Below are 72,089 nucleotides of genomic sequence, written 5' to 3' on the forward strand. Positions count from 1 at the left end.
AATGGGAGGCAGACGGGAGGACTGCCACTCTGGAGGGGGCACCTACTTTATCTGGGGATGGCTGGTCCCTTCAACCTGAGAGCAGAGACATAACAGAAACCTATAGTCCCAGGTGTTCACACCACACCTGGACTCGGACCAATGGCTTCATGTGGGATGACATCATAAATCCATATAGATCCCATCAGTCTTCACCTGTACAGTGTGACGACCCCTCCACTGTCATACATCTCCGCTCAGTTATCATAATATGCCACTCACATGGATCTATACTAGGTCGGCTCATGCCGTAGTGGGGTCTGTGTTCAGTCCCTGGGCCTTGTACAAACCCCAAGGCTGTACTCTCCATCCTCCTCTGCAGTGACATCTAACCAGGAGACAGCCGAAGCTACAAATCCTTCTAATAATCCTACTAATGGGGCCGAGCAGCACTAGAATCCCCTAGAATTACTTGGATGCTGGCATTTCTCCCCTGCATTACAGGTACGGCTGCATTCGCATCTCCGTTTTGGAGATCAGGCGCAAATGCCAGCTAAAAAATCACTGCATGCAACGGCATTTAGGCTACTTTCACACTAGCGTTTTTCTTTTCCGCTATTGAGTTCCGTCCTACCGGCTCAATACCGAAAAGAACTGATCCGTTTTATCCTAATGCATTCTGAATGGAGAGCGATCCATTCAGGATGCATCAGTTCAGTCCCTCTTACGTTTTTGGACGGAGAAAATACCGCAACATGCTGCAGTTTTCTCTCCGGCCCAAAATCCTGGATTCGGCATTAAGTGTTCCGGCAAAACGGATCCAGTTTTCCGGTCTGTGCATGCGCAGACCTTTAAAAATGCAAAAAAATAAGTAAATACCAGATCCGCTTTTTCCGGATGACACCGGAGAGACGGATACAGTATTTCAATGCATTTGTCAAACGGATCTGCATCCGTTTGTGTCCGGATCGACCGGCGATGGAACTGCCTGCCGGAATCCTCTGCCGCGAGTGTGAAAGTAAACATGCTGGAAATTGGCCGGATCACCACCGGAACTCAGTGCGGTCAATGGGGAGCCGGCGGTGAAGCAGAAGATCTGGAAATGCTCTGCCGGAACAGAGATGTGAACGAAGCCACTGGGGGATCCAGCCCTGGGGGCGATGATTAAGACAGGAGCTGTTGACGGAGCCTGAGTGTTATTTGCTCTGCAGACGATGGGGGTCATTACCTGATGGGTTTAGCTGTAGTGGAGGAGCCTTGTGTGCAGCTCTGGTTGTGAGCGGAGGCCATGGTTTGTGTGCGTTCACACAGTAGAGTGTTGTCTTTGCTGAGTGTATATGTTCTTAGGATAATGAGCCGCCTTTGGTGACCGCACATCATTGACACAAGTGTTTTCGCTCTCTGTTCCCCAGCTGTGAATTCCTGAAGACTGAACAAGAGCCATTGTGTGTGGACGAGAAGAACCCTCAGAGCTGAGATCACAGTGAGGCATCGTGCAAATGGGGAGAAGCGTTAAAGACGAGGCTCGGATACATCACGATGGAAAGTGATTTGGGTGGTGATGGACATCGTGGTACTTACCCTATGGGCAGATCGTGCACTCCTGTAATGAAAGGTTCTGTGACTTTCTCACAGACTTTCAATCGCTCACCATTTTCAGGATGTCTGCTCACTGTCAGTAAATGGATACTGCGGTAACTATAGGGGGTGCAGAGATAGCAGTTACCCCAGGTCCTGGCCCTGTACCCCGTAAGAAGGCTGCAGAAGGGTCATAGCTATATGAGGTGTGGAGAGGGTGCAGTCACACCTGGGTCCTAGTGCCGGAGGGGCCCAAAAAGTAGACGCCAGTATTATGCATGGCACACAGAAGCTAGGGCCCTGTCTGTACATGTTTTAAAGGGAAGATGTAATAAAGCATTGGATTTTATATTTTATTCTGGATTCACTGGTGTTGGAGTTCGGGAACCGATCAAGAGCAAAGAAATGACCTGAAGCTTTGAGCCCCTCATTTTATGTACAATGTATCAGTACAGATGAAATGTATCAGGCTGTTTATCTCTAGACCTGGGGTCTCAAACTCGTCCGGATATATGGGCCACACAGAAGGGCCACATTCACTTCTAATAGGATCCAATACAAAATGACTGGTAACAGAAGACAGCGGCACGTCCTGCACCGCTTACACCCAGCGATGTCTCTTCTGATGTAGTCGCTCTCTTTCCTCATCTTCTCCATTTACCCAGGATGATTTCATTCAGCCGCATCTCGTCTCTGCAGAGTTTGGCACACAGACATCTTAGCCTCCCCCTCCTGGTGCCCCAACATCGTCATCCTGCTGTTACCCCCATTACTGTGCCCAGTGCCCCCAAATAATATACTGCAAAGATAATAGTGCTGTACGGATAGTCTCCCCACAGTAATAGTGCTTCCAGATTGCAGCAATGCCCGCTATATTGTGCTCAATAATAATGCCCCCACTTTAACCCCAGTAGTAATATTCCACCATAGTGTCCCCAGTAGAAATAAGGATGATCTATACGGCACCTCTATAGAGCCCACAGTAGTAATAAGGACCCCTATAGTGGCCCCAGTATTTAAAAATCCCCCTATAGTGCCCCCTGTAGTTGTAATGCCCTCCTGTAGTTATAACTCCCTGTAGTGCCCCCTGTATTATAATGCTCTCTGTAGTGCTCTATACTGTATTAGTGCCCCCTATAGTGCCCCCTGTAGTTATAACCCCCTGTAGTGCCCCCTGTATTATAATGCTCTCTGTAGTGCTCTATACTGTATTAGTGCCCCCTATAGTGCCCCTATAGTTATAACCCCCTGTAGTGCCCCCTGTATTATAATGCTCTCTGGAATGCTCTATACTGTATTAGTGCACCCTGTATTATAATGCTCTCTGTAGTGCTCTATACTGTATTAGTGCCCCCTGTAGTTATAACCCCCTGTAGTGCCCCCTGTATTATAATGCTCTCTGTAGTGCTCTATACTGTATTAGTGCCCCCTGTAGTTATAACCCCCTGTAGTGCCCCCTGTATTATAATGCTCTCTGTAGTGCTCTATACTGTATTAGTGCCCCCTGTAGTTATAACCCCCTGTAGTGCCCCCTGTATTATAATGCTCTCTGTAGTGCTCTATACTGTATTAGTGCCCCCTGTAGTTATAACTCCCTGTAGTGCCCCCTGTATTATAATGCTCTCTGTAGTGCTCTATACTGTATTAGTGCCCCCTATAGTTATAACCCCCTGTAGTGCCCCCTGTATTATAATGCTCTCTGGAATGCTCTATACTGTATTAGTGCATCCTGTAGTTATAACCCCCTGTAGTGCCCCCTGTATTATAATGCTCTCTGTAGTGCTCTATACTGTATTAGTGCATCCTGTAGTTATAACCCCCTGTAGTGCCCCCTGTATTATAATGCTCTCTGTAGTGCTCTATACTGTATTAGTGCACCCATGTTGCGATGATGTCATCACGACTATTCTAATGCCTCAAAGGCTTCAGGCCCAGTGGCCCATGGGGCTGAACTGTAGGAACAGGAACCATAGGCTTCTGTGGCCCACCGTAAACTGCTGCCGCCCTCAGAGGCCACAGATAATTGCCTCAGGGACCACATGCAGCCCATGGGTCACATGTTTAGGTCCCCTTGTCTAGACTAGGTGAAATTGTGGCAAACCCGCAGCTGTGAGAAGAATTCTTTCTGTACAACTTTCCAGACTCTGTAAACAAGAATCATTTGAACTGCTGAAAGCAAGCAGAGATCTTGTTAATGGTGAGACAGACAAGTTGCAGAGCTTTTCCTTCATTTCCTTGGAGAACGCCTGGCCTTTCCCCATAGGAGCGTGCTGCCCTGGGGTAAATATGGCTCCTGGAATGGATGGGGCCCATGCCATCTGCCTCCTGTATGTACAGTGCGGTAAATGGTCCCAGCTCTGACAGACGTGGAGTAACGCGTGCGTCGCTGCGGATTTATTGTTTGCACAGATTGTGTCTGTGTTTTCCAGGACAGACGCCGGGACATGGGACTGTCTGCAAGCAATCACCGCCTAATTCATCCATGAAATCCTACTGCAGCCCACACCCGAGCGTACTACTGCGCCATAATCAGATTGCTAGCTCTTCAGGTCATTATCTGCATTCTGCATATTCTGTACTCCAAGGGCCCGGCCACACGGTCGGGTTTCTGCATGCAGTTCTGGAGTGACTAACACAGGACAGATACTTCTCTTTTCCAGGCTTTGCATGCAGAAACCTGGCCGTGTGGCCGTGCCCCAATAATATGGTAGAAAGCCCCCAGACAAATAAACCGGCCACTGGGGGCCACACGTGTTTTCTAGGGACATCAAGCGGTTAACACTTGGAAATATTAGAACCAGACAGACCTGAAATCAATTAGCTGAACACAAACTTAGCAGAAAAGTAGTTAAAATGGAAAAGGCAGGATTTCTGCAGGAAGGAAAAACTCTCCCTGTACTGGAGCGCCACCTGTGGTAAACTAGCGGTACTGCACCCTCGCTTCTCAGGGCTGCAGCATGAAAGCCTCTGCCATTACTGCATGTGGTGGGGATTAGATGGTGTGCTCTGCAGTTATAGGACCAGAGCCATGAAGAAGAGTGTCATGGATGGTAATTGTAGGTAAGTGACAACATGGTTGTCTGCAGCCCCTGGGCAGAAAAGACAAGTGTCATACATGGATTGGACAAGGTCACATTAGGACCAATAGACCATGACTGATGACCAGGTCAATACCTCCTCCTCTTCCTCCAATCAGATCTGTGAAGAAAATGAACCATCAATTTGATCCCATAATAAGATGATGTTTTTTTTTTTATCATTTACAATGGATTATGTGATCTGCAGGGACCTGATGTCCACCAGGTGACAGAGCCCAGGAGCTTGCACTCTAATGCCCTGCATGCACGACGCTGGGATGTAATGGACTTCTCTGTGTCCTAATAGCACACAGACATGGCTGGCTATGGGCCTCAGATACCTGTCCACCCCCTGGGCTCAGAGCTGTCACCCCTGAGTGATTCATTGCAGCCGATAAGATCATTCACTTTCCTGTAATCTGGAGAAAGGCTTTTAAAGACACATTCTCTGCCTGTCCAGGACATCAATCCTCTGCAGGGAGAGGTGATGTGAGGCCCATTCACACGGTGGACATCACCTGCTGCCTGCAAAAGGAGGGGGCAGTCAGGGTGATTGATGAGCAGCAGGGGCCCCAGGGGCTCTGCCAGGAATATAGACCTTCTACGTCAGGAAGATGTCGGGATATGATCCGCTGTGTGGATTGTCTTCAGGTGTTTATAAATAAACAATTATCCGCCTGTGATACAATGTAACTGATCGCTGATACAATATAACTGTCCATTATGTAACTGACCTGTGATGTAAATGTCCATTATGTACATAATCTGATACAATGTAACTGACTTGTAATACAGTGTTATTCTACATCTAGTGCTGAATACTTTCCAAAAACGTCTAATGACCTAATTATTGTACAGTGATTACAAACTCATTACCCCCCAACCCCCCCCCCCCCCCCCCCCCCAGCAGTCACAATGTTGGCCACTCCTGGGGGGCTCTTCCTCTGCTCTCTCCATACTGTCCTATTCTGCTCCATGGAATATTGGGACATTTCTCCTGGTATGTGGTGACCACTTATCTGCCCCCCCCCCCCCCAGCTAGCTAAGAGTCTACCCGCATCATCCTCCTGCCCCCGCCCGCATGTCACCCCTCTCCATGGTGTCTATACAGGGTCCCACTACAGGTCCCAGCAGTGTCACAGGTCGCTAATGACTGCAGGAAATCTCAGTGATTTGGGAACATCTAATTTTTGGCTTCTGGGAATAATTATAGTGTTACATTGTATTCTGTCCTTCACTGCACAGGGAGTCAGGTGGATCTGGTATCAGGATCAGCAGGGGAAGGGTTAACGAAGTGTGGGTCACCTGAGGTTATAGGTGACTGTTCCTCTCTGTACTGGTGAGGGGGGGGGGGGGTCCTCTGTACTGGTGAGGGGGGATCCTCTGTACTTGTGAGGGGGGATCCTCTGTACTGGTGAGGAGGAGGAAAGGGGTCCTCTGTACTGGTGAGGAGGAGGGGGTCCTCTGTACTGGTGAGGGGGGTCCTCTGTACTGGTTAGGAGGAGGAAAGGGGTCCTCTGTACTGGTGAGGGGGGTCCTCTGTACTGGTGAGGAGGAGGGGGGTCCTCTGTACTGGTGAGGGGGGGTCCTCTGTACTGGTGAGGAGGGGGTCCTCTGTACTGGTGAGGGGGGGTCCTCTGTACTGGTGAGGAGGGGGTCCTCTGTACTGGTGAGGAGGAGGAGGGGGGTCCTCTGTACTGGTGAGGAGGAGGAGGGGGGTCCTCTGTACTGGTGAGGGGGGGGGGTCCTCTGTACTGGTGTGTGTGGGGGGTTCCTCTGTACTGGTGAGGAGGAGTGGGGGGGTCCTCTGTACTGGTGAGGAGGGGGTCCTCTGTACTGGTTGAGGAGGGGGTCTTCTGTACTGGTGAGGATGGGGGTCCTCTGTACTGGTGAGGAGGGGGTCCTCTGTACTGGTGAGGGGGGGTCCTCTGTACTGGTGAGGAGGGGGTCCTCTGTACTGGTGAGGAGGAGGAGGGGGGTCCTCTGTACTGGTGAGGGGGGGTCCTCTGTACTGGTGTGTGTGGGGGGTTCCTCTGTACTGGTGAGGAGGAGTGGGGGGGTCCTCTGTACTGGTGAGGAGGGGGTCCTCTGTACTGGTTGAGGAGGGGGTCCTCTGTACTGGTGAGGATGGGGGTTTCAGCTGCTGGGATCTGAGCAGAGAGAATATTATTCATGGTATTCTGAATTTGGAGGGTCAGGGTCCCAGGAGCTGTGCCCCCCACCATGTACGCATTGTGCAGCCAGCAGTATGCACCCCCAGGTTACACAGACCCCCATAATCTTAGGGTCCCTCCAGTTTTCTCACCCACTTCTGTCCGTATTCCGCTTCTGCCTTACAACCTGCTTAACCCATTCTCTGCTGGTTGGATTGTTAGCTTTTAGGGACAGCGACGATCTTCATCCACCAAGTGTCCAGCTAGGAAGGGGTTAAGCGTCTATTGCCCACTGATGGGTGCGGGACAGAGCCCGGGTGCAGGGCACACCCCCTGCCAGGTGCGGGACAGAGCCCAGGTGCAGGGCACACCCTCTGCAGGGTGCAGGGCAGAGCCCAGGTGCAGGGCACACCCTCTGCCGGGTGCAGGACAGAGCCCAGGTGCAGGGCGCACCCTTTGCAGAGTGCGGGACAGAGCCCAGGTGCAGGGCACACCCCCTGCCGGGTGCGGGACAGAGCCCAGGTGCAGGGCACACCCCCTGCCGGGTGCGGGACAGAGCCCAGGTGCAGGGCACACCCTCTGCAGGGTGCAGGGCAGAGCCCAGGTGCAGGGCAGACCCTCTGCCGGGTGCAGGACAGAGCCCAGGTGCAGGGCGCACCCTTTGCAGAGTGCGGGGCAGGGCACCCCCCCTGCCGGGTGCAGGACAGAGCCCAGGTGCAGGGCAGACCCTCTGCAGGGTGCGGGACAGAGCCCAGGTGCAGGGCACACCCCCTGCAGGGTGCAGGACAGAGCCCAGGTGCAGGGCACACCCCCTGTCGGGTGCGGGACAGAGCCCAGGTGCAGGGCACACCCCCTGCCGGGTGCGGGACAGAGCCCAGGTGCAGGGCACACCCCCTGCCGGGTGCGGGACAGAGCCCAGGTGCAGGGCACACCCCCTGCAGGGTGCAGGACAGAGCCCAGGTGCAGGGCACACCCCCTGTCGGGTGCGGGACAGAGCCCAGGTGCAGGGCACACCCCCTGCCGGGTGCGGGACAGAGCCCAGGTGCAGGGCACACCCCCTGCCGGGTGCGGGACAGAGCCCAGGTGCAGGGCACACCCCCTGTCGGGTGCGGGACAGAGCCCAGGTGCAGGGCACACCCCCTGCCGGGTGCGGGACAGAGCCCAGGTGCAGGGCACACCCCCTGCAGGGTGCGGGACAGAGCCCAGGTGCAGGGCACACCCCCTGCAGGGTGCAGGACAGAGCCCAGGTGCAGGGCACACCCCCTGTCGGGTGCGGGACAGAGCCCAGGTGCAGGGCACACCCCCTGCCGGGTGCACTCTCGGGCAGGGCTGCGCTCGCCGCTCCGCCGTTGCCGCTGTCTGCACGAGGGGCCGGCAGGACCCCGGAGTCCCTGCCTGCGCTCATTTGCATGGCCCCGCCCCGCGAGCAGGAGGCAGGCTCCGGAGGCAGAGCCGCGGTCACACTCAGGCAGGCGGCGGCTCCGCTCACATCCCCTGTCAGGAGCTCTCGGCACCGGACTCCTCCACAGCTGCGGGCGCTCAGGAGTCCGATCAGGGCGCCGCGGGACTCACCATTGGGATTACTGGGATACTGGAGAGCGGGCACCGGGCGCGGGCTGGAAGATGCTTCCCCCTCCTGAGGGGGTCGGAGAGGAGCCGCAGGAGTCCGCCGGGCACCGACCCCCTGCCGCCGGCCCGGCGCTCACACCCGCACCCCTGGATTGAGCAGCCGCGGGACCCCCCGACACGGGCTGGATTTCTGGGTTATTTTGGATGCAGAGAGAAGACCCCGGTCCATGATGAGAAGTAGGAGAGGAGAGCAGGAGCCCAGGTAAGAGGGGCACCGGGGGGCCCCAGCACGCAGAGCCTGGGGGGCCCCAGCACACAGAGCCCGGGGGGCCCCAGCACGCAGAGCCCCCAGTCTATAGGTGTCAGGTCCCGTAGTTGTCGGTGATTTCCGGCTCTTGTGGGACCTTCTATATGTGACCAGTGACAGCCGCAGATTAACTCTTACCTGCCCTGGGTCATAGAGCTGCCGGTATAGGGGGCTATTGGGGTCTTTCTGTCGGATGCAGGGGTGACATGGTTTGAGGTGGTCGGATCTATGGAGGGGCATCTCTCATGTATGGTTTCTTGAGGGAACTCTATAAGCCGACCAGACCTGGGATCTACAGGGGATCGGATCTGTGGGGGGATCCATAGGCGACAATATCCTATAGGAGCCACAATACAGGATCGGATCGGTGAAGGAAATCCGGTAGAATCTGATCGATTGTGGAAGGATCTATAGGGGATCAGTTATTTAGCGAAGGGATATAGGGGATCAGTCTCTGTATTATCAGGTACTTACAGGGTTAATCCTGATTATCCTCACAGGGAGATTTGGGGGGACATTAGCTGTGAAGGTGACACCTGTTCAGACCCTGCCTGTAGTGCGGTTTTCCCCCCACAGAACAATCTTCTTCCCCGTACACAGAGACCACCAGCATCTGAAGGGTCTGACTGCTCCTGGTATCACAGACTGTCTAAGAGACCCCCAGTATATGAGAGCTGCTACCCAGATCCCGATTAACCCCTTCATTCCCAAATGTCATTCAGTGGTGGCAAACATGTCAGCTTCATGGGATGAGTGACCAGGAGGAACCAGACCTAGAATATCATCATCATCACCATAGTGTACAGTGACCAAGGGGCTCAATCACCCATCTCACTGCAGTGATGCCACCCTGCCCCATGTCTGGGTCTCTAGCTCCACTGCTGCCCTCACAGCCCAGGGTGCTGATGACATGATGCCCGGTGATGCCAGGTCCCCCCTCATCCTCTCCCCTGTCTGGGTCTTTACCTCCACTGCTGCCCTCACAGCCCAGGGTGATGCTGCCATGGTGCCCGGTGATGCCAGGTCTCTATTTCCACTGCTGCCCTCACAGCCCAGGGTGCTGCTGACATGGTGCCCGGTGATGCCAGGTCCCCCCTCATCCTCTCCCCTGTCTGGGTCTCTAGCTCCACTGCTGCCCTCACAGCCCAGGGTGCTGCTGACATGGTGCCCGGTGATGCCAGGTCTCCCCTCATCCTCTCCCCTGTCTGGGTCTCTAGCTCCACTGCTGCCCTCACAGCCCAGGGTGATGCTGCCATGGTGCCCGGTGATGCCAGGTCCCCCCTCGCCCTCTCCCCTGTCTGGGTCTCTAGCTCCACTGCTGCCCTCACAGCCCAGGGTGCTGCTGCCATGGTGCCCGGTGATGCCAGGTCTTCCCTCTTCCTCTGCCCTGGTACTCTCTGAGCGGTGGCAGTTTTTGGGCACTGCCACATCCACGATGGAGCAGCATATGGCTCTTTACATGCGCTGACAGCAGGCTCATTAACTGATGGGGTTGAGGCAATTCTTCCATTATGGTTAAGTGGTACAAATTGACTAGATGAGGCTATTACAGGTTATGAGGCTCAGGGCAGGAGCTGCCTCCATCTCCCAGCAAACCTTTAATCCATATTATCCCCGAGCTGATCCCTGTGCACATGTGTGAGGGGTTAACAATCCACAGAAAGTAGACAGGTAGATGCAGAACATCTCCTCTGACCCTGCAGCACATTGCATTCCTGTAGACGGCCAATAAACCCAGATGAGTGAGGCGTTAGTAAGAAGACCAGTAGTAGCCCTGTAAATGGTTGAGGTATGAGGCTGAGGTATGAGGCATGACTGTGGCCTCCTGGTCCTGACATCCAATCCTATTTACTCATTACAACCCGTAAATATGACGTATAACCATGAGGTCCCCTTCTCCCCACAGACGGGGGTCTGTCCCTGCTGGCTGATGTCTGGGAGGGTCTTCTACATCATTGTCCCTGAGATGGTGTTGATCTGGGGGACCTGAGGCTCCAGGACTTCACCTCCTAGAAGTGACCCTGTGTGATGTGTGGGGGATCCTGTGGCCCCAGCTGGATGCACCCTACATGACTGGGGGCCCCTCACATTCCCGCTCGCTCCCCCCAGGATTGCCCTGACTGAGCAGTTTGTGCAGAGTTGATTCACATTCAGTTCATTACTGACCTCTATCTGTAAGAACTGTGCAGCCATTGTTTGTGGGAGCCATGAAGCCAGCTCAGGGGGAGCCGGATTTAGATCCTCCATAAACCTGGACACATTGCACATTCTACATGGAGAATATAAGGACTGTAACTTTACACGTCCAGATCATGAGAAAACACAAGATTCACTTTACTAATTGGACGATTTTAGAAAATCTTTGCAATATTCTTTAGCTGCAGGAGAATGTGGAGGGGAATGGGGTCCCTGCCTGGATGGAGACCAAGGAGCCCCTATAAATATAGTCAAGGTGTATAACAGGAGATTTATCACCCCCATCATCCTCTTCATAGTGTGTGCTCTGTTATCACCAGTGATTGACTCCCAGTTATTAGTCTAGGCCCCTATACAATGGCATGAAGATACTTCAGTCACATATAGGAGGTGGCACAAGCGGCCAGTGGCTGCCCCTGCCAGTCAGCGCTGGGACCCTGTGGTCCTGCAGACAGGCAGCTATGACATAGGAAGTTTTATTATTGTTGTTACATTTCTGGGAACAGGTGATAATTAGATACATTTGTAACTTGTATGTATTTTAAATATTCAGGCAGGATGAGGCATCGCCCCAGAAATGCCCCCTGGTAATGTCACTTCCTCTGTAGAACTGAGGAAAATAAATTGGTCAAAAAAATGGCAATAAAAATGCGACACGTTGGCACTGTTTTCATAATAAATAAATAAAATGTGTCTATGGTACAAAAACACCAGAAAATGAGGGGGAAAAGCCAAGACCAGAGCATGCTGCAATTTCAGAAAAACTCTATTGAACTTAATTTAAAAAAAAAAAAACGCATTGCATAGATAAAAAAAAAGCCTGTTTGCCCCAAATTTAATTTTTTCATAGAATTCCATATAACATCTGGTGGTGACAATTATTTATTTATTTTTTTTGTAATAAAAAAGGCTCACTTTCCGATACAATGTTGAGGCAATTTTTGGAGAATGCTGGCGCATCTCTAGTCATGTTCCCTTTCCCATTAGGCTATGCTCCATTCCTGCTAAACCATTGCCCCCTTGTAAAGTGAGGCGCAAAAAGTGTCTAAAAAATATAAGCGACATGGTGCAAATTTTGCCAGAATTGTGGTGCATTTAGTAAATTTGCCCCAATGAGAGGTGTCCACCCCCCCTTAAATAAAACCTTCCGAAAACATAAAGATACTAGCAGAGACTGTTCTGTACTGTAGTACCTCTGTAGTAAATGTTTCCTTATGTACTTACTGTTTCCTTCTTTACTGACTGTTTCCCTGTTTGAGAACGAAGCCGCTTCACCTTCATCATGATTAGGAAAGGCGCAAAGTTTCTTATAATTTTTTTTACCACTTTAGTCATCCGTTTTCCACAAAGCCGCATGCTAGGGAAGTTTATGTCACACATTTTCCATAAGTTTCACTATAGGAAACAAAAAAAAAAGGCAAAAAAAAATAATACATGTTAAAAAGCCACCAAAAAGTGGGTGAGGAGGAGCCGTGAAAAGGCTTCAATTATGCAGGATTGATGTAACTTGTCACATTGAGGGAAGGCCTGAGCTGTGTACATGTCCTAGAGGGGAAAGCACGGGAGCGGCCGAGCGAAACAGGAGGCAAAACTCACACGAGAGGGAGAAACATGATAGTAATAAACTGCAATATAACATAGTATAATATGTAATGCTATAGCGTATATAGTAATGTAATAGGGAAAGATCATGTAATAACGTAGAAATCTTACACAATGCGATAATATAACATAATGCACCGTAATATAATATATAACATAATACAGTATAAATTAACAACATAATGTAATATAGTGCCTCATAATATTGTTCACATTGTATCAACCCCTGAGCTGCAGGATCTGGCGGAGCAGAGATTCCTCCATAGGCGTTGGCTCCTGTCGGGTGTATGTCGGGGGTCATTTGCCCTTCTGCACCTTTGTATTCTCACTTCACTGCAATAGTGGTTTTGGTTGTCTTTTGGAATTTGTGATTTATTTTTATTTTATTTATTTATTGTTGCTATTATTTTTAAATATTTTTCTCTGATTTGCTGCAGTTTATAGAAGTTATAATTATTGTGACGTCCATTCCTCTCTGCCCCATATAGTAATAGGAATGATTTACCGTTAACGACGGTTAGTAACATCATTATGAGGATACGTTCATCCTGTCCATGTTGTGCCTCTGATGCCTCATACCTCAGTGACGCCACATTCTCGTGAATATTATAGTGTCCTATAAATGTCCCTCTGTCGGTGATGGGTCCATCTTATTAATGTCCTGATTCTGGTGTGACGCGCGGCTTCGCATCGTCCTGTAACGTTGGGTAATACGTCCACCAGAGACATAGGGATGACTCCAGGCCCATAAATAATCCTTCAGGTCTTGTGAATAAATGTGATGTCTCTAATCAGTCGTTATATGTACAGCCGGACTCGCTGCCCTTATACACCCATGTCCACCTCACCCTAGAGGACTGCAGCCTCCATGGACCTCTACAAACCCCATGGGGAGGTTGTCACCACCAGGCTTCTCTATACAGGAATGATGGGGCCTCACCGCCCTCAGATCCAGGCCTCTGCCCCCTTCACTTGTGTGGGCACAGTATGGCACCCTGTTCAGCAACTTTATAGGTGGCATCTGGAGTACTGGCATCCTCAGGGCTCTCTTTGGGTCCTGGATTTGTCTATAATCTCTGTACCCCTCCGTAGCTACAACACAACATGACCGTTTCATTTACTTAAGGCCTCACGCACACGACCGTTGTGTGTTTTACGGTCTGCAAATTGCAGAACACAGATGTGTGCGTTCCGCAATTTGCAGAACGGCACGGACAGCCATTGATATAACTGCCTATTCTTGTCCGCAAAACGGACAAGAATAGGACAGGTTATATATTTTTTGCGGACCACGGAACGGAGCGACGGATGCGGACAGCACACGGAGTGTCGTGATCTGTGATGAAACCTGGCAGGAAGTGTTCAACTTACCTGCAGCGCCACCACAGGTGAAATAAAGCATTACACATTACCTCACTGAAATCAATGGCTTGTCTGTGCAATGTGGGGTCCTCCAGGGGGGGGGGGGGGAGATTTTCTTTAGGCCTCATGCACACGACAGTTGTTTTTTGCGTCCGCAAATTGTGCGTCCGTCCAAAAAAAACGGATGCGGCCCTTGTTTTTTTTTTTTTTGGAGGATCCGTTTTTTTCCACAGATCCCTTGTAATAAATGCCTCTCCTTGTCCGCAAATGTGAAAAAAGTAGGACATGCACTATTTTTTTTGCTGAAGGGAAACACGGACAACGGACACGGAACACAAACGGATTAACTATCAGCAATTTTTTGCTGACCCATTGAAATGAATGGGTCCCCATCCTATCCGCAAAAAAAACGGAACGGAGGCCGAGAAAAACATGTGTGCAATGAGCCTTATAGACAGTTTTCTCTGGCTGATTGATGAAGGACTTGAATGAGGGGCCGACTCCCAGAATCCCCCAATAGGATAACTGAAAATGGGTTTCCTGAAGGAGATAAAAGTTCAGGACTGATAAAGAGAAGGAAAGTATATAACAATGTAATAATACAAAAATAAATAATAAACAACATAATTATAATAAAATACTTGATAATATAACACAATATACTATAATACTTTTAAGAATAATAATTACTCTATTATACTAATAATGATGATAATAATAATATTATAAAAATATTTTGCAGCTCTGCATTTCCACATATCAATAAGGGTTAATTACGGTTAGAGCTTCAGTTTCGTGACCGCCATGTTTCGAGTTGTTTGCAGTTTTGCTGAACAGAAAAGACGAGAGTACCAGGTCTGTGAATGGTTGTAATGCAGTCTATATACAGTGTGTGTGTATATATATATATATATTAGTGTTCATTGTCCTCCTCAAGCTTCAAGGTGCCTGTGATTAGATTTAGAAAACAGAAAATGTGAGGGAGAGATAGATCATAGATATTATAGATATTAGATCAATATTAGATCAATATTGGATGGATAGATAATAGATAGGAGATAGATAATGGATGATACAGAGATATTAGATAGAGTAGGATAGCTAGATAACAGATATATATATATACACACTGATAAATCTCCCTCAGGCTGCAGTATGTCCTCTGCAGTCTATTATAAAACCACCTGCCTGCAGCCACCACTAGGGGGAGCTCCGCGCATAGGAATGTATACAGCTACCCTTGAACTCAATTAAATCTCTTTGCACTGAGCTCCCTCTCCTGGTGGCTCCTGGAAAATGCAGTGTTTTTTATGTCCAGAGGCAGAAGGCCTTCTCTCTCACCAGGGGCCCCATAGCAGTTGCTTTTCTGATAGGGCTCCCACTCTATCATGAGGCCTGGGGACACAAGTGGTGGGGCTGTGATGTCATTAATAAGCCGCTGGGCAGATGGACATATGATGCCGATCCCTGTAATCAGAGTTTGCCACTTCACTGAGGAGAATGCTCCTAATGATGTAATAAGTGATTACGCGACGGCGCGGGGAGGGTGTGGATTGCTGACACAGGACTTTCCCTCCCGTTCGGCTATTTTTAGTCATTTTGCCATTATTTTGCATGTGGAGCTTCAGACGAAGCCTCTGTGAGTCACCAGCCCCGTGTCTCCAGTTATTCCAGCACACAGACTCATAATCTCATTATCTGCAGAGCTCCACTCACTGTCTCCCCCTTTTGGTCACATGGAGAATTGTTCTTTGAATAGAATGGAAACAATGTATCAAAGTCCTGGAATCCAGCAACACAGAACCTTTCATGAAGGCCACACGGGTGCCAGATAGGCGTTTTCTTCCTGTAAATGAGTCTTATCCCGGATTAGTGGTCCTCCCTGTCATTAAGTACTTGGTGGAGGATGAACCAGGTCACTTCTCCATTATTAGGGCAGCTGTTAGGAAGCCACCCTCCTTATTACACAAGTGGGTATCTGAAACTGGTCCGGGGCCGAGGTGGCCTCTATGTGACCTGTGCAGCTCCCCAGGGGCCCCTACAAGCAGCAGGTGATTCTGGGGCTGTGTCAGGGTTGTCTGTGATGTGTAATGAGCTGCAGATTTCTGGTGTCATCTCTAGGTGCTCACTGAAGACACGGATAATATTGTCGATTTAGTGAGTTCCTTCAGGCTCCTGAATTATTTACCGATAATTTATCCTCTGCCGCCGCAGCAAGCAGAACAAACCGTTAATGCAGACTAAACAAAGAGACTCCCCGCAGATACGCCGGAGGGAAGAGAGGATGAAACGCAGGCAGAGGAGCAAGCCGCCCCTGACAGGAGGACTCCACATTCTGCTCTGGTCCCCCAAAACTATCTGCCCCCCCCCCAGTCTCTATACTGCTTCATACAATACTGCTGCCTCCCCCATACAATTCCTGTCCCCCCCCCCCCCATAATCACTCTCTCCCATCCAATCCTTCTGCTGCTCTCCACCATACAGTTTCTGTGCCCAACCTCTCCTCCCTATACAGAACCTCTGCTGCTCCAAACAATCCTCCTGCCCCTCCATACAGTCCTCTGCCCCTCCATACAGCCCTCTGCCCCTCCATACAGCCCTCTGCCCCTCCATACAGTCCTCCTGGCCCTCCATACAGCCCTCTGCCACTCCATACAGCCCTCTGCCCCTCCATACAGCCCTCCTGGCCCTCCATACAGCCCTCTGCCCCTCCATACAGCCCTCTGCCCCTCCATACAGCCCTCTGCCCCTCCATACAGCCCTCTGCCCCTCCATACAGCCCTCTGCCCCTCCATACATTCCTCCTGCCCCTCCATACAGCCCTCTGCCCCTCCATACAGCCCTCTGCCCCTCCATACAGCCCTCCTGCCCCTCCATACAGCCCTCTGCCCCTCCATACATTCCTCCTGCCCCTCCATACAGCCCTCTGCCCCTCCATACAGCCCTCTGCCCCTCCATACAGCCCTCCTGGCCCTCCATACAGCCCTCTGGCCCTCCATACAGCCCTCCTGGCCCTCCATACAGCCCTCTGGCCCTCCATACAGCCCTCTGGCCCTCCATACAGCCCTCCTGCCCCTCCATACAGCCCTCCTGCCCCTCCATACAGCCCTCCTGCCCTCCATACAGCCCTCCTGCCCCTCCATACAGCCCTCCTGCCCCTCCATACAGCCCTTCTGCCCCTCCATACAGCCCTCTGCCCCTCCATACAGCCCTCTGCCCCTCCATACAGCCCTCCTGGCCCTCCTGGCCCTCCATACAGCCCTCTGCCCCTCCATACAGCCCTCCTGGCCCTCCATACAGCCCTCTGGCCCTCCATACAGCCCTCCTGGCCCTCCATACAGCCCTCCTGGCCCTCCTGGCCCTCCATACAGCCCTCCTGGCCCTCCATACAGCCCTCCTGGCCCTCCATACAGCCCTCTGGCCCTCCATACAGCCCTCTGGCCCTCCATACAGCCCTCCTGGCCCTCCATACAGCCCTCCTGGCCCTCCATACAGCCCTCTGGCCCTCCATACAGCCCTCTGCCCCTCCATACAGCCCTCCTGGCCCTCCATACAGCCCTCTGGCCCTCCATACAGCCCTCTGCCCCTCCATACAGCCCTCTGCCCCTCCATATAGCCCTCTGCCACTCCATACAGCCCTCTGCCCCTCCATACAGTCCTCTGCCCCTCCATACAGCCCTCCTGGCCCTCCATACAGCCCTCCTGGCCCTCCATACAGCCCTCCTGGCCCTCCATACAGCCCTCCATACAGCCCTCATAGTCCCTGTTTAGACCCCTTGGATGCAGTGTATCCAGAGTGTGTATCCAAAAGGCCTCTTTTCTAAGTCTTTTGACATCACCTCCTCTTCTAGGTCTCTTTACCTGTTCCAACACTTGAAACCACAACTGTGCAATGGTATGTTTAAATTTTTCAAAATGATATGGGACCGGTAACATTAATTTTTTTGTCCTTATATCGGATTTATGCTTACTAATCCGATCCCTCACTGCCTGCATTGTCTCGCCCACATACAACAGGCCACAAGGACATTTAATAAGATATATTACATTTGCTGAGTCGCAAGTAAAAAAAACTTTTACTCCAAAACTTTTCCCAGTGTGGGAAATGGGAGCACATGGGAGCACTGTAGACAATGCAGGCAGGAGGGAGTACCCATCCGTGGCGTGGATATCCGCTGCTGTTTCAATATAGCTTTAGTACTACCCAAATCCGCTTGTACTATTTTATCATAATAATAATCATCTGTGGGAGGGGCTTGCTTGTGTCTCTTCACCGCTGTGGGAGGGGCTTGCTTGTGTCTCTTCACCGCTGTGGGAGGGGCTTGCTTGTGTCTCTTCACCGCTGTGGGAGGGGCTTGCTTGTCTCTCCACCGCTGTGGGAGGGGCTTGCTTGTCTCTCCACTGCTGTGGGAGGGGCTTGCTTGTGTCTCTCCACCACTGTGGGAGGGGCTTGCTTGTGTCTCTCCACCACTGTGGGAGGGGCTTGCTTGTGTCTCTCCACCACTGTGGGAGGGGCTTGCTTGTGTCTCTCCACCACTGTGGGAGGGGCTTGCTTGTGTCTCTTCACCGCTGTGGGAGGGGCTTGCTTGTGTCTATAGAGCTTCTTATTTTCTATCACAGAACTCTAAATCCTTCTGCTTCCCTTCTTACTGTCTGTCACATAATAATATTCTGCAGCCACCACAGGGGGGCGCTCAGTAGCTCCTTGTAGTTAATTTATTTTATTCAGTTCCGTGGGAGCTATATAAATGTGTATGCTGGGGGCTCCCCTAGTGGTGACTGCAGTTGGGGGGGATGTTAAGACAGAGGTAACCCTAACCCATACAAGAAGATGTCCATGCACTAAGTATCTGGATGGCTGAGCTGCCCGGATGAGATGATTTTTGGTGGGATTAGGTGGCACTGCCACGTAGAGAGGGCCAGGCAGTGGTTTCATGATTATTGGGATCTCCATAAACTCCAGTCATTCTCTATTCTCTCCTGAGGTTGGTCGCTGTCTGATAATGGCTGTAAACCACTGCATGAATCAGTTGTAATCAACTGGACTGGGATTTACTGGGCATAATGGATACAATGTTTTATTAGAGGAAGATTCTATAAACAAGAGGAACAATATATAAACAATAGTAACATTGTATAAATATTAGTAACCTTGTATAAACAGTCACCTTGCCCTCAGTTTAGTGTCCTGTCGGGTGTCACCCATGTTCTGGTGCCCCCAGCCGCCCCTCCCCCACACTGTCACTTCAGGCTTATATTCCACTTTTGTATTTTTCTCTGATACTTCCTCTTATTCCTCCTACACTAAATATAATCAGCATCTTCTCTGTATTCACCCGTCCTCCCCCGCAGCTGCTATTAACACTGTGATGCCCTTCAGATTTGTGGTACTGGGAATTGTGAGGTCATCAGGGCATAGGGGGCAGGGTAACGGATACGGCTGGTATTAATTGGGCACCTGCAGGGGGTTAGATGGGGATGTGAATTATTGTATAGTCTTTTATGGTGACTAGGGTTGAGCCAACTTTGTGTTTCAAGTTCGACGTACAAGGTTCGGGTTATCTGAGAATTCCGTTATGGATTCCGCTGCCATGGACCATAACTTATATGGTGGGTGATAGCGGAATCCATGATGGAATTCTCAGATAACCCGAACCTTGTACGCAGAACTTGAAACACAAAGTTCGCTCATCCCTAATGGTGACATCTTATCCCATATGGTGCATTTCACGCTTTTATTACAAGTGTGCACCAATCCCAGGGCACATTCCCTGGATGCCAAGTATCCTGCGGGCACTGATACTTCCCTGGTAATGTTACTACAGGGGGCACTTCCATTATATTCATCCCCCTTCCCAAAAACTACCAGTCGGGTGCGTTCTTGGTGTCCTAGAAACAGTAGAAGAGGAAGCAGATGGAAGGGAGTAACACACGACTGCAGGGTTGGTTTGTAGTCTGTTACCATGGAGACACATAGCTCTGCATAGGAACTATAGACACAAAAATGGTAAGATGTTTCTTAGGGCACATGAACACGGACATATTTTTTTGTCCGTTCCGTTTTTTGTTTTTTTTTGGCGGACTGCAAAATACATACAGTCGCGTGCCCAAGCCCTAAGGCCTCTTGCACACGACCGTATGCCCTCCGAGACATACGGTCCGTGAGTGGCTCATATGTCCCGGAGCGGCATACATCGTGCGCACGGGAGTGCAGAGTATCATAGGTTACTATGATGCTGTGCGCATTGGGCCGCCCGCGGGACTATTGTCCTGCACTGATATTATCATATGAGTGCAGGACAATAGTCCCGCGGGCGTCCGATGCGCACAGCATTATAGTAACCTATGATGTTGCACGCTCCCATGCGCACGATGTATGCCGCTCCGGGACATATGACCCACTCACGGACCGTATGTCTCGGAGGGCATACGGTCGTGTGCAAGAGGCCTTATCAGGATTATTTGCTGAGAAGCTTCCAAGAGTCCATCGACTTCAGTGGAAAAGGAAAAAACAGCAAAGAACATGCGCATCTTTGGGCTCATGCACATGAATGTATTTTGTTTCCATGTCTGCTCCCTTTCTGTTGTGGCCTGTGTGGGGAACCATTCACTTCAATGGGGCCGCAAAAACACGGAAATGTCTCAGTCTGCATTCTGTTTCCGTATGTCCGTTCTGCAAAATAGAACAAGTCCTATTGTCTGCATTACGGACAAGGATAGGACCGCTCTATCGGGGCCGGCTGTTCCGTTCCACAAAATATGGAATGCACACGGACGTCATCTGTATCTTTTGCGGATCCGTATTTTGCAGACGGCTAAATACATATGGTCATGTGATTGAGCCCTTTTACTGCAACACAGGGAACATGTTTGGGATGTTTAGTTTCCTGCGTGTCCCTCAGGTACAGGACCTGTTATCTCCTCGCTGCAGACTCTGCATTTCTTGCTCATCGTTTCCTCTGGTGTGTGTGATAGTAAATCCAGCAGCCCGGGCCCCGGCGACTGCTGAGGTGTGACTGGCAGCGGGGGCCCCTGGTGATTACTGAGGTGTGGCTGGCAGCAGGGGCCCCGGAGACTACTGAGGTGAGACCGGAAGTGGGGGCCCAGCGACTGCTGAGGTGAGGCTGGCAGTGGGGGCCCCTGGTGATTACTGAGGTGAGGCTGGCCACAGGGGCCCCGGTGACTGCTGAGGTGAGACCGTCAGCGGGGGCCCCTGGTTATTACTGAGGTGTAGCTGGCAGCGGGGGCCCCTGGTGATTACTGAGGTGTGGCTGGCAGCAGGGGCCCCCTGGTTATTATTGAGATGTAGCTGTCAGCAGGGGCCCCTGGTTATTACTGAGGTGTAGCTGGCAGTGGGGGCCCCGGAGACTGCTGAGCTGAGGCTGGCAGTGGGGGCCCCTGGTGATTACTGAGGTGTAGCTGGCAGCAGGGGCCCCTGGTGATTACTGAGGTGTAGCTGGCAGCGGGGGCCCCTGGTTATTACTGAGGTGTAGCTGGCAGCGGGGGCCCCTGGTGATTACTGAGGTGTAGCTGGCAGCGGGGGCCCCTGGTTATTACTGAGGTGTAGCTGGCAGCAGGGGCCCCTGGTTATTACTGAGGTGTAGCTGGCAGCAGGGGCCCCTGGTGATTACTGAGGTGTAGCTGTCAGCGGGGGCCCCTGGTGATTACTGAGGTGTAGCTGGCAGCGGGGGCCCCTGGTGATTACTGAGGTGTAGCTGGCAGCGGGGGCCCCTGGTGATTACTGAGGTGTAGCTGGCAGCGGGGGCCCCTGGTGATTACTGAGGGGTAGCTCTTCAGCAGGGGCCCCTGGTTATTACTGAGGTGTAGCTGGCAGCGGGGGCCCCTGGTGATTACTGAGGTGTGGCTGGCAGCAGGGGCCCCCTGGTTATTATTGAGATGTAGCTGTCAGCAGGGGCCCCTGGTTATTACTGAGGTGTAGCTGGCAGTGGGGGCCCCGGAGACTGCTGAGGTGAGGCTGGCAGTGGGGGCCCCTGGTGATTACTGAGGTGTAGCTGGCAGCAGGGGCCCCTGGTGATTACTGAGGGGTAGCTGTCAGCAGGGGCCCCTGGTTATTACTGAGGTGTAGCTGGCAGCGGGGGCCCCTGGTGATTACTGAGGTGTAGCTGTCAGCGGGGGCCCCTGGTGATTACTGAGGTGTAGCTGGCAGCGGGGGCCCCTGGTGATTACTGAGGTGTAGCTGGCAGCGGGGGCCCCTGGTGATTACTGAGGTGTAGCTGGCAGCGGGGGCCCCTGGTGATTACTGAGGTGTAGCTGGCAGCGGGGGCCCCTGGTTATTACTGAGGTGTAGCTGGCAGCAGGGGCCCCTGGTGATTACTGAGGTGTAGCTGTCAGCGGGGGCCCCTGGTGATTACTGAGGTGTAGCTGGCAGCGGGGGCCCCTGGTGATTACTGAGGTGTAGCTGGCAGCGGGGGCCCCTGGTGATTACTGAGGTGTAGCTGGCAGCGGGGACCCCTGGTTATTACTGAGGTGTAGCTGGCAGCGGGGGCCCCTGGTGATTACTGAGGTGTGGCTGGCAGCAGGGGCCCCCTGGTTATTATTGAGATGTAGCTGTCAGCAGGGGCCCCTGGTTATTACTGAGGTGTAGCTGGCAGTGGGGGCCCCGGAGACTGCTGAGGTGAGGCTGGCAGTGGGGGCCCCTGGTGATTACTGAGGTGTAGCTGGCAGCAGGGGCCCCTGGTGATTACTGAGGGGTAGCTCTTCAGCAGGGGCCCCTGGTTATTACTGAGGTGTAGCTGGCAGCAGGGGCCCCTGGTGATTACTGAGGTGTAGCTGTCAGCGGGGGCCCCTGGTGATTACTGAGGTGTAGCTGGCAGCGGGGGCCCCTGGTGATTACTGAGGTGTAGCTGGCAGCGGGGGCCCCTGGTGATTACTGAGGTGTAGCTGGCAGCGGGGGCCCAATAACTGGCGAGATGAGGCCCAATCTCTAACAACAAGGCAGAACGTCCATCTGGATTGTAAATGCCCATTATATTCAGATAGAACATCGGAGACTAAGCTTTTTCGCGGATCTGCGGAACGTGTCGGTGACCGGAGAACACAAAGCGTCTCATTCTCTGTTTTGAGGCTCGTCAGTAGCCGCCTCGTATCTGGGCTGAAATCAATGTGCCCCAGACGCAGGCACGAGGGGCCACAGGAGCATTACATTATACTAATGCCCAGCTAAAAGCATTCCAGCCGCGTGATAAGCCCGCGCCTTCATCTGCTGCCCACGGACCGCGCCAAGCGCCATGTCACATCAAAGGGGCTCACCTGTGCATCAGAAAAGGAGGCAGCCGACTGCAGCCCGGGGGTATCACACATGATGGGCTTAGATACAGCAGCTCATGATGGGGAACGCGGTGCTGTGTAGTGCTCCAAGATTGTACCTGATTGGCTTAGATACTGCTGACAGTATCACACATGATCGACTTGGATACACCATCTCATCAGACCATATCACACATTATAGGATTAGATACACAGCTCAGCAGACAGTATCACACAGGATAGGATTAGATACACAGCTCAGCAGACAGTATCACACAGGATAGGATTAGATACACAGCTTAGCAGACAGTATCACACAGGATAGGATTAGATACACAGCTCAGCAGACAGTATCACACAGGATAGGATTAGATACACAGCTCAGCAGACAGTATCACACAGGATAGGATTAGATACACAGCTCAGCAGACTGTATCACACAGGATAGGATTAGATACACAGCTCAGCAGACAGTATCACACAGGATAGGATTAGATACACAGCTTAGCAGACAGTATCACACAGGATAGGATTAGATACACAGCTCAGCAGTCAGTATCACACAGGATAGGATTAGATACACAGCTCAGCAGACAGTATCACACAGGATAGGATTAGATACACAGCTCAGCAGACAGTATCACACAGGATAGGATTAGATACACAGCTCAGCAGACTGTATCACACAGGATAGGATTAGATACACAGCTCAGCAGACAGTATCACACAGGGTAGGATTAGATACACAGCTCAGCAGAAAGCATCACACAGGATAGGATTAGATACACAGCTCATCAGACAGTATCACACAGGATAGGATTAGATACACAGCTCAGCAGACAGTATCACACATGACAGGATTGGATACATAGCTCAGCAGACAGTATCACACAGGGTAGGATTAGATACACAGCTCAGCAGACAGTATCACACAGGATAGGATTAGATACATAGCTCAGCAGACAGTATCACACACCACAGTATTAGATACACAGCTCAGCAGACAGTATCACACAGGATAGGATTAGATACACAGCTCAGCAGACAGTATCACACAGGATAGGATTAGATACACAGCTCAGCAGACAGTATCACACAGGATAGGATTAGATACATAGCTCAGCAGACAGTATCACACACCACAGGATTAGATACACAGCTCAGCAGACAGTATCACACAGGGTAGGATTAGATACACAGCTCAGCAGACAGTATCACACAGGGTAGGATTAGATACACAGCTCAGCAGACTGTATCACACAGGACAGGATTAGATACACAGCTCAGCAGACTGTATCACACAGGAGAGGATTAGATACACAGCTCAGCAGCCAGTATCACACAGGACAGGATTAGATACACAGCTCAGCAGACAGTATCACACAGGATAGGATTAGATACACAGCTCAGCAGACAGTATCACACAGGATAGGATTAGATACACAGCTCAGCAGGCAGTATCACACACCACAGGATTAGATACACGGCTCAGCAGGCTGTATCACACATTCTGCAGATTTCTCCCTCTCCGCAGTCCGGTCTCGCACAATCTTCCCAGAAGCCGCCATCTTTGATTTCTTCTATTTCCGCCCCATATTTCTGCCTCCATGATAAGATTGCGGTCGCACTTCCAGTATTTATACCCATTTACAGCTGCTCGCCGTTATATACTCCCTGATGTCCGGGAATGGCGCGGCAGGTAAACGACCTTCGTGCGGTCACCGCGCTGACGCTTTATTCTACTGTCAGATTTTATCGCTCGTCTCTGGAATTGCTCGTAAACTGCTCTCGGCTCCTGGAATCCGCCGGGTATTTCTGGCCCCCGGGGTCGGGGTCACGCCAGCCGCTTATGGCACTAATAACATTTCTCCTTCTCCCTGGAAACGCAATGAAAGAAGGCGGCCGGAAAACCGGAGGCTGCACTACTGACAGCAAGTGGCCCCAGATCCCATCAGTATCTGTTGTGACACGTGTGTGGCCATTGATGTGGATGGTCATTTGGACGCGATACAATTGTAACAAACCCTCAGCTTGAGAAGTATTAGGCCACCTGCGCACATTGCGGAATACGTGCGCCATTTCGGTGCAGGTTCCTGTCTGAGAAAGCCTTGGCGTTGTAAAGTGCGAGCCAAGTGTTTGAGAGCCGACAAATCTCACGTACTCTGCGGATTTTTCTGTGCGGAAATTGACCTGTCGATCAAATTTCCAAATCCGCAGGATGTCGACTATGGTTGTGGTTTTAACTGCGAATGAGTGAAGGGTAAGATCCGCGGCAAAACCGCATCAAATCTGCACAAGAAAATCGCTCTCGAGTGAGTCTTCCGTGGTCGGTACGTGGCCTGGATGCAGCTCAGCCCCATTCAAGTGAATAGCCGCAATACCAAAGACGGCCACTATCCAGTGGACGGCGCTGTGCTTGGTAATCAGCGGTGGTGCCAGGAGTCGGACCCCCACCACACTCAGAAAACCCCTTTAATACTCCCCTCACCCCGGGAGGCCTCAGCATCGTTTCTTCAGGAGCTGAAATCACTTCTGTCTGTTTTTAACTCTTTAATCTCTGTCAGTTTGGGGTCATTTCCTTCCATTACGGGCGGCTCAGAGGATCCAAGCTGAGATACGGCTTAGTCGCCGCCAGGACTTCTCCCGGGACCCCCGCGGGTGTTGTAGCCGAGACCTTTGCGTGGACATCTCCCAAGGACTGTCGCTTAATGATAGACACTGAGGAGATCGCTCGCGTTCGGTCTCGCTGTTGCTAGGTTACCGCTCCAGGTATTATGTCGCCAGCTTGTGCGCCATTTGTCCTTGCGGTCAGAAATATTTTGGGTGCAGTGAACACCGCACGCGTCGATCACTGCCACAATTTATAACCGTGGTCCGTGCCTGTTTTTCGATGCCGTATCTGTGAACGCTCCACAGCATGCAGCCGCGGGGGGCGGAGCCATCAGTTAACCATTGCTGTAACCTGACCATTGTGGCAACGTGCACATTATAGGGCGCAAATAAGACTTGTGCTTTAATCTCTCGCCATTTCAAGATCCCTGCTTGGTGTCAGTGATTGGGAACGCTCTTGTGCAGAGGCTGGAAACCGTGGCGACTCTAGGAACAATATATAGGGGGGGGGGGGGCACATAAGATCCCACGGTCAAAAATGGGGGGGCACTAATAATTTTCACCACTTAATCATACTACGGAAAAAAAGGAAATCATTATATATAAATAAGATTACAAAATCCGAGAGTATCGCGGTCTGCGGGGAGACCTGGCGGTTTCCTGATGTTAAATCCCCAAGCCGCGTTCTTTTCTGCCTCTGCGGGCCCTGCTAGGCGGAAATCCACAGGAGCCAATGGCGGTGCTGCCCTCTCTCTGCCAGCCAATAGCAGCTGAGGTGGGCGGGGGAAGATTCACTTGGCTGCCGAGGAGCCCGTAGTGAAGCGGGTGGGCACAAAACTGACAGATCGCACGCGGGTGGGCAAGGAACAACCAAGGGGGGGCAAGGAATAACCTAGGGAGGGGGGCAATTGCCCCCCTGTAGCGACGCCAATGGCTGAGGGGTTGTTACAATAATATCCAGTCTGGACAATCCTCTCTGAGGTAAACACCCTGGACCCCAGACTGATACATTGTAGCCAATTATAAGCAATGTCACATGACACCGGGCAGAAATCACAGGTAATAATCCATGTTTGCAGGAGATGAGGCGAGAGATCTGCGATTCAGGGCTATGGAAAAGCGGAGCACAGCCCATGTGCGAGAGCTGTAATGGTGGCCATGGTGCCTGGTACCCAGCTTTCCCAGAAACAGAAGAGAAGGATGCAAGGATTTATGGGATTTATTTCTCTCTTATTAATCAATGGGTGCTCTTTAAATGTTTGCTCTGACTTCTGTCCATAGGGAGAGGTTATGCTGGGACTTGTAGTTCCATGGATTCTGGGCGTTGTCTCTGGTCTGACATCTCGGGACTTCAGATTTAGAGATGTAATGATGAGAGGGTTGGATGCTCTTTTTCTGCTGCTACACCATGTTTTCTACTCCAATCACATCCACAGCTGCAGTCATTATTCTGCCTTTACATTGTTTTATACTCCAATCACATCCACAGCTGTTTTCACAATTCAGCTGTTAGGTCAGGTCCTCTACTCAAGTCACATCCAGAGCTGCATTCGCTATTCTAATGTTACATTATTTCTTATAATCCAATCACATTGAGAGCTGCAGTAGCCATTCTGGTGTTATATCCTGTCTTACTCCAATCACATCCACACCTGCGGTCACCATCCTGCTGTTACAGCTTTTCTTACTCTAAACACATCCAGAGCTGCAGTCACTATTTTGCTGTTAAGCCGCGCGCAGATTTAGGGGCAGTCAGTCAGAATCTGCAACCTGAGAGGTAAGAGGATGAGGACAAGAGAGCGAAACAGGTGGAGATGAGAGCGCAGCGCGGCTCTGTGCTGGGAAATGCTCCAGGGCCCAGCGACAAGAGGCGTCCGTCAGCGCAGGCGACAGTGGAACCTTCCTGCGGTGTGAATGGGTGCGGAGAGCACCACTTACTCACTGCGCATCCATCAGCACCTGCTCATTACACCCATCGGGCACGGAGCTTCTCCTTATGTCCAGCTGTCACTGTCACATCAGCGCTCATCTGATAAACCCTAAATTGTCTGCAGCACAAAACATGTCACCGTCTGAGAATTCAGCGTCTTCCAACCTTCTCTACCCATGAATCACAGCCACAGGTGCAGCATTGCTACTAAGAACATCCTGTCTCATGAATAGAATCCAAGCACTGCAGTAAGGACTGACACAGAGCTGAAAGCGTAGGGGAGGCTGACTAGCAATGATCTTGTGGTGCAGTGAGGTTGCTCCAGATCTTGAAACTTCTTGCAGCATTTTTGGAGCTTTCCTTGGATAATTAGAGACTAATCTGAAATATGTCTTCACTTTCTTCTGTGGCTGCGCCGTCAGCGGCTCCTTCATTCCGCGTGGCGCTCAGGCGCAGCATATTTCACTGAGGGGCGTGAGGAATATGGTTACTTGTTTCTACTTCGAGTTCAATTCCTGGATTTTATCTTCAGAAAGTTTACAAATATTTAGCTTTGTTTTTTTTTGTAACAGTTTTGTCTTTTCCTCTAGTCACATACAAAGCTGCTTTCAAATATATTTGGTTGTCAGATAAAAAAAAATTTTTATCAAAAAAAAAGTTATATGCCCCTCCAAATCCCTTCTGTTCAGATACCCCTCCCATGTGACCGCTGCAGCCAGCTGTACACTGTACGAGACCAGTGATTGGCTGCAGCGGTCACGTGCAGTATACGGGGGCTGCTGCAAAGCACAGTGGGGTCATGTGGAACGGCTATGACCACGCCCCTTTAAAGACCACCTCTGCTGGTGTCCTAGGTGTGGTCCTGCTAGGAGTTGACCAGTTTCAGGACCCTCTGTAACCAGTTTTACAGCTACAAACCTGCAGCACAATGCTGCAGGAGGAGCCATATAAATGTCGAGGTTGCAGGGTGGTTCAGTTTTGGAGAAGCTACAGTAGGCGTCTTGCTCAGTAATTGACACCATAGGGACCGATCCGGTATGGCGCTGTCTCTTTAAGACATTGATCATGTAAATGTGAGATTACACGGGTGTAATTTGTGGTAAACGTGTTTGTGATGAGGATTGCAGCTCTGAGGCTCCGCTCTTTCCGCCTACATCTGCTCTCTCCAATTACTGGATCCTTTGGGGCAGACGGTTCTCAGACACTTTCAGATCCAGATTAGGAGAATAATTTGACTTCTGTTGGAATTAAAGAACAATCGTAAGTTCCCGGCGCTCAGTGGTAATGGAGATAAATAATTCAGTGCCGCGCTCTGTGGATGTAAAAGGTGGTGGTGTCTCTTAATGTGCCCTCCATTAACCCTTCCAGGTCCCGGGCGCCCCCCTAAGGCTGCTCAGAGGTCCTGGCCGGGCACCCTCCCTAAGGCTACTCCTGCGTCCTGGGTGCCCCCGCCAAAGCTGCTCCCAGGTCTTCTTCCACTTCTTCTCCTTATTCCGGTTCTTCCTCCTCTTTGTTATCTTTTTTGTTTCTCTTTTCTTCTTCCTCCCTACAGACGCCTGTTCTATTGTCTTGGTCTTTTCTTTAGCTTCACATTCTTCATCATCATTCTTTCCTCTTTTTCCTCCTCTGTACCTTCTTACTGTTTCTCTTCCTTGTCTTCTGACTTTTTTACTTCAGTTTTTTCCCCCATTCTTCATCTCCTCTTTTATCTTTAAATTTTCTTCTTTCCAGTCTCTTTTTATCCTTTCCCCTTTTAGTTTTCATCTTCTTTCTTTCTTACCTTTTATTCCTCGTGCCCATCTTTTCTTTATTATTATTCTTTCTTTCTTGTTCTTTCTTTTTTCCTTTGTAACTTCATTGCGTTCTTCTGGTTTTGGTCTTTTTTATACTTCTATCTTTATATTTTTATTATTTCCTGCTTTTCTTTTCTTCCTCGCTTTTTGTTATCATCCTGTCTTTACTTTTTTTTCTCATTGTTTCTCTTCTCCTTCTTTTCTTTCTTCCTTTCTTCCTCTGTGCTTTTCTTCCTGCCCTCTTCTCTCATCTTATTCTTTCGCCTTCCTTCTTTTCTTCACCTTCTTCTTCCTCTATGCCGTTTACATCTTCCTCTTTTCTTATCATCTTCTTTTTCCTTACTTCCTTTGTTCCGTCTTCTTTTCTTGCCCTCATTCTTCCTTTTTCCGTCTTTCCTTTCTTCCTCTCTGCTTACTTTCACTACTCTTGTCTTATTCCTTTCTTTTCATTTTTTTCCTTCTCTGCTTCCACTCTTTACTTATTTTTTTTCGCCTCCTCCCTTCCTCCTTCTCCACTTCTTCTTCTTCCTTTCCTTCCTCTTCATCCTTCTCGTCCTTATTCCTTTTTTCGTCTTCATCATCTTCTTCCTTTCCTTGTTTCTTTTTTTCATCTTCTTCCTCCACTTCTTCATCTCCTTTCTCTTCATCTTCCTTCTCTTCTTCATCTTGCCATCCTTTCCTTATTCCCTTTCCTTTCTTCTTCCTTTCTTCTTGTTGTCAGGCCGCCCTCTCCTTGTGGAGCACATTTCCCTGCTGTGTATCCACCGCACATTACAGACCCCGCTCCTGGTCACATCTGTAAGGAATTAGAATAGGTGCCGAGCAGCTGCTGATGAATACCGTCTCAGTCTTAGTTTTCATGGAGCAGATTTTCATGTCTTCCTTTCCGCCCCCGGACTCCAGATTTTCCTTTTTCTTTTCGAATTCTTAAAAACGATTACTGAGTCTGTTTACCAAAGCCCCAGCGATCTAATGAAGGGTGTGAGGACTGCGCCCCCTCCTGGGCTTGTTCTTTAGGGGAGTGTCCACTGAAAAGCATCAGTCAGGAGAAAATACGGAGGAAAAATGCTCGATCCATAAACAGTATGCCGAAAATATCATCTGTGCTGAGCAGGCAGGGGATGAGACTGACCTCACACGGGGATCAGTGACATCACCACCGTTATTGTGATGACATCACTTAAAACAGAACATCCGGACGATCACCTTGAAGAGGTATATGCTGTATTTACCCCCAGGGGTATTTGCTGTATTCACCACAAGGGGTATGTGGTATATTCACCCCAAGGGGTATATGCTGTGTTCACCCCCAGGGGTATATGCTGTGTTCACCCCCAGGGGTATATGCTGTGTTCACCCTCAGGGGTATATGCTATGTTCACCCCCAGGGGTATATGCTGTGTTCCCCCCCAGGGGTATTTGCTGTGTTCCCCCCCAGGGGTATATGCCGTGTTCACCCCCATTGGTATATGCTGTGTTCACCCTCAGGGGTATTTGCTGTATTCACCACAAGGGGTATGTGGTATATTCACCCCCAGGGGTATATGCCGTGTTCACCCCCAGGGTATATGCCGTGTTCACCCCCAGGGGTATATGCTGTATTTACCCCCGTCCAAAAGTTTATAAAGGTTATAAATTGGGGTGGAAAGGTGGTTACATGTCCACTTCTTGTGTCCCAAGACTTTGCTATGCATTGTGTATAGAGAGCTGATCACCTACAGGGAACATATCTAAGGATGAGCAAATGGATTTTACAAGTTTGGAATTCATACTCTTAGTACTCACCCAGGGATCTCCCCAAGGCCTCTCCGATAGAAAAGCGAATTCTAACTGCTTTGCTGTGATAATGGGCTTTTTGTCTCGGAAGAGCTATTTGCAGATGTGAGGCTGGGTTAGCTATTTTTCTAGTTATGCTAGAAAGCCTGTTTAAAGGCTGAGTAATGATTGGAAGGCTACGCTGTAGTTGTGAAACACTCCGGATTTTTTATTCTTTCAGAAAGAAAGCTGAATTGCACATGCTTTTCACATGAGGATCTCTCTTGATTTGCCTGAAATGAATTGCAAAACATTTGGGTTTGTTAGAATCCAATTTTTTTACATTTCAGGATGAATTCCAAATCGATTTTCCCATCTTTGGTATATATATATTTATACTTATTTCCTCGTACTTCTTAGAGAAATTGTCCCCTATTTTCTTTATTCACTGAGTTTTTGGTGGTAACCTCAAACTGTACTTTTACATAATAAGATTTTCCCTGGTGGTAGCCTCAAACTGTACTTTTACATAATAAGATTTTCCCTGGTGGTAGCCTCAAACTGTACTTTTACATAATAAGATTTTCCTTGATGGTAGCCTCAAACTGTACTTTTACATAAGATTTTCCCTGGTGGTAGCCTCAAACTGTACTTTTACATAATGAGATTTTCCCTGGTGGTAGCCTCAAACTGTTCAGTTTTTCATAATAAGATCTTTTATCTATTGCTATGCTTCCATCCCCACATAATGCTTCTCTGGAAAAGAGACATGCAAGATAGTCACCTTTCCTAAAGGAGAGGAAAACTGCCTCATACGAGGAACCCAAATTTTTGTGGGTAACTACCCTTTAGCAGAGCTGAACAAAGAAACTTTGCTTGGCTGCCTGAGAGGCCTTGGTTGGGGTACTATGTCTTCCTATGGAGGGCGCTGTTTATGCACGATGAGTATTGTAAGCCAGTCAAAGAAAAAGTACCCCCCAGATAAGGCATATGTTGCCCAGAAACCCAGAGTAGTAGACTAGGCTGTCTCTCAATCTCTTCCTCTCTCCCCCTAGAGTCTTCAGGGCAGGTGGTGCATATTTGATTCCTGAATTAAACTTTATGTAAAGATTCAGCCAATCGGATCCTAAATGAATTTCAAGAAATTCAGCAATCTCTGGTATGGCAGCTTCTGGGGTACTACAACTCCTAGCATGCATACTCTCAACTCTATTTGGATTTTCCATAGACATTAATGGAACATACTGGGAGTTGTAGTTTCACAACCGCTGTAGTGTTGGAGGCTGCTGATCCCTCTCCTACTCCACAGACGGATAATGTATCCGCCACCTTCCAGAGATACGTGAGGATGAGCCCCTCTCCGTCAGACGCTCTCCGGGCTCAATGAAAGGCGCTTTTCAAATTACCCAAAGACTTATTTTCCTCCACATCTTCCCTCATAAAAGGCGACCGCTGCCTCCATTGTGCAGAATAATTCTTCTGGAGAGGAGCAATTTGCTAACTGCTCCTCGGCTTTGCTTTCCATTGAGCGGCAGAATATACGAGACAATACAAGCGGCAGCATTACAGGCCCATTGTACGGAGGATCCAGATCGCCCCCATCGCCCCCTCCGCTGCCTGCTATCTGACCCCCCCATCTTCTCTCCGTACATTGGGAGTGCTCACCTGACACAACATGCACATGGCCGGGGACCAGTGACTCCAGTGCCGGGGACCAGTGACTCCAGTGCCGGGGACCAGTGACTCCAGTGGCGGGGACCAGTGACTCCAGTGGCGGGGACCAGTGACTCCAGTGCCGGGGACCAGTGACTCCAGTGCCGGGGACCAGTGACTCCAGTGCCGGGGACCAGTGACTCCAGTGGCGGGGACCAGTGACTCCAGTGCCGGGGACCAGTGACTCCAGTGCCACGCCCCTCCCACCTACTGCAGTTTCCTGATAATCTTCCTTGCACTGGAAATTTAGTTCAGTTTATAATCTTCCTGCCCTGTAATCATCTCTCCGCGTACTGACCGACTGCTGAGCTTCTGCTAATACACAGCCGCCAATCTGAACAAGCAGAGCCGCAGTGTAAAGCATGGGGGAGGGATAAGCCTAAATCTCAGGTAGGACAGGAGGTGGATTTCAAACTCCATAGACCAGGCATCCTCAACCTGCGGCCCTCCAGCTGTTGCAAAACTACAACTCCCAGCATGCCCGAACAGCCTACAGGTATCAGCCCTCAGCAGGGCATTGTGGGAATTGTAGTTTTACAACAGCTGGAGGGCCGCAGTTTGAGGATGCCTGCAATAGACAATGCAGCAAAGGTGGAGTCAATGATCTTATCTATGCTCTAATGGAGCAGAGCTGTAGTGTAAAGTGTAGCATCTGATGAGAGGAGAGGGCCTCTGTCTTAATGCAGAGAGAGAATTTATTGTAATTGTTTGTGAACTTGTGTTTGTTTGTTTTTCCCCCACTATTATCTGGAGCCCTGGTACTGATGATGTCACCAGACTGTGCGATGATGGGAGTACGGTTAGTGGAGGGATATAGTCTCCCACAGTGTAAGGAAGGTCTATGGGCCCCGGGGTCCCTGCTGTCTTTCCAGACTAGCATGGAGGGGGCCGGAGGAGATGTTGCTGGTGCTGGATATCGAGGTGTATTCTGCAGGGGGTTGGTATGGCGACCGCCATGTCTTGGGCCCGTCCTGCGTGTTCATGTTGGGGTCTGAGCTGCAGTCGCTGAAGTCTTAATGTAGACACAAGATGTGACCCCCGGAGGCTGCAAACTGAGGAGACGTTCAGCTGTCGGCGGAGGGACAGCTGAGCGGCTATTTTATCCCTGCACCGACCGGTGTAAGTATGTGTGTGTCATGTAGGTGCCTGTATGTATGCATAGTACATGTAAATATAGAAGTCTGCATACGTGTGCGTGTATATGATATATGTGTGCGTGGTGTGTGCGTGTATATGATATATGTGTGCGTGGTGTGTGTGTGTATATGTGTATATGATATATGTGTGCGTGGTGTGTGTATATGATATGTGTGTGCGTGTGTATATGATATGTGTGCGTGGTGTGTGCGTGTATATGATATATGTGTGCGTGGTGTGTGTGTGTATATGTGCATATGATATATGTGTGCGTGGTGTGTGTATATGATATGTGTGTGCGTGTGTATATGATATGTGTGCGTGGTGTGTGCGTGTATATGATATGTGTGCGTGGTGTGTGTGTGTGTATATGATATATGTGTGCGTGGTGTGTGTGTGTGTATATGATATGTGTGTGCATGGTGTGTGTGTGTATATGATATGTGTGTGCGTGGTGTGTGTGTGTATATGATATGTGTGTGCGTGGTGTGTGTGTGTATATGATATATGTGTGCATGGTGTGTGTGTGTATATGATATATGTGTGCGTGGTGTGTGTGTGTATATGATATATGTGTGCATGGTGTGTGTGTGTATATGATATGTGTGTGCATGGTGTGTGTGTGTATATGATATGTGTGCGTGGTGTGTGTGTGTATATGATATATGTGTGCGTGGTGTGTGTATATGATATATGTGTGCGTGGTGTGTGTATATGATATGTGTGCGTGGTGTGTGTATATGATATATGTGTGCGTGGTGTGTGTATATGATATGTGTGCGTGGTGTGTGTATATGATATGTGTGCGTGGTGTGTGTGTGTATATGATATGTGTGCGTGGTGTGTGTGTGTGTATATGATATGTGTGCGTGGTGTGTGTGTATATTATGGTGTGTGTTTAGTTAATAAGTATACACTACATTATTTAGAGGGGCCCAAAAATGTGTACACACCAGTAGTGGTTATTTATGCCCTTTTCAAAAGAGGGGGAACTACAACTCTCAGCATTTCTATGGGCTGTCACAGGACAACTTATAGAGGAAGAGAATCCACTCTCCTCACAGCACAGGAGCTCCACTTCCCTGCATTGCTGAGCGCTTTCTCCTTTGTGACATCACACAGGTCCTTCACCACTTCTCCTCTGCACTGCTGAGCGCTGTCTCTTCCTGCACTATTCACATAATGATGACATCACACGGGTCCTTCACCACTTCTCCTCTGCACTGCTGAGCGCTGTCTCTTCCTGCACTATTCACATAATAATGACATCACAAGGGGCCTTCACCACTTCTTCTCTGCACTGCTGAGCGCTGTCTCTTCCTGCACTATTCACATAATGATGACATCACACGGGCCTTCACCACTTCTCCTCTGCACTGCTGAGCGCTGTCTCTTCCTGCACTATTCACATAATGATGACATCACACGGGCCTTCACTGCTTCTCCTCTGCACTGCTGAGCGCTGTCTCTTCCTGCACTATTCACATAATAATGACATCACACGGGCCCTTCACCACTTCTCTGCACTGCTGAGCCCATCTGGATGATATTGTGCCAGGACATAGGATAGGACAAAGACGTGCTGTGGAATCCCCACCTCCCACCCCTAGACTTCTATGTGGTATATCCTAGACGACCAGTGACACCGGCTGCACTACGGGAAGAAACTGAAATGTCCTGCAGCCCCTGAGGACACTGTGCTGCTGTTTGCTGCAGTCAGAAGTGTCTGGATGTAAATTGCGACCACTCTGAGCACCTGATGTGATTGCAGACGTCAGACGCGTCTTACAGCGCCCCCGTGTGGTCTATAGTCATAAAGCTTTATACAGATATTTTATATGATGCCTATACTCTGTATTAGCTTTCATAGAGATTTCTGCAGCCAGTCAGCCACATGTGAACACGCCCTATACCATCCACACGCCCCGGGCTGCAGGCCACCTCCGCCATCTTTCCTTTGCGCCATCACCAGCATGCATAGAGCGGCATTCGGGTCGTGCGTCTCCTCTGCTCGGCTCAATCCCAGGAAGTTGCATAAAAAGTTGAAATCTCTTCTGCACTCGTGTCATGGCGAGGAGAGGTCAGAAATATCCGGGCGATGGCGCGGGATGGCGGATCTCTGAATGCTTCCGCCCGATGTAATTACCTGCTGGAGTCTATCACATTAATATCTGATGTGCGATACCGCCGCTGACAGCTCTGAATGCTGAGAAACTCTGCTCCCAATTGTCCCTGTAATCCTGCTAAATCTTCATCAGGCAGACGCCTGTCAGCTGCCATTGTCAGGTGCTGCGGGTCATAGCTGGCGGCCATATCTGCTAATTAATCAAGGTGTGGACTCGCATTCCACCAGGAAGCGCTTTCCAGGCTCCGAGAACAATGGCCGCCGGAGGAGCCTCTGGAAAGCTGCCCATAGACATGTGAGTTTTAGTGTACTGTCGCTTTAAATACCTCAGCTCCCTGTAAAAGGCCTCATCTGCACCTCCGTGTCAGTATGACATACGTGAATTAAAACGCCTTATATAATCCGTGAAGATGTCCGTGAAGGATCTGTGGTTGGTCGTCAGCTTTTACTTTCCGCGTCTCATCCTTAGGCTACATGCACATAAACGTGTTTTGTTTCTGTGTCCGTTCAGTTTTTTTTTTGTTGATAGGACGCAGACCCATTCGTATGTCCGCATCCGTATGTCCGTTCTGCAGCCCCGCAAAAAAAATAGAACATGTCCTATTCTTGTCCGTTTTAGGCATTGTTACAATGGATCCGCAAAGAAAAACGGATGGCATACGGATGTCATCTTTTTTTTTTTTTTTTGCGGATCTGCAATTTGCGGACCGCAAAACACATACTGTCGTGTGCATGTAGCCTTGGGCCTCTTTCACACAAACATTTTTTTTTTCCATTTACGTTATGTTTTTTCCATTCTGTATACGGAACCATTCATTTCAATGGATCCGCAAAAAAAACGAAAGGTACTCCGTATGTCTTCCGTTTCATATTTCCGTTTTTCCGTTCCGTTCAAAGATAGAACATGTCCTATTATTGTCCGCATAATGGACAAGGATAGTACTGTTCTATCAGGGGCCAGCTGTTCCGTTTCGCAAAAAATGGAATGCACATGGACGTCATCTGTATTTTTTGCGGATCCATTTTTTGCGGACCGCAAAATACTGAAAAAGCCATACGTTCATGTGCAAGAGGCCTTAATCCATGGACGTTGCACAGATGAAAATTTCATCAGCATTTTCTATCTGGCTGCTGTGAAAAACGGACGCACCACGTATGCCATCCATGTTTTCTCCGTGATTTTCACAGACCCATAGACTTCATTGGATGTGTGCAGTCCACGGCACGGATGAAAGTAGTGCATGCATCCGTGAATTTTTTCCGGACATGGACCGGGAATGTGGACAAACATATTAAAATAAGTGGACTAGTATGCTGTCCGTAAAAATAAAAAAAAGCAAATAACATGCGTCAGTTAAAAAACGGACTTGTGGACGAGGCCTAATGGTGACAGTGTGAATAAGTCCTTACCCTCTGACTATCTGCGCCTTGTACACCGCCCAAAATCCGAAAATAATCATCCTCCCTGTGGCAAAATAGTCGTCGCAGTTATAAAATGTTTTAAACTAAAATAATATTTTTTTAATTAAATGAAATGGATTTTGCACTGGATTCGTGGGGATCAGCGGATGGTCCAAGCATTTTGGATGCAGACCCTATAATGACCGGCGGGAGCGCTCACTGTCCGTTGGGGGTCTGCGGTCACCACCGTCCGATGCGTCGTCGCTCCTGGTCTTAGAAGAACGCGCAGAAATCCTGCCGGTAATAGAATATTCCAGGTGACATGAAAACAGAACAGGTTTGAGAACAGGTTCGTGCATCCCAGGGCCGAGCCCCATAGTAATGCCTGGTGTGAGCCGGGAGCGCTAGTGACACCTGCAGGTGAAAGGCGGAATCACCGCAGCCTGGAAAAAATCAGACACCCCAGCGATTTATCTATAACTAATGGAAAATGTGTGACACGGAGGCGATGAGCGTCCTCCAGCCGCGCACGGATAAGTTTAGGCTCCGGATCAGATGGGGCGCAGGCTCCCGGCCTGAAGGGTATCTGCTGTATTCCGGTTCTCCTACTTACACCATTTGGTGTATAACCCTCCGTATACTCCACGGAACTGTGAATAATTTACATATCTCACCTTGATCCTGATTTACATCATGTCATATATATATATATACCAGTGACATCCAGAGCTGAATTCGTAATTCTGCTGGTTTCCAGTGATGATAAAGCAGTGCATTGTGGGAGCTTCGAAGACCATTACCCTTTCAGCTGAGGTTTCAGGCCTGACAGAGAAGTATAGGTAAACCAAGGACGCAGCAGAATTGTGAATGCAGCTCTGGGCGCCCATTATAAGCTGATCATTATTCTGATAATCGAGAGGTGTTAATGGTTGTAAGTGATAGTCGTCGGGATTGTTCTGCGCCCTGTTTGGATAATAGATTCCGGCATTGAGAGGGTTAACCCGATGTGTAACTGTGACGCCGCTGTGAAGGCTGCAGCGAGAGATTCCACACGGATACAGTTTCGTCCGAAATATTGTGTGTTACGTCAGGTGTGAGTTTCTGTATCACCCCGAGGAGGGGCCACGCTGTGAAGTACATAGACTTGTATAGGATCCGTGGTATACAGGGAATATACTATATATAAAGCTGCAGGCCACCGCCGCGCTCCTCTCACATTACTTAAAGATACAGCAGATATCACAGCACAGATATTACAGTATATGTATAATACAGCAGATATCAGTGCACAGATATTACAGTATATGTATAATACAGCAGATATCACAGCAGATATTACAGTATATGTATAATACAGCAGATATCACAGCACAGATATTACAGTATATGTATAATACAGCAGATATCAGTGCACAGATATTACAGTATATGTATAATACAGCAGATATCACAGCACGGATATTACAGTATATGTATAATACAGCAGATATCACAGCAGATATTACAGTATATGTATAATACAGCAGATATCAGCGCACAGATATTACAGTATATGTATATACAGCAGATATCAGTGCACAGATATTACAGTATATGCATAATACAGCAGATATCAGCGCACGGATATTACAGTATATGTATAATACAGCAGATATCACAGCAGATATTACAGTATATGTATAATACAGCAGATATCAGTGCACAGATATTACAGTATATGTATATACAGCAGATATCAGTGCACAGATATTACAGTATATGCATAATACAGCAGATATCAGCGCACGGATATTACAGTATATGTATAATACAGCAGATATCACAGCAGATATTACAGTATATGTATAATACAGCAGATATCAGCGCACAGATATTACAGTATATGTATATACAGCAGATATCAGTGCACAGATATTACAGTATATGTATAATACAGCAGATATCACAGCACGGATATTACAGTATATGTATAATACAGCACAGATATTACAGTATATGTATAATACAGCAGATATCAGCGCACAGATATTACAGTATATGTATAATACAGCAGATATCAGCGCACAGATATTACAGTATATGTATAATACAGCAGATATCAGCGCACAGATATTCGGGATGATATTAGAGCACAAATATTATAGGACCCTGCCGGATCCAGCAAAAACACTTCAGTTACTGATAATACAACCGTCTGCCTCAGTTATGAACGGGTCCGGTTGTATTATCTGTAACATGGCCAAGAAGGATCCGTCATGGACTCCATTGAAAGTCAATGGGATCCATTTTCTATTGTTAGATTGGGTCAGAGAAAACGGATCCGTCCCCATTGACTTGCATTGTGGGTCATGCAGTGTCTTGCCTAGGGTGTTGGGCACCTGGGGCGGGTCCTTTCGCTGGCACCCCCCCCCCCCCCCTCCCCAATTCTTGACCACATACCTCTCACATCCAGGGACATCTCCTGTCATGTAGACCTTCTCTTTCCTCTTCTCCGTTAGACCCAGACCGCCATGACAGATTCTTTCAGCCACATCTCGTCTCTACAGAGTTTAGAACACAGACACGTTAGATTTCTCTATTTTTCCATCAACCTCCCCATCCTGGTGTCCCCACAGTGTCATCCTGCTGCCACCCCCAATACTGTGCCCGTTGCGCCCCCCAATGCTCCAGGTACTATACTGCTGAAAAAATGAAGCCTATGGCGGTGATCGGCGGCGGGGCAGGAAACTATGCGCTCCCGTGCCCCACCGCAGTATGTCAGCCCTACAGCAATGAACGCTTCCATCTGCATTGATGGAAGCGCTCATTGCACCCCTGAGAGCCAGCACCCGGGTCGGAGCACCCCACCGGGACGCCACTGGGGTCATGACGGATTCGTCTTGATCCACATCCCAGGACGGAAAGCAAACTGCAGCACGCTGCTCTCCGGTATGAGAACGGAACGGGATGCATTTTGGAGCATTTTGTTCAGTTACGTTTTGTCCTCATTGACAATGAATGGGGACAAAACAGAAGCGTTTTTCTCCAGTATTGAGACCCTATGACTGAACTCAATACCGAAAAATATTAACGCTAGTGTGAAAGTAGCCTAACAGTAGAGCAGAGAGTGCTGATATTATACGATACATGTATTGGGGCAGATATCAGAGCACAGATATCACATGTATATTGGGGCAGATATCGGAGCACAGATATCACATGTATATTGGGGCAGATATCAGAGCACAGATATTACATGTATATTGGGGCAGATATTGGAGCACAGATATAACATGTATATTGGGGCTAATATTGGAGCACAGATATCACATGTATATTGGGGCAGATATTGGAGCACAGATATCACATGTATATTGGGGCAGATATTGGAGCACAGATATCACATGTATATTGGGGCAGATATTGGAGCACAGATATAACATGTATATTGGGGCTAATATTGGAGCACAGATATCACATGTATATTGGGGCAGATATTGGAGCACAGATATCACATGTATATTGGGGCAGATATCGGAGCACAGATATAACATGTATATTGGGGCAGATATCGGAGCACAGATATTACATGTATATTGGGGCAGATATCGGAGCACAGATATTACATGTATATTGGGGCAGATATCAGAGCACAGATATCACATGTATATTGGGGCTAATATTGGAGCACAGATATCACATGTATATTGGGGCAGATATTGGAGCACAGATATAACATGTATATTGGGGCTAATATTGGAGCACAGATATCACATGTATATTGGGGCAGATATCGGAGCACAGATATAACATGTATATTGGGGCAGATATCAGAGCACAGATATCACATGTATATTGGGGCTAATATTGGAGCACAGATATCACATGTATATTGGGGCAGATATCGGAGCACAGATATTACATGTATATTGGGGCAGATATCGGAGCACAGATATTACATGTATATTGGGGCAGATATCGGAGCACAGATATTACATGTATATTGGGGCAGATATCAGAGCACAGATATCACATGTATATTGGGGCAGATATCGGAGCACAGATATCACATGTATATTGGGGCAGATATTACATGTATATTGGGGCAGATATCAGAGCACAGATATCACATGTATATTGGGGCTAATATCGGAGCACAGATATTACATGTATATTGGGGCAGATATCGGAGCACAGATATTACATGTATATTGGGGCAGATATCAGAGCACAGATATCACATGTATATTGGGGCAGATATCGGAGCACAGATATCACATGTATATTGGGGCAGATATTACATGTATATTGGGGCAGATATCAGAGCACAGATATAACATGTATATTGGGGCAGATATCGGAGCACAGATATTACATGTATATTGGGGCAGATATCGGAGCACAGATATTACATGTATATTGGGGCAGATATCAGAGCACAGATATCACATGTATATTGGGGCAGATATCGGAGCACAGATATCACATGTATATTGGGGCAGATATCAGAGCACAGATATTACATGTATATTGGGGCAGATATCAGAGCACAGATATAACATGTATATTGGGGCAGATATCGGAGCACAGATATTACATGTATATTGGGGCAGATATCGGAGCACAGATATTACATGTATATTGGGGCAGATATCAGAGCACAGATATCACATGTATATTGGGGCAGATATCGGAGCACAGATATCACATGTATATTGGGGCAGATATTACATGTATATTGGGGCAGATATCAGAGCACAGATATTACATGTATATTGGGGCAGATATCGGAGCACAGATATTACATGTATATTTGGGCAGATATCACATGTATATTGGGGCAGATATCGGAGCACAGATATTACATGTATATTGGGGCAGATATCACATGTATATTGGGGCAGATATCCGAGCACACAGTAGGATCCCTCTCTCCGACTGTATTCTCCCTACAATGTCAGAAAGCCCTTGTGATATCCAAATTGTCATTCTGCATTCAGCGCCGGAGCCATAAAAATCTTATTGCATTTGTCTGTGCAGTTGCTTAAAGCGCTCGGCGGTGCTTACAGACAATTCTGATTTTCTAAGCCGAGCTTTTAATGACCTCTGTTTATTAAGCAGGGATGGAATTTGCTTCCAAATGTAGATTGGGAGGGAGAACGGGAGCTTTATGAGCGTGTAAGCAAAACCGCAAGCGCTCCTTAATAGGCCTCCGCCATTCACCTTCTCTGGGTGGAAGTGCTATGGTTACCAGCGGTCTGGGCACCGAACCCGACACCGGGCACTGAGAGCTTCCGTTTCCGACTCTTAGGAAGTGCCCCGCTCAGCAGATTCACAGCGTATGGAGGAGTCTCCGCACTGTTAAAGGGGCAGTGCATAAAATATTCAGACTATGGGCAGGAGGGTTCAGCACCGGGCGGTGTCACAGAGCCCAGTGCATTGATTATTACTCGCTTTTACTTTTATTTAATATATTTTGACTCTGGATGACGTGATCTCCTGCAGTCTTACATGAGGCGACAGTCATGGGTCTACTGACGATGCGGAGGGATGCACTGACGATGCGGAGGGATGCACTGACGATGCGGAGGGATGCACTGACGATGCGGAGGGATGCACTGACGATGCGGAGGGATGCACTGACGATGCGGAGGGATGCACTGACGATGCGGAGGGATGCACTGACGATGCGGAGGGATGCACTGACGATGCGGAGGGATGCACTGACGATGCGGAGGGATGCACTGACGATGCGGAGGGATGCACTGACGATGCGGAGGGATGCACTGACGATGCGGAGGGATGCACTGACGATGCGGAGGGATGCACTGACGATGCGGAGGGATGCACTGACGATGCGGAGCAGGTTTTACATGCTGCACGGGGCCGGTGACTCCGCTATAGGGAATGTAGAGGTTACAGCCAAAAATCCAAGTGTGCTGTAGATGTGACATGAGGGTTGGGGGACCCCGGCACTGATTTTGCTTTGGGGCCCCGGGGACTTTAGCTGCTCCTCCTGCAGATCTGTGTGAATCCTGGTCCAGAGGTGTCAGGTGAACCTGGATTTGCAGCCGGAGCTCCCTGCCCCCACCCCGGCTATTAAGGGCTTTAGTGGGGTGTTGTCAGCCCTGCATACTTCATCTTCTCCCGGCTTATGTGTTCCTGAGAGCGATGACGGAAGTGTCGCCTCGGTGTCGTCTCTGCGGCGGGTCACTATATCCAGGGGTGACAGGCGGATGTTAACATATCTGATAATCCGCCTCAAAATCCTCGTCCTCTGCTGTAGAGCCGCCATCCGGCTGTTCTATGGTCCCGGCCAGTTACCATTCAAGGGTCTGGAAAAGCTGGGTGGTAATTGCAGTGGCCCCGGGGTCCAGTTTCGGACTGTGGTACCTAAAATCCAAACCCCTTATCATCAACCAAGTCTGACAGAGGTGAGTGATGGCTCCAAGGGCCTGGGCCCCCGGAGGATCCTCTGGTACCCTGGTGGGCCTGTTCAACCCTGCCGGGGTCAGCAGCCTCTGGCACGTCCACTGTTGTGGAACTACAAATCCCAGCATGCTCTGGTCACGTCTGTGAGAGTTCCAAAAACAGTCAAGCAAGTGTGCATGCTGGGAGTTGTAGTTTCATAGCAGCTGGAGTGGCGGCTTTCCTTTTCATGGGCAAATGGATATGTAATGCAAACCTGCGGCCACTTTATTGGGCTCCATGAGGCACTATGAGGCATGAGGTACTATGAGGCATGAGGCACTATGAGGCATGAGGTACTATGAGGCATGAGGCACTATGAGGCATGAGGCACTATGAGGCATGAGGTACTATGAGGCATGAGGTACTATGAGGCATGAGGTACTATGAGGCATGAGGTACTATGAGGCATGAGGCACTATGAGGCATGAGGCACTATGAGGCATGAGGCACTATGAGGCATGAGGCACTATGAGGCACTATGAGGCATGAGGTACTATGAGGCACTATGAGGCATGAGGTACTATGAGGCATGAGGTACTATGAGGCATGAGGTACTATGAGGCATGAGGCACTAGGAGGCATGAGGCATTATGAGGCTCTAGTGACTTCAGAAATGGCTTTCTAAGGGTTAACCCTAAGTGGAACTCTTTGCTGTACCCTAATGGCCAAGTCTTCTCCCTCATCTGGTTGCACCGCCGTCATGTGGCCACTAGGGGCAGTGTTTGCCAGGAATCCTGAAATATTGGGGGTCAGCTATAAGTGTCAGACAAGTCGCCCCGGGGCCACGCTATAAATCCTGGAATGAAGCCGAACGCTCCTGGCGCCCATTTCTTGAGAACTTTGGATAATCCTAGCAAGCTGCGGCGGTCATTTTGCCGTGTAATCATAAAATACGTAATAGACCGCCATAGCCGCAGTTCTTCAGAATTGACGCCATCCGGATTCCTCTGGCATTTTGGGTGTTTTTCGTGTTCTTCTTTTTTACACCCGGGACATTTCCATATAATCACCGCCGAGCGGCGGCACGTGATTGGCTGGTGCGGGCTGTAATAACACGCTGCCGTAGACGATCGTTATTAACTTGTCAAGTGCTGCAAACATTTCACCGTCTTTGCTAAAAGATGACAATGGAGGCAGCTGCGCCATTCTCTGTCTGCGGAGTATCGCCCAGCGCTGAGTGGGTTAAGCTGAGGTGCCGGGCCGCGGGAGCAGCTGTTCTACGACATCTCAGACCCCATTGAGATTCAATTCACACGACAAGGAGAAGATTCGAAAACAAGACGGCGCGAGCAGACACGGAGCGCAGCGTTAAGAGGGATAAACTGTGACTGTCACAATTGAGTTAGGACCATAATCCAGTTAGAGGATCTCTTTATGCAGAGTCACGTCATCCGCAGTAATTGAAGCCAAGCTGTCCTCAGTGAGCGACACGTGACGCATGTAGCAGAGCCGAGTGTGTCCAGTGCTGTAGAGCTTCGCCTGTACGACATAGCTGAAGATGCCATGTGTAGCTAAATGTCAGGTGCAGCAGAGCTGAGGATACCATAGCTTGGGTATGTCATATGCAGCAGAGCTGAGAGTAGCATAGCTTAGGTATGTATGTCATATGCAGCAGAGCTGAGGATACCATAGCTTGGGTATGTCATATGCAGCAGAGCTGAGAGTAGCATAGCTTAGGTATGTATGTCAGATGCAGCAGAGCTGAGGATACCATAGCTTAGGTATGTATGTCAGATGCAGCAGAGCTGAGAGTAACATAGCTTAGGTATGTCATATGCAGCAGAGCTGAGAGTAGCATAGCTTAGGTATGTATGTCATATGCAGCAGAGCTGAGAGTAGCATATCTTAGGTATGTATGTCAGATGCAGCAGAGCTGAGGATACCATAGCTTAGGTATGTCATATGCAGCAGAGCTGAGAGTAGCATAGCTTAGGTATGTATGTCATATGCAGCAGAGCTGAGAGTAGCATATCTTAGGTATGTATGTCAGATGCAGCAGAGCTGAGGATACCATAGCTTAGGTATGTATGCCAAAAGCAGCAACGCTGAATATACTACAGCTTAGAAGGGTGTGCCAGATGCAGCAGTGCTAAGGGTGCTACATGCAAACTTTCTTGAATGTCAGATGCAGCAGTGCTGACTATGCTATAACTTAGGGGGGTATGTCAAAAGCAGCAAATGTGCAATGCTGGGTTTGTCAGATATAGCAGGGCTGAGTGTTCACAGCTGCAGCGGGAGAAGTGAGTTTGTCATGTGGCTAGCCCATTCTGGTTGCAATGTTCTATCTGTGCTGGGGGCTCAGTACACGCACAAAGTCTCCAATGACAGACGCGGTGCTGCTATATCACTACAAGCACTCCTGCCACAATGCTGGCCTGGTGATTGGGCGAACGCCTTCATATTGGGCTGATAATGGCAGTGAATATTAATTGGCCGTGTTAATGGCTCTGGGATTGATCCGGGCTCCTGGTGTAATGGATTCAGCTCTGACACAGACAGCAATTTGCAGATTAGAGATGGAAGACGTGCAAGTTAAAAACTCTGAAGGACGTCGGTGCTTGGGTGGCTCCGGGTGACACGCTGCCACCTCTGCTGCACTACGCCGGTAATATCTGCATGGTGCCCTGGGTCCCCCCACCGGAGGGGTGTCCAGAGCTATGGAGATACCCCACCATCAGGTACTATTAGGTTGGATATGGTGCACCAAATAATACCGCCATACTATGCACACATGACTCTGCCACCCAGCTGCCTGTACAGCTCTGCTCAATCAATGAGTTAGGCTAGGTCTACACGTTGACATTTTGTCGCGCGACAGATAGGGCACAACTACACTGCAACATTTGTCGCACCAAAGATGCTTCTCCTGCATCGTCTCTTCCAGCTTCGGACACCTGCAATTTGGGTGCAGCTTCACTTGCCCTTTATATGTGACTATGGCTGGTCCTGAGGCTTCCCCCTAACGTAAAGCTGAAGTGAAGTAGCGCATAGAGGTTGGTGTGATGGCGCCATCTACTGACCTGAATAGTATTAAAAATGTCAGAAGACTTTAGTGTAGAGGGGGATTCATGCAGGTGCAACAGGGTTTAAATAGTTATATGCAGAAGAGCTGTGTTTGTCAGGTCAGACCTGACTTGGGTGCAGTACAGCGGGTCGTTCGGATTCAGCAGGATTGAGCGGGTTACACACATTGGGGGTCTGAAGGTGAAAGCGCCTAACATAAGCTCAGGTCTCTTACCGTCACCCCCTGGATACTCCCAAATGTCAAACGCAGCGCAAAAACACCCATGCGAAAAAATATTGTTACAAGTGTGTTACAAAATTAGCAAAATGTGATCTTGCGACTTTTCTTCCAGCTATTGCTTTGTAAATGACCTGTGGTATAGCAGTGCTGAGTTTGTCAGAGGCAGCTGATCAGTTTATGTCAAATAAGGGTACTTTCACACTAGCGGTTTTCTTTTCCGGCAATGAGTTCCGTCCTAGGGGCTCAATACCGGAAAAGAACTGATCAGTTTTATCCTAATGCATTCTGAATGGAGAGCGATCCGTTCAGGATGCATCAGGACGTCTTCAGTTCAGTCATTTTGACTGATCAGGCAAAAGATAAAACCGTAGCATGCTACGTTTTATCTCCGGCGGAAAAAAAACTGAAGACTTGCCGGAATGCTGGATTCAAAATACCGGAATGCGCAGACCGGTAAAAATGTGAAAAAAGATACAAGACGGATCCGTCTGTCCGCATGACAGCGGAGAGATGGATCCGTTCTTGCAATGCATTTGTGAGACGGATCCGCATCCGGATGCGCCTCACAAATGCTTTCAGTCACATCCAGATCGGCGGATCCGGCAGGCAGTTCAGACGACGGAACTGCCCGCCGGATTACACTGCCGCAAGTGTGAAAATAGCCTTAGAAAGTGTAGAATCTGTAATCTGTTTCCCGGTGCAGACCTGACTGACAACTGTCTCTGCCCCTGGACTCCAGTGCAGGGGGCGTGACCAAATGGATACATGTTGTAACAATGTATCACAGGGTGATGACCTAATCTTCTCAAGTCATAATATCTTCATCCTCTTCTGTCATAGATATGAGATAGATAGATGTGCAGAGTTTGAAAATTTTTTACTTGAATTCCATCATTTTACTTTTCTTCTTTGTGTTAATATGGGTAAAAAAAAAAACCTTTTTAAATCCAAAATTGCGGATAATCCATTTGACACCCGGGATGGGCTCTGTAATTCCTTTTTACAATGATGTTGATATCCTTCTGAGTAGAACTATCTCTTATCTAGAACAATTAGCAGATCTCTCTGTCCCTGCAGCGCCCGCCCGGGCGGATTCACTGACCTGCTCCACCACATTGTCCTCTCTGGAGATCGGCTTCTAAGCTGCTCCAGTTATGGTCTTAAAGGGCCAGCAGCCTTGAGATTATAACAGGTCAGGGGAGGGATGATGTCAGAGGTCTGGGGGTTGGGGGGAGAGGTATCTGATGTGATGGACTCCAGTGACTGGTCCCCTGTATAGTGATGTGCATATGGTGCCAGTGTCAGGATGGTGGGTGTTGTAATCCAATTACTTAGTGTTCCTGACGTGTTTTCCTTCTTTCAGGTCCAGATGTTGGAGGCTGGAGCAGAACTTCCATCGAGAAAGGACCTTCCAGTAAGAAGAGGCCGACGTCTCACCTTCAGGAGAAGCTCTGCGCCAAATCCTGCTCAGTGTCACCAGCTTCATCCCTGGGAAGGAAAAGATAATTCCAGGGTGGTCCCCATCAATGGCCGGCAGTGGTGGAGCATCCCTGCACCTTTAGCCGGACACAAGCACATTAAATGCTGAGATTTGCACTCCTCCTTCTTTGCTTTTGCACCTCTAGTTTTAGCAAAGGCCTTTTATTTTCTCCAAACCAGAAATGGGCCTGTGGACTGTACTTTGGCCCATGGACTGGGTGTCGTTTTTGAAGTCGTGGATTGTTTTTGCACTTGGGCTATCCATGCAGATGACGCTCTCCAGGGCCTGCCCCACCGTGTGCCGATGCGACCGGAACTTTGTCTACTGTAACGAGCGGAGTTTGACCTCAGTGCCTCTTGGGATTCCGGAGGGTGTAACAGTGCTCTACCTCCACAACAACCAAATTAACAATGCTGGATTCCCCGCAGAACTACACAACGTCCAGTCGGTGCACACAGTCTACCTGTACGGCAACCAACTGGACGAGTTCCCCATGAACCTCCCCAAGAATGTCAAAGTGGTTCACCTTCAGGAGAACAACATCCAGACCATCTCCGCGGTGGCACTGGCTCAGCTGTTAAAACTGGAGGAGCTGCATTTAGACGATAACTCCATCTCCACCGTCGGCGTGGAGGATGGAGCCTTCCGGGAAGCCATCAGCCTAAAACTGCTCTTCCTGTCCAAGAACCACCTGAGCAGCGTGCCAGTCGGACTTCCCTTAGGTCTACAAGAGTTACGGCTGGATGAGAACCGCATTGCTCGCATTTCAGACCAAGCCTTCCAGAACCTGACCAACTTGGAACGACTGATTCTTGATGGCAATCTCCTGACCAACAAAGGGATTTCTGATGGCACCTTCAGCCACTTACCCAAATTGAAGGAGTTTTCCGTGGTACGCAACTCCCTCACCAGTCCTCCCACCGATCTCCAGGGCACCTATTTGGTAAAGTTGAACCTCCAGGACAACCAAATCAACCACATCCCCGTGTCAGCGTTTGCCAAACTGCACAAGCTCGAGAGATTGGATATTTCAAACAACCGGCTCCAAGTGTTGGTCAAGGGAGTCTTTGATAACTTAACGAACCTGAAACAGTTGACTGCACGAAACAACCCCTGGTTCTGTGACTGCAGCATCCGATGGGTGACCGAGTGGCTTAAAGCTCTTCCAGCTGCTATTAATGTCCGTGCTTTCATGTGCCAGGGCCCAGAGTATTTCCGGGGGATGGCCGTCAGAGAGCTCAATGTCAATCTTCTCTCTTGTCCAACCACCACTCCTGGCTTACTTCCTGTTACCCAACCTCCTCCGACTATGGCTCTGACCACCCTTCCACCAACTGTCTTCATGCCTACCCCAACTACTACAGCTCCTACAGTCCCAACACCGACCCCATCACTAGTACCCACGACCGTGCCTGAGCCAAAAATAGTGGTCCTAGAGAAGGTCACCCCACCCGCCCAAGAACGCTCGCCCATCCAGCTCTCCATCCGTTTTATAAATGACACGAGCGTCCAGGTCAGCTGGTTGTCCTTTGTTAGCGTGGTGTCCTACAAGCTGACGTGGGTCAAGATGGGGCACAGCTTGGTGGAGGGGGTTGTACATGAGCGCATAGTGAGCGGGGAGAAGCAACACTTGAGTTTATTGAACCTAGAACCCAAGTCCACCTACAGGATTTGTTTGGTTCCCTTGGACGCTTTTAATAACTACCAAGCAGGAGAAGAGACTGTCTGTGCTGAGGCCACCACCAAAGCTTCCCTGCTCAACAATGGCAGCAACAGTCCCTCCAGCCACGAGCAGACCACCACCCAGGGCATGGGCTCGCCATTTCTGCTGGCCGGGCTCATTGGGGGGGCAGTCATTTTTGTACTTGTAGTTCTCCTTAGCATCTTCTGCTGGCATATGCACAAAAAGGGTCGCTACACATCTCAGAAATGGAAATACAACCGCGGGCGCCGGAAAGACGACTACTGCGAGGCGGGGACAAAGAAGGACAACTCAATCCTGGAGATGACGGAAACCAGCTTCCAGATCGTCTCCTTAAACAATGACCAGCTCCTTAAAGGAGGTTTCAGACTGCAGCCCATTTACGCCCCAAATGGGGGCATCACTTACACAGACTGTCACATCCCCAATAACCTGAGGTACTGCAACAACAGCAGCGTTCCAGATCTGGAGCACTGCCACACGTGATAGCGCGACGCTCGGGGCTACGGCCCAGTCGCCAGACCGGATGGACGCACTCGTAAAACAGAAGGCAGACCCAGAAGCCCCATTTACATTTGATAAATGTTAGCGCGGTGCGTTTGGGCATCGGATGCTGTGTAATTTATACGGTGTACTATATAACAAAGTGCTATCTTTTCTATTTCCAGTTCATTGCAAACAGTTTTGTAACTCTTTGCTTTTTAAATCTTTCAATTTGCTGAAGTACTGTACAGGGTTGTACAATAAGAACCCGTTTGCCATGATATCACCGCAGCGCTTGTCTTTGATTTTGTTGATGGCGGCGCACATTACTACTTACGGATGTCGGGGGTCAAGTCATTGTACATGCAGCAAGGGGTGATACCCGCCCCATAGCATCCCAAATTCTATATAACAAGGAGTCCCTTTAATACTTTACTGGTCTTGACTAGAGATGAGCGAAGTATTAGAAAATTTGATTCGGCTGCTTCGCCAAATTTTACAAAAAAATGTAGAAATTTTCTTTGTGACGAATTACTTTGTCACGAAGCGCATTTCTTTGTAAGCAGTGGGTGCAATGACAATAATCCAGTGTAAAACAAATAAAAACATTTATAAAATGATACTAACCCCCATCCATCTGATCACAGAGTCGGCCGCTGCCATCTTGACTGAAGATCTAGCACAAAATCTCGCATGGCCCGTGACGACTTCATACGTCACCGCGCACGGGATTTCGGGCAAGATCTTCATTCAAGATGGTGGCAGGCGGCTCTTCACACCCAAATGGATGAGGGAAGTATGATGTATTTTGTTTCTTGCATCATTTCAGGTAAAATCGATTCATTACCATGAAGCATGAGGGAATTCCGCTTCACGGAGAATCAAGTTTTCCCTGAAATTGAGATCGAATTTCACTTTGTGGAGTTCGATTCGCTAAACACTAGTCTTGAGTTATTCTCCAGTCACATCCAGAGCTGCAGTCAGAATTCCTCTAGTTTCCTCTCAGCTGCAGGACCTCACATATCCCAGCTCCGTCCTTATCCGTACAGAGCATGCTCTGCTTTAATACATTGTGAGAGATGTAGTGTTTGGTGTAGAAATCTCCCATAATGCAACATACCAGTGACCAGTTCATTACAGGAGCTCGGCTGCACTGATACAGAGGGGCATTTCTGATCACAGGCAGACATCAGCGCTGGCCGCTGCAGCAGAATGAGATTATGGAACAGAAGAATTAGGAATGCTCCTCTGAATGTTACTGGACTGCAAGACATTTATATGGCAGTAGAATGATGATTTCAGCTCTGAATGTGACTTCATGTTACAGAAGAATTATGAATGCTCCTCTGAATGTTACTGTACATTTATATGTCAGTAGAATTATGATTTCAGCTCTGAATGTGACTTCATGTTACAGAAGTTACATGTTATGAATGCAGCTCCGGAAACGACTGCACTTCGAGATGATGAAGCACCAGAAGTGTGTGTGTGTCACTCTGGATGTAAGTGGAGTGGGGGAAGTAACCCCAGAATAGTACCTGCAGCTTTGGATAGGACTAGAGTATAATTCAACCATTGCGCCGCAATCTGCGCCTGAAATAACCCTAATATAGGCATATTTCAGGATAATAAAGGGTTTACAAGGCTGCTGATCACTAGCTGGATATTTGGGGTTGACAGCGATGCAGAACTGCTCGGCTTGTATTGTACATGACCTTGTGTGTTCTGCATTCTTCGTGTCTCCTTTGGTTCTTCCTGTGCAGGTAGATCACAGTGGATACGACGGCGTTCATACGAGGCCACAGGCGTTACGTGATTTCTTGCTGCACGGTTTACATTAGAGATGAGGGAGATTTCTGTGGTCACATTCAATACTTCTGCCTGCAGGGAATTCTGCGTCATTCACAGATTATTGTATTTTCTGTGAAGAAATATCTGATGTGACTCGGGGAGGATCTCCGTTCCCATCTGCGATGATTGTGCTGATACCTGATCTGTTCACATCTGCCCCACGACCGACACCAGTATGGAGTCCATTAACATTTAACGGGTCCTTCAGGTTCTATGAGGCGACCATCATATTGAAGTAAAAAAAGACCCATGGTATTTATACTCCGAAGACAAAAACAGAAAATGGATTTAACTCCAGGATCAGAAAACGTGGCCAGACCTGTCCACAGGTTGTGTGTGTCCTGCGCAGAGTGATAAAGTATAAAGCCTTCCCTGTAGATGGCGCTATACAAAGTGTCTATCACTGAAGGAAGGATTTGGTTTAGAATGTTACTAATGTAACGTTTCATAACAGTAAACAAAAACCCACACAAAATGTATCACAGACATGAATGTAAATAAACAGAGCTGCAGGCTGAGCCCAGCGCCCCTCATGCTGAATCCAGGCAGATGGCTGGACTTACCTTATTCTCCCCAGGGCAGGGGTGACAAACTGCAACCAAAAACCCACTTATTTATCGCAAAGTGCCAACATGGCCATGTAACCTGAATACTACAGTCCGGTATAGTATACCTTCTATCTACCTTATCATTTAGCTGTAATAGCCTGCCTACATTCAGTGCGCTGCCTGTGCCGTACATAGTGCGCCCTGTGACGTACATAGTGCGCTGCCTGTGCCGTACATAGTGCGCCCTGTGACGTACATAGTGCACCCTGTGCTGATGAATGGCAGGAAAAGTCTAAAGCCTCATGCACACAACCGTATGTATTTTGCGGTTCGGAAAAAAACAGATCTGCAAAAAATACGGATGAAGTCCGTGTGCATTCCATATTTTGTGGAAAGGAACAGCTGGCCCCTAATAGAACAGTCCTATCCTTGTCCGTAATGCGGACCGGAACGGAAATACGGACATATGGAAATGAAATGCACACGGAGTAACTTCCGTTTTTTTTTGAGGACCCATTGAAATGAATGGATCCACATACGGTCCAAAAAAAAACAGAAAGAAAATAAGTTTGTGTGCATGAGGCCTAAGGCATATTGGCACACCATAGATTCCACGTTGCGGGTGCCCACAGAGAGGGCTCTGAGTGCTGCTTCTGGCACCCGTGCCATAGGTTTGACACCCTAGGCCCCATAGACTTCAGGATCCTACTTGTTTTGTCAGTGAATCATCAGTTAGACCAGGAACAAAAACACGGTGGGGGTCATTTACTGACATCTGTTAGAAACGGACACACAGTTTTTCATTTTTCAACCATTTGTGCATCCATTTTCTGGCTGTCCGTTTATAATGGCCATGAAAAACGAATGAATTTCATTGTTTTTTTTTATATAAAGATCCCAACCCCTGCAGTGCCCTCCGTACACATAATGGCCCCCAGTAGTAATGTTCCTCATAGTGACCCCCATTTGTAACAATGTCCCCCATAGTGGCCCCCGCAGTAATAATGTCCCCCATAGTGGCCCCCGCAGTAATAATGTCCACCATAGTGGCCCCCACAGTAATAATGTCCCCTATAGTGGCCCCCGCAGTAATAATGTCCCCTATAGTGGCCCCCGCAGTAATAATGTCCCCTATAGTGGCCCCCGCAGTAATAATGTCCCCCATAGTGGCCCCCGCAGTAATAATGTCCCCTATAGTGGCCCCCGCAGTAATAATGTCCCCCATAGTGGCCCCCGCAGTAATAATGTCCCCCATAGTGGCCCCCGCAGTAATAATGTCCCCCATAGTGGCCCCCCGCAGTAATAATGTCCCCTATAGTGGCCCCCGCAGTAATAATGTCCCCTATAGTGGCCCCCGCAGTAATAATGTCCCCCATAGTGGCCCCCAGCTATAATGTTTCGCTCCCAGCATAAGCGCGTGGTGATGTCATCACGCTAAGCGCAGATGATTTTCAATCCAGAGAGGAGTGACTGCCGCTGCAGGTGGATGAGGTGAGCATTTAAAAAAAATATATATTATTTAACCCCTAAAAGGCCATATTGTTATATTGTACCCGTTTTTAGCGGCCGTTAGACGGAGCACTCCTGTCTAAGCGGCCATTAAAAACGGTCTCATTAATTTTTATTGAGTCTTTCTGGCCATGGAAACCGCCCAAAATAAGACATGTCCTATTTATTGACGGCCGCTATTCACTGGCTGTTAAAAGAACGGCAATGATAATAGCCCCATAGACTAAAAGTGTGCTAAAACTCCCGTCAGGCGGCCATTTTTAATGGTCATGTACATGTAGCCTTAGGAGTCCTTTTTCACTCAAGGGCCATGAACTGCCACAGATTCACACCTCGGCATAAATGAGGCAAATCCTCCAGCAGCGTAGTAGGGGGAATCTAAGGCTGGCGTAAAAAAAAAAAACGGTCTTTGTAAATGACCCCTGTAAGAGTATGAGGGACAATAGTAAATATATATATAAATCATGGGAGAGAAAGGACATCTAGACGGCCATATGGACAAACAGCATGACACCATGGTGAACGGCAATACCTGACACAGCCTACAGGTAGGAGTGGCGCTGTTTCTTTTTATGTTTTTTTTAAAGCCATAGATTTCTAATCCTGGACAAAACTGTTACAACAAACATCCAATCCTGATCCCCGTATACACACATTACATTACTTATCCTGTACTGATCCTGAGTTACATCCTGTATTATACTCCAGAGCTGCACTCACTATTCTGCTGGTGGAGTTGCTGTGTACATACATTACTTATCCTGTACTGATCCTGAGTTACATCCTGTATTATACTCCAGAGCTGCACTCACTATTCTGCTGGTGCAGTCACTGTGTACATACATTACTTATCCTGTCCTAATCCTGAGTTATATCCTGTATTATACTCCAGAGCTGCACTCACTCTTCTGCTGGTGCAGTCACTGTGTACATACATTACTTATCCTGTACTGATCCTGAGTTACATCCTGTATTATACTCCAGAGCTGCACTCACTATTCTGCTGGTGCAGTCACTGTGTACATACATTACAATACTTATCCTGTACTGATCCTGAGTTACATCCTGTATTATACTCCAGAGCTGCACTCACTATTCTGCTGGTGCAGTCACTGTGTACATACATTACTTATCCTGTACTGATCCTGAGTTACATCCTGTATTATACTCCAGAGCTGCACTCCCTATTCTGCTGGTGCAGTCACTGTGTACATACATTACTTATCCTGTACTGATACTGAGTTACATCCTGTATTATACTCCAGAGCTGCACTCACTATACTGCTGGTGCAGTCACTGTGTACATACATTACTTATCCTGTACTGATCCTCAGTTACATCCTGTATTATACTCCAGAGCTGCACTCACTATTCTGCTGGTGCAGTCACTGTGTACATACATTACTGATCCTGAGTTACATCCTGTATTATACCTTAAAATCACATACATAATACTGCAGCTTCAGAGCTGAAATCCCCCAGTATTTCCTGCTTGTTTGTTATCTGCACAGAGTTTGCTGTAGTGATTTGCATTCTGGGCTCTGAACCAATCATCTGATGCCTTCTGCCTTATTGGGGGGGTACTTCACTAATAATCGGCGCCCCTCATCAGTATAACGCACGTGCCGCTCCCCCATCGCTCCAGGAGGTCATGTATGAAGCAGCTGTATCAGGATGTATTGTTTTAATTCCGTTTCTATACCCGCCGTGCATACAGCCGGGTAATCCACCATCTGGCATATGAAGCGAGCGGTGACTGTTACAGGATGGGGGGGGGGGTGCGTACAGTCTACGAGTCTCTTCTCCTCTCACTTCCCTAAACTGTTATAATTGCTGATATAAAATGGAAAGACTTTGCTGCAGCAACAAATCACGTCGTGCGGCGACTGCGCTCCCGGGAGATGCCGCCTAAATCATCCAGCTTTCCAGACGCTCTCAAATTACTCCCAGAGCAAGTAAAGAAAGTCACGGCAAGAAAAGGAGTGCGTCTGCGTTATATCCGATTCCGGAAAAGCTGGGTGATTATTAATTCAGCAGTCGCCATTCCTGACATGTCTGTTTAGGTAACTGCTTGCATCCCCAAGTACTAACAGTTCTGGAGCATATAGTATTAGGACTCCTCTGTTCAGCCATTCCTTGTCAGCAATACAGATCCGTCTGGGTGTTTCCAGTTGGGGGGGGGCCCAGCATACTGGGAGCACTGACCGGATGGTCGCAGACTTCTAACTGGTAACACCCAGAAGGAACTGTATGGCAGACTGCTGGCAATTCATTCAGAACTTCTATTAGGAATAATAGAGGAATAAGGCAAGATAGAGTCTTAAAAACACTTTACCGTGATTATTATATGGGGAATGCCAGTAGTTATTATAACAGACATGTCGGGAGAGGTGACCGCTGCTCTTGAAATCTCCTCCGCAGCCCTATAAACAGGGTATTGATCGGCGTGCTCGTAAGCGCCGATCCTTTTTACACTTCGGCCTTCAAATTTAATGTGAAGATACAAAATGGAAAACTTCTAATGAGTTGCTCCTTGTCCCTGAATTTCTCCAAGTCATCATTAATAAGGGGCCTTGGAATATAATATTGGACGCGGCGGCGGCTTTACTTATAATTGTGCAGCAGAGAATTGCAGCGCTGCATCCAGAGGAGGCGCGAGGTTAACCCCGACAAAAGAGCAGCGAGGTGGTGGGGGTGGGGGCGTCCGTCCCTCCCTCCGAGAAGCCATCTGCTGTCTATACTCCCAGATAAATTACATCCAATTAGAGGATCGCCCCCCGGACACCGCGTCTACCGTCTCTTCCATTTCTTTACAGGTTATTAAAAGTTTCCTCTTGTGTAAAAATTATCAAGTAACGGCAAAGTGTAAATTCTATAAATGTGGTGCAGACTTATCAGGAGGTAAGTGCGCGATACAGCAGAATATCTTAAAGGGCCAGTAACCCGTCCCAAGCTGTATCTTCAGGCTCGGACTGGCCCACAGGGGTACAGGGGAAACACCCGGTGGGCCCCTGAGCAAGGTGGGCCCCTAGTCTCACACCCCTTGCAAAAGTGGCACATAACACATTAAACTTACTGCACTACATACATATATTCAATGTACATCACCTCAACCAGCCTATTGTCATATAACAAACTTGTTAGATTATTTATTATATTTGAATGTATCTGTAGGGTGGGCCCCCAAAATAAATTTTACTGGTGGGCCCTAGGTACCCCAGTCCGACACTGTGTATCTTGCAGCACTGGCGAGGCTAATATCAGTCAGATAGGAGGTTAGATCAGTGCTGTATCCTCCAGACCCTCTGTCCTCCTCCAGACTTCTCTGCCTTCTCCTCAAGACTCTTTTCCCTTCCACACTCCTCTGTACCCAACCAGACTATTCTGTCCCCTCCAGATATCTCAATCCCTCCAGACTTTTCTGTTTCTTACAGGCCTCTTCATCCCCTCTAGACTCGTCTGTCCTCCTCTAAAGAGTCCAGACTCCTCTGCCCTCCTCCAGACTCCTCTGCCCTCCTCCAGATCCCTCTGCCCTTCTTGAGACCCCTCTGCACTTTTTCAGACCCCACTGTCCTCATCTGCCCTCCTCCAGACCCCTCTGCCCTCCTCCAGACCCCTCTGCCCTCCTCCAGACCCCTCTGCCCTCCTCCAGACCCCTCTGCCCTCCCTCAGACCTCCTCCAGACTCCTCTGCCCTCCTTCAGTCCCCTCTGCCCTCTCTCAGACTCCTCTGCCCCCTCCATACTCCAATGCCCTCTTACAAACCCCTCTGACCTCCTCCAGACTCCACTGACCTCCTCTGCCCTCCTCCAGACCCCTCTGCCCTCCTCCAGACCCCTCTGCCCTCCTTCAGACCCCTCTGCCCTCCCTCAGACCCCTCTGACCTCCTCCAGACCCCTCTGCCCTCCTCCAGACCCCTCTGCCCTCCCTCAGACCTCCTCTGCCCCCTCCATACTCCAATGCCCTCTTACAAACCCCTCTGACCTCCTCCAGACTCCACTGACCTCCTCTGCCCTCCTCCAGACCCCTCTGCCCTCTTACAAACCCCTCAGACCTCCTTCAGACTCCATTGACCTCCTCTGCCCTCCTCCAGACTCCATTGACCTCCTCCAGACCCCTCTGCCCTCCTCCAGACTCCATTGACCTCCTCCAGACCCCTCTGCCCTCCTCCAGACTCCACTGACCTCCTCTACCCTCTCCAGACCCCTCTGCCCTCCTCCAGACTCCATTGACCTCCTCTGCCCTCCTTCAGACTCCATTGACCTCCTCTGCCCTCCTCCAGACCCCTCTGCCCTCCTCCAGACTCCATTGACCTCCTCTGCCCTCCTTCAGACCCCTCTGCCCTCCTTCAGACTCCATTGACCTCCTCTGCCCTCCTCCAGACCCCTCTGCCCTCCTCCAGACTCCATTGACCTCCTCTGCCCTCCTTCAGACCCCTCTGCCCTCCTTCAGACTCCATTGACCTCCTCTGCCCTCCTCCAGACCCCTCTGCCTTCCTCCAGACCCCTCTGCCCTCTCTGACTCCTCTGCTCCCCTCCATACTATTCTGTCCCCTACAGACACCTCTGGCGGTGATGGCAAACAGAAAGATCATACATGTAAAATCCAAGTGGCTGATTCTTCACCTTGAGGCAGAGTCAGGAAGGCCTCAGACCCATTAGATGGTGGCCAGTCTCCTAGAAATCTTCCAGTTTGCCTGACCTGAATCTAACGTGCATTGCTGGTTTAAAGGGGTCGTCTGACTTCAGCAAATGGCATTTATCATGTAGAGGCAGTTTATACAAGGCCCTTACTAATGTATTATGATTCTTCATGTTGCCTCCTTTGCTGGATTCATTCTTGGAGAACCCCATCACATTAGTAAGGGCCTTGCAGAAACTTTCTCTACATGATAAATGTCATTTGCTGAAGTCAGACGACCCCTTTAAGGGTCATAGAGACATCAGAAGTTTCAATAGTTGGAGATCCGAGTGCTGAGACCCCCATCATTTCTACGATGAGGGGATTGAAGCGTGTAGCCGAGCCAGCTGCAGATAAAGCTCATAGAGAGACGGTGCAGGAGCCGCAGCTCTTCTGGCAATCATAGAGTATTCGGGGACCATAATGAACCCCCGACGCCTCCTCCCTCTGCCGCATTCAATTCCTCCTGCTTATTCCACCATTCCCCGGGAGGTTGGCGCTGGGAGCCCCGGACGCTTGGTTCCTGCTGCCGCATACTGCTGAGATATTATCAAGTGACATGAAGAAGAGATTCATCACCAACTACAGGAACAAAGAGCAACAAAGTATCAATCAAGACAAAGTGTTAATCTGTAAGAGAACATAAATACAGGATCTGCAGAACATTGCATCAGATATACAGACACTGCAGATAACTGCATGAGATACACAACATTTGCAGAACATTGCTCCACAGATAAAGAACATGCAGAACATTGCACCAGATATACAGAATCTTCAGAACATTGCATCAGATATACAGAACATGAAGAACATTGCACCACATATACAAAATCTGCAGAACATTGTATCAGTTGCACAGCATCTGCAGAACATTGAATCAGATATATTGTACATGTAGAACATTGCACCACATACAAAGAATTTGCAGAGCATTGCACCAGATATATAAAACATGCAGAACATTGCACCACATATACAGAATCTTCAGAACATTGCATCAGATATACAGAACATGAAGAACATTGCACCACAAACACAGAATCTGCAGAGTATTGTTTAAGTGCATCTGAAGAACATTGCACCACATATACAAAATCTGCAGAACATTGTATCAGTTGCACAGCATCTGCAGAAGATTGAATCAGATATATTGAGCGTGCAAAACATTGCACCACATACACAGAATCTACAGAGCATTGCACCAGATATATAAAACATGCAGAACATTGCCGGCAGTTACAAGCCATCCAGCAGCTGTGTATAATCCTGCGCTGCTCAGTGTTTTCTGGGCACAGGTGTAAGCTGCAGGGAGTACAGGGGTCACCAGTCTGGATTTAAATTACTTGTGACCTGAGGGGGGGTCATGGGGAAGGAGAGCAGCTAATGATATGTTTCACTAACGGCTCCTGTCTGGATGGATGAGGTCACTTTCACGTGTGCAGCTGTGTGTGCGGCAGGTATGCTGCGGAGCTGCATTCTGTACCGGCGATTCGCATCCAGATATTCATGTAATGAAGGCCCAAAATACCAATGTGGATACAGAGTCCCAACTGAAGGTCAAGCCTGACCCAAGGACATATATGCAGAATGCAGAAGAGGCTGCCTGCAGTCCCATGTAACACCACAGATAACACAAAATAATAGCTCTCTGAGCAACCCCAGCCTGCATATACAGTATTTACAGGGAGTGCAGAATTATTAGGCAAGTTGTATTTTTGAGGATTAATTTTATTATTGAACAACAACCATGTTCTCAATGAACCCAAAAAACTCATTAATATCAAAGCTGAATATTTTTGGAAGTAGTTTTTAGTTTGTTTTTAGTTTTAGCTATTTTAGGGGGATATCTGTGTGTGCAGGTGACTATTACTGTGCATAATTATTAGGCAACTTAACAAAAAACAAATATATACCCATTTCAATTATTTATTTTTACCAGTGAAACCAATATAACATCTCAACATTAACAAATATACATTTCTGACATTCAAAAACAAAACAAAAACAAATCAGTGACCAATATAGCCACCTTTCTTTGCAAGGACACTCAAAAGCCTGCCATCCATGGATTCTGTCAGTGTTTTGATCTGTTCACCATCAACATTGCGTGCAGCAGCAACCACAGCCTCCCAGACACTGTTCAGAGAGGTGTACTGTTTTCCCTCCTTGTAAATCTCACATTTGATGATGGACCACAGGTTCTCAATGGGGTTCAGATCAGGTGAACAAGGAGGCCATGTCATTAGATTTTCTTCTTTTATACCCTTTCTTGCCAGCCACGCTGTGGAGTACTTGGACGCGTGTGATGGAGCATTGTCCTGCATGAAAATCATGTTTTTCTTGAAGGATGCAGACTTCTTCCTGTACCACTGCTTGAAGAAGGTGTCTTCCAGAAACTGGCAGTAGGACTGGGAGTTGAGCTTGACTCCATCCTCAACCCGAAAAGGCCCCACAAGCTCATCTTTGATGATACCAGCCCAAACCAGTACTCCACCTCCACCTTGCTGGCGTCTGAGTCGGACTGGAGCTCTCTGCCCTTTACCAATCCAGCCACGGGCCCATCCATCTGGCCCATCAAGACTCACTCTCATTTCATCAGTCCATAAAACCTTAGAAAAATCAGTCTTGAGATATTTCTTGGCCCAGTCTTGACGTTTCAGCTTGTGTGTCTTGTTGAGTGGTGGTCGTCTTTCAGCCTTTCTTACCTTGGCCATGTCTCTGAGTATTGCACACCTTGTGCTTTTGGGCACTCCAGTGATGTTGCAGCTCTGAAATATGGCCAAACTGGTGGCAAGTGGCATCTTGGCAGCTGCACGCTTGACTTTTCTCAGTTCATGGGCAGTTATTTTGCGCCTTGGTTTTTCCACACGCTTCTTGCGACCCTGTTGACTATTTTGAATGAAACGCTTGATTGTTCGATGATCACGCTTCAGAAGCTTTGCCATTTTAAGAGTGCTGCATCCCTCTGCAAGATATCTCACTATTTTTGACTTTTCTGAGCCTGTCAAGTCCTTCTTTTGACCCATTTTGCCAAAGGAAAGGAAGTTGCCTAATTATTATGCACACCTGATATAGGGTGTTGATGTCATTAGACCACACCCCTTCTCATTACAGAGATGCACATCACCTAATATGCTTAATTGGTAGTAGGCTTTCGAGCCTATACAGCTTGGAGTAAGACAACATGCATAAAGAGGATGATGTGGTCAAAATACTCATTTGCCTAATAATTCTGCACGCAGTTTATACCTGGAGAGATTCAGGCTGCTCTATTTATCTGGACAGATTCAGGCTGCTCTGTGTATCTGGAGGGGTTCAGGATGCTCTGTGTATGTGGAGCGGTTCAGGCTAATCTGTGTATCTGGAGGGGTTCAGACTCCTCTGTGTATCTGGAGGGGTTCAGGCTGCTCTGTGTATCTGGAGAGGTTCAAGCTGCTCTGTGTATCTGGAGAGGTTCAGGATGCTTTGTGTATCTGGAGAGGTTCAGGCTGCTCTTTGTATCTGGAGGGGTTCAGGCTGCTCTGTTTATCTGGAGGGTTTCAGGCTGTTCTTTGTATCTGGAGGGTTTCATGCTGTTCTGTGTATCTGGAGGTGTTCAGGCTGCTCTGTGTATCTGGAGAGGTTCAGGCTGCTCTGTGTGTCTGGATGGGTTCAGGCTGCTCTGTTTATCTGGAGGGTTTCAGGCTGTTCTTTGTATCTGGAGGGGTTCAGGCTGTTCTGTGTATGGAGAGGCTTAGGCTGCTCCGTGTATCTGGAGGTGTTCAGGCTGCTCTGTGTATCTGGAGAGTTTCAGGCTGTTCTTTGTATCTGGAGGGGTTCAGGCTGTTCTGTGTATCTGGAGGTGTTCAGGCTGTTCTTTGTATCCGGAGGGGTTCAGGCTGCTCTATGTATCCAGAGAGGTTCAAGCTGTTCTGTGTATCTAGAGGGATTCAGGCTGCACTATATATCTGGAGGAGTTCAGGCTGGAGGGATTCTGGCTATTCTATGTATATGGAGATGTTCAGGCTGCTCTTTATATCTGGAGGGAATCAGACTGTTGCTGCTCTGGCTGCTCTGTGTATCTGGAGAGGTTCAAGCTGCTCTGTGTATCTGGAGAGGTTCAGGATGCTTAGTGTATCTGAGGAGGTTCAGGCTGCTCCTTGTATCTGGAGGGGTTCAGGCTGCTCTGTGTATCTGGAGGGGTTCAGGCTGCTCTGTGTATCTGGAGGGGTTCAGGCTGGTCTGTGTATCTGGAGGGGTTCAGGCTGCTCTGTGTATCTGGAGGGGTTAAGGCTGATTTTTGTATATGGAGAGGTTCAGGCTGCTCTGTGTATCTGGAGAGGTTCAGGATGCTCCATGTATCTGGAGGGGTTTAGGCTGCTCTTTGTATCTGGAGGGGTTCAGGCTGCTCTGTGTATCTGGAGAGATTCAGGCTGCTCTATATATCTGGAGGGGTTCAGGCTATTCTATGTATCTGGAGATGTTCAGGCTGCTCTTTGTATCTGGAGGGGTTCAGGCTATTCTTTGTATCTAGAGAGGTTCATGCTGCCCTTCGTATCTGGAGGGGTTCAGGCTGCCCTTTGTATCTGCAGGGGTTCAGGTTGTTCTATATATCTGGAGGAGTTCAGGCTGTTCTGTGTATCTGGAGGGGTTCAGGCTATTCTATGTATCTGGAAAGCTTCATGTTGCTCTATGTATCTGGAGGGGTTCAGGCTGCTCTGTGTATTTGGAGGGGTTCAGGCTTCTCTATGTATCTGGGAATGTTCAGGCTGCTTTGTGTATTTGGAGGGGTTCAGGCTGCTCTATGTATCTGGAGGGGTTTAGGCTGCTCTGTGTACCTGGAGGGGTTCAGGCTGTTTTGTGCATCTGGAGATGTTCAGGCTGCTCCGTGTATCTGGAGGGGTTCAGGCTTCTCTATGTATCTGGGAATGTTCAGGCTGCTGGATCAGACTACACAGGGTTTGCTTGTACTATGTGACCATGATGACACATAGGTCGGCACAGGAGCTGTGTACCCAAATTAATAGAATTTGAAGGCTATTTACAAAGTTGCTTCATTTTTTTATAGTAGATGCAGTGGAGTCTTAATTACCAGATGTGATACACATGCAGTGGCACAGCTCAGGGATCAGCAACCTCTGGCACTGCAGCTATGCTCAAACTACAATTCCCAGAACGCTTCATTCTATGGGAGTTACAAGAACAGCTAAACAAGTGGGAATGCTGGGAGTTGTAGTTTCACAGCATCAGGAGTGCCGAAGGTTGCTGACCCCTGGCATAGCTATTGTGCAGACAGTGAAACCAGAACAAAAGAGCCCCTTACAGTTGGGAAAATAAGTATTTGATACACTGGCGATTTTGCAAGTTTTCCACCTACATAGAATGGAGAGCTCTGTAATTTTTACCGTAGGTTCACTTCAACTGTGAGAGACAGAATCTAAAAAAAATACAGAAAATGACATTGTATGATTTTCAAATAACTAATTTGCATATAGGCTAAGTGGTCGCCTCTTTGGGTAGATTGTGCTCAGTCCTCGTGCTGCATGTCTACATGGTGCACGTACAGCAAATATGAATTAAAGGGACGGGATTTCCATATATAGTCACCGAACAAATCTACAAAACCAGAACATTTCTTAGATGTCGTCATAGAGAACAATAGAGGCGCAGGGACCAGACTTTACCCCCTGAAGCTGAAAAGTTTTTATTGTTTTGTTTTTATTTTTATTCCAAAATATTTTCCATGAGGATGCATACCCCTAATTCCCAAATATTTAAAGGGCTGGCGTCCAGTCTTATGTAAATAAAATGTAATCATTTAATAGGAGACATTTTAAAACTTTGTAGTAGTAGGTTTGAGTGATACCAATCTTTACACCAGATTCCAGATTGATAAATTTTGCCTGCACTGATACATTGTACCAAACTATCAGGACAGGAGAGAGATTTGTGCTGTTGGTCTGGATGGATTTGGGTGCAAACAGGAATGCTTTCAATCATTAACAGCAAGCAGAGATCTTGAAAATATTGAAGCATTTTAGAAATGTTCCATTATAATGTCTTAAGTCTGGAATTTAACTAATTCTTCAAGACTCCAAACCTTCTAGAAACGTCCCCAGTGACAAGTTCAATGCAGCCGGAGACTCTGGTGACAATTAGCTCAGATCAAAGAGGCGTTCTGCGTCTCGGCGGTGACGTCATCGCCGTTTATTGTTCCATCCTGCTATAATGAATTACCTAAATTGGTGGAGAGGCAGCGAAGGCATTAATGCTCCTCGCGTCCTCCGCTCTGTAATACGTTGCAGATTGTCAAATGGCGTCTGAATGGAAGCGAGAGGGAAATGTCGCTGCCTTTCTGGAGAGACATAAACATCAACATATTGCGCTGATGAGTTTTTTTGCTTTTTTCCAGTCTTCCTCAATTAAAAACAAGCCATTATGTGGCGGCTTAGAAGTCGGAGCCCGCTTTGCTCTCTCCAAGCTGCCATGTTACGTGGAGTAATCGTTTGGATCCCTACATGTTTCACAGCCTCCCCTGACGGAGGCAGGAATAACTATGATTTATTTTGATAGGGTGTAGTTCCTGGTGTCGCCTCTAGATGTCACTGATATATTCACTGCACCTGCTGAATTACAGAGGTGTGCAAGAATTATTAGGGTCTTGGGGGTAGACCTCCATGTCGGAGCCCCGCACCAAACCATGTGCCCAAACTCAGATTCCTGTTACTGAAATATTCACCTGGGAGACAGTTTTTACTGAAACCAGGTCCAAAATCTGGATTGTTACAGAGGCTGAGTAACAGAGCCCCCTGGTAGCTGCGGATCCTGGGGGCAAAGTGGGGGAGAAGGTCCGTCAGAGTGCAGGGCTGCAGGGGAAGGAGGGTCTATGTGGGCTGCTAGTGGCAGACTGAGGTATTACACCAGGCAAGCTCAACCTTCAACTCCCAGCCTACTGCAGGGCATTGTGGGAGTTGTAGTTTTACAACAGCTGGAGGGCCGCAGATTGAGCGTGCCTGTATTACACTAAAAGGGGTCCATATATTTAATGTGGGGTCTTCACACCTGATTATATGTATTAGATTTTACCCCCCATTATGATTGCTCCATTATGTGCAGTGACTACAGTCAGCCATAGTAGAGATCATAGGGCTGAGTTCACAGTCACAGAGGCAATCTTAACCTTGTCCCTCTGTCAACCCTTCCTGGCAATCACAGTAAAATAACCCCTTCTTTCCCTGGATGCTTATATAATTTTCTTCTGGAATAACAATGATGAGAAGAGTAGTTGGATGATGACATAAGAGGGGCAGGAAGTAGCTAGCTTCTCCTCCTTCAGTAGAAAGTGCAACGTCCGACAGCGGCAGGGGGTCCCTTTAAGAAGAAATAAGTGTTTTGTGACGCCAGTTGCAAAGAAGCAACAACGGGACAGAGTCCCTTTAAGAAATTGTCTTGGTACCCAGGTGTAGGAATGGCCGAGTGGTATAGGGTGGCCTACAATGTGCTTTAATGTTTTGTGTCACGGTGCTCCTACCTGGATACGCTGGACCCCAGGTGCTGTCTTCCGAAGCAGTAAAAGGGGAAAAGTTAATTTGGGGATGAAGAATAAATTGAGTCCAGACCTTGTGATGAAGTTGAAAAGCAGCTTTACTTTGCATAAACATTTCTCCAAAAGATTTACAGACTTTATCTTGGTCCCAGCAGGCTTTAGCATTAAAACTGTGGCAGGCAAACTCCTCTGTACTACATCTGATGCTCTCTGGCTCTACTGTACCGACAGGCTGGCTATAGAACTCAGCTTCTTCTTTATGCTGTACTTCACTTTGTAGTCTGGTCTGTCTCTTAATTATGCCAGGGAAAACTCCTCCTGGCTTCTGAGGCTTTAAGCTGTAGCCTCCATGTCCAGCAGAGCTAAAGGTGCTCTAGCTGGCTTGCTTTGCTTAGCTGGGGCACGTCCAAGGGCGACGTGCCCAACCTTTGCTTCCTTCCCCTAGCAGGGGGTAAGCTAGACTGCTCCTAGAAACTAGTCCCCACCCTTCCTGCAGGAAGTGGGACTCGCCCACTCCTCCACAGAGGGGGGTGTAGAATGGAATGGAAAGCTCCATTCTATGTAACTATAGCTCTGCCTTGCTTGCTGCCACCTGCTGGTGAACCAGGCACATTACACATGAACATAATAGGAAACGCACAGTGTTCGGACCTGAAATAAATACACATGATGACATGAGGTTAAGCAGTAAGGACAGTAGCGGGGGGCAGAAGCGGTAATGCCACTCTGGGGCGTTACAAAAGCAGTGGGGCGTAAGAACAAAGCTAACACCTGGCGATGGAAGGGAACGCCCATGTTGTATCCGGCCAGAACAATCCGTCACAGATTTCAAAATCCTTATGATATTTGGTGCATTTTTTGGCTTTCGTTTTGATGGGAGTTTCAGCGCCTGATTCCGCCCCAGTAGACGGCATGGCGCTGTTTTTTCAATGGGAGGCGGATTTCACTACTGATGCAGATGTGCACATGTAGCAGTGTTATTATCCTCCGCGAGACGTACACAGGTACGGTCGGTGACCGACATGCAGCTTCTTAGATTACTATTTAATTAGTCTGCGTATTCAGAAATGACAGACAACTGCGGCCGCGAAGGTAGAGGAGCGTCAGCGGGGAATAGTGAGCGTTCTGCTGGAGCCTCACAAGTGCAAATCTCAACTCAAAATTGGGGTTTAATTACATTTTCATCGCAGAAAGTCACACGCGCTAATTAATATGTTATGTTTCCCATTAACTTTTTGTAAGCAAAGGCCCCCGGAGGGGAAGGAACGTGGCGGCGAACACATGCCGGGCATTAATCTTACCCTCCAAATAGAATTGGAAGATGGGAGGGAAAATTCTGTCCAAAATAGAAGCTGACATTTTAACAAAGGCGGGGGATGGGGGTGGGGGGGTATTTAAAGGGCAGTTACAGAAGGGGGATATTTCGAGGATTCATGTTCTCTATCACCAGGGACACGCGTCGCCATTCATGCCCAGTGTGAACGGCCTTTATGTCCACAGCAGCTGCTTCGCTTTGCTGTGTTCATGTTAGAAAGGATTTCCTTGTGTGACGGGAGAGACATTGAATGATTGACCTCAGGGCCGAGTCAAGACACGGGCAGAATAGGCAGCTGCCTACGGCCATATTTAATCCCGGGATGAAGACTTTTCAAACATTTCACCAGCTCCAGGATTTGAAGAAATGTGGCAATTGGATGAATATGATAAAAGCTATAATATTACTCCCTCCCCTCCCCCACCCTCGGTTCTGCTGGGGCCAATAGACCTGAACCATTAGTACAATGTTGTGGATGGACACTGATGGAGTCTTCTCCTCGTTTCATGTCCTGGGAGCTGTAGAACATCTGGAAACATCTCTGCAGAACAGAATACATAATCCGAGGTCGACCACAAGAATCTCCCAAATCACCAGCAGATCATCGCTACGAAACTTCACAGAAACCGCGCAGCGAAGGAGACCTGAGTAGTCCCTGGGCCCAGGGGGGCGGCGGAACCCAAAGGTGACCTCATGATGACATCACATTAGGTCTACATACTCAAGCTCTGGGGTCTAGTCAGTAGCAGTGATTTGATGTGCTGCTGCTGTCCCCCTTTGCTTTACACTGCAGCACTGCCTGTTCACAGACTTCTGTGTATGAGCACAAGCAGGAAGTCAGTGAATGGAGAGCTGATTACTTTACAGCCAGGACGGAGGATTATAACCCACAAGTGACGGCGCCAGCAGAGAAAAGCGGATGCACAGGTCTCTCGCCCTTTCTGAGTTGGAGTTTTCTTTAAATAATTCTATAAAACCATTGGAATTTTTCCCCATTTTTGCCTGGCGCGTGGCCTTTGTGCAGCGAGCCATCACGAGGGACGGAAATATCTGGAGTCGCATTAGGATTCTGCGGCTGTGATTGGCTGCGGGGCTCTGGCTGCTCGCTGGACGCACGGTATGAAATGATGGCTCCGGTAATAACACGGCGTGGAAGCCGACAACCCTGGTGAATTGATACCTAATTATCTTCTCTCAGGCGAACAAGCGGACCTCATTCACATAGATGGGATTCAGCGCTGCGCTGCGAAGAGGTCAGGATTTATCGCTCCCCCAGAGGGGGCTTAAACCGAGGGCCTGGTAATTGAGAGAGAGGCAGAAAACATGGCGGTTTATCCAGCAGCGCCTCTGGACACGCATCACATTACAGACGATCTACATGGCATCCACACGCGTCTACAATCTCAGTGGGACATGCAATAACCCTCCTCCCCCAACATCCGTGAGACCAGATCCCATCGCTGTGCAGCGTCCCTGCGCAAATGTGATTATTAACCCCTTCCCGTGTTACACATTTGTTTTATCATTCCATAGCAGAATATTAGACGAATCTCTGAAACAGAACTTGTTACAAAGTTGCAGCGTCCCATCCACGGGAGATAAGAGAAGGGGCTGTGTCTTCATGTAATGCTTTACTTAGCTTGTAGTGATACTCCAGTCACACCCAGAGCTGCAGTCACAATTCAGTGGCTGCCATTTGGAATCTTTATCAGACCACAGTACGGTGCTTAATCTGCAACACTGGACCATAGAAAATGCTCAGAACAGCCACCGAACCAGCAGGGGGCAGCAGTGAAATGTGAGGCCTTGCATTCAGTGTGCTAACAGCAGAGTTGTGGACTGCAGCTTTGGATGTGATTGGAGTATGAGGTGGGTAAACATGTAGATCAGGGGTAGGCAACCTCCGGCGCTCCAGCTGTTGTGAAACTACAATTCCCAGCATGCTCCATTCATTTCTACGAGAGTTCTGAGAAGAGTAGAGGAAGTATGCATGCTGGGAGTTGTAGTTTCACAACAGCTGGAGTGCGGCGGGTAGCCTGCCCCTGATGTAGATTATATCGAGGTGTAAACTGGAAGTTGGTGTTTTCTCTGAGACTATACTTAAAGTCATAGAAAATGATCCTGCTGAAAATCGCTCTTATTTTGCACACGTGTAATTTGATTTCACGCACAGAAGAAACCGCTGACTGTCCAGTGGATCATGGCGTCCGACCCATCATCAGCGCCTCCTCCAAATGCCGCGAAATAAAGAAGGTAACAAGCCGCTGGGTTTAAGAGCTGCGTGGCGGAGATTGTCACTTTCATAAATAATGACGTTCAGAAAGCTTTACTTGATACATTGTTGCCATTTTCGCCGAGGCATCAATCTGTGCAGAGAAGCCGGGGAGTCGTAAAATACCCTCATTTCAGAACTGAAAGCAGCAAAGGTGCTGATTTTGTTGTCACGGCGGCTCCTCAGCGTTACTGGTTCCCTCTCGGGTAATAGAAGCAGGTGCCGCGTACAAGCAGGTTGTTAACCCACCACGGATGATGCTCGGGGGGAGAAGAGGCGCCGCCACTCCTAGAATCTGAATTATGAGGCCTTAGGGCACTGTCACACTAGCGGTTTTCTTTTCCGGTATTGAGTTCTGTCCAAGGGGCTCAATACCGGGAAATAACTAATCAGTTTTATCCCCATGCAGGCAACCATGACATCCGGAGAGACGGATCTGCTCTTGCAATGCGTTTGTAAGACGGATCCGCATCCAGATCTGTCTACAAATGCTGTCCGCTTGCATTCAGATTTCCGGATCACTCTGCCGCAAGTGTGAAAGTAGCCAAAGGGTTTATTCACACGTCAGTGCCTCGCGGATACACATTGATCCTATCACGTTCTATCATCATGGACATATAAACATTGAAAGCAGATAATCCATCCATGTGCTCCGTGAAAAGATAGACCCTGTTCACAAAATACGGACCGCAGGTCCAATGAAAACAATGCGTCCGCAAATAAAATGTGGGCAACACACAGACTGCATCCGTATTTTCCGGATCTGTGATTTTCAGACCTCAAAATGAATATGTGCACGAGGCCGAATAGAAAGAATATCAGTCTGAAGAGCTCAATGCCTCATGCCTCCTCCTAATGACTGATCAATGAAATGCCTCCAATAACTGATAAATCATAAAATGCCTCCTGCCTCCTCCTAATAACTGATCAGCCATGAAATGCCTCATGCCTCCTCCCAACTGATCAGCTATGAAATGCCTCATGCCTCCTCATAATAAATGATCAGCAATAGAATGCCTCCTGCCTCCTCCTGACTGATCAATGAAATGCCTCATGCCTCCAATAACTGATCAGCTATGAAATGCCTCATGCCTCCTCCTCCCAACTGATCAGCTATGAAATGCCTCGTGCCTCCTCCTAACCGATCAGCAATGAAATGCCTCATGCCTCCTCCTAATAACTGATCAGCTATGAAATGCCTCATGCCTCCTCATAATAACTGATCAGCCATGAAATGCCTCATGCCTCCTCCTAATAACTGATCAGCCATGTCTCCTTTACATGCAGCATCTTCTACCTCCAGCCTCAGTGGCGCCCGCGGAGAGCAGCGGTTCACGGCGGCTCCGTTACGAGTCGGTGGAAGTTTCAACTGGAACAAGGAGCCTCATTTACAGATCTTATTGCCGCTTCCTTAAAATACCAGTCAAAGCCAAGAGCAGCAAGAAACCAAACGCTGCTTTATGGGGCGCCATTT

The 72,089-nt window shown here is 48.6% G+C and overlaps 1 protein-coding gene across 1 annotated transcript; it reads left to right on the forward strand.

Moving 5' to 3' along the window:
• Positions 1-8,222: 8,222 nt before the first annotated feature.
• Positions 8,223-51,091, forward strand: FLRT2 (fibronectin leucine rich transmembrane protein 2). Its single transcript, XM_040411816.1, has 2 exons — positions 8,223-8,618; positions 48,612-51,091. The coding sequence occupies exon 2, from the start codon at positions 48,910-48,912 to the stop codon at positions 50,914-50,916; it is 2,007 nt and encodes a 668-aa protein (XP_040267750.1). The 5' UTR covers positions 8,223-8,618; positions 48,612-48,909; the 3' UTR covers positions 50,917-51,091.
• The last annotated feature ends 20,998 nt before the right edge of the window (positions 51,092-72,089 follow it).

The sequence above is a fragment of the Bufo bufo genome, chromosome 11 (assembly GCF_905171765.1).
Source record: "Bufo bufo chromosome 11, aBufBuf1.1, whole genome shotgun sequence".
Taxonomy (NCBI): domain Eukaryota; kingdom Metazoa; phylum Chordata; class Amphibia; order Anura; family Bufonidae; genus Bufo; species Bufo bufo.

Coding starts and splice junctions, on each gene's coding strand:
- FLRT2 (XM_040411816.1), top strand. CDS start 48,910: ATGGGCCTGTGGACTGTACTTTGGCCCATGGACTGGGTGTCGTTTTTG.